This window comes from Stylophora pistillata, chromosome 2 (assembly GCF_964205215.1).
Source record: "Stylophora pistillata chromosome 2, jaStyPist1.2, whole genome shotgun sequence".
Lineage (NCBI taxonomy): Eukaryota > Metazoa > Cnidaria > Anthozoa > Scleractinia > Pocilloporidae > Stylophora > Stylophora pistillata.
The window spans coordinates 56,182,684-56,244,900 of NC_142520.1; the positions used below are offsets into that span (position 1 = coordinate 56,182,684).

The 62,217-nt window shown below is 39.1% G+C and overlaps 3 protein-coding genes and 6 pseudogenes across 4 annotated transcripts; 3 read left to right on the plus strand and 6 right to left on the minus strand.

Annotated features, from left to right (window-relative positions):
• Positions 1-418: 418 nt before the first annotated feature.
• On the minus strand, positions 419-22,026 carry LOC111345975 (uncharacterized). The gene is made up of 17 exons (XM_088748579.1): positions 21,786-22,026; positions 19,189-19,334; positions 18,225-18,476; positions 17,683-17,847; positions 17,424-17,537; positions 17,152-17,283; positions 16,982-17,078; positions 16,661-16,879; positions 16,118-16,494; positions 11,215-11,382; positions 10,824-10,934; positions 10,578-10,697; positions 9,929-10,019; positions 9,433-9,807; positions 5,071-5,205; positions 4,099-4,332; positions 419-1,213 (listed from the first exon to the last, which is right to left on the minus strand). The coding sequence occupies exons 1-17, from the start codon at positions 21,850-21,852 to the stop codon at positions 873-875; spliced, it is 3,144 nt and encodes a 1,047-aa protein (XP_088604705.1). The 5' UTR covers positions 21,853-22,026; the 3' UTR covers positions 419-872.
• A 3,048-nt stretch (positions 22,027-25,074) lies between these two features.
• LOC148740526 (uncharacterized) lies at positions 25,075-32,204 on the minus strand (annotated as a pseudogene).
• A 5,067-nt stretch (positions 32,205-37,271) lies between these two features.
• Positions 37,272-38,563, minus strand: LOC111318885 (uncharacterized). Its single transcript, XM_088750929.1, has 2 exons — positions 38,088-38,563; positions 37,272-37,540 (listed from the first exon to the last, which is right to left on the minus strand). The coding sequence occupies exons 1-2, from the start codon at positions 38,371-38,373 to the stop codon at positions 37,287-37,289; spliced, it is 540 nt and encodes a 179-aa protein (XP_088607055.1). The 5' UTR covers positions 38,374-38,563; the 3' UTR covers positions 37,272-37,286.
• Positions 38,564-39,311: 748 nt separating this feature from the next.
• LOC148740527 (uncharacterized) lies at positions 39,312-44,754 on the minus strand. The gene is made up of 6 exons (XM_088750928.1): positions 44,608-44,754; positions 41,300-41,467; positions 40,911-41,021; positions 40,673-40,792; positions 40,371-40,461; positions 39,312-39,748 (listed from the first exon to the last, which is right to left on the minus strand). Exons 1-6 carry the CDS (start codon positions 44,704-44,706, stop codon positions 39,327-39,329), a joined length of 1,011 nt encoding a protein of 336 aa, XP_088607054.1. The 5' UTR covers positions 44,707-44,754; the 3' UTR covers positions 39,312-39,326.
• LOC148740528 (uncharacterized) lies at positions 43,236-44,340 on the plus strand (annotated as a pseudogene).
• Positions 44,755-48,877: 4,123 nt separating the features above from the next.
• Positions 48,878-57,420, plus strand: LOC148740529 (uncharacterized; annotated as a pseudogene). The gene is made up of 9 exons (XR_015996579.1): positions 48,878-48,970; positions 49,073-49,291; positions 49,457-49,831; positions 53,689-53,856; positions 54,133-54,243; positions 54,371-54,490; positions 54,702-54,792; positions 55,544-55,918; positions 57,065-57,420. The product of XR_015996579.1 is annotated as an uncharacterized LOC148740529 (transcript).
• Positions 50,760-51,801, minus strand: LOC148740530 (uncharacterized; annotated as a pseudogene).
• A 1,118-nt stretch (positions 57,421-58,538) lies between the features above and the next one.
• Positions 58,539-60,765, minus strand: LOC148740531 (uncharacterized; annotated as a pseudogene).
• A 307-nt stretch (positions 60,766-61,072) lies between these two features.
• LOC148740532 (uncharacterized) lies at positions 61,073-61,905 on the plus strand (annotated as a pseudogene).
• Positions 61,906-62,217: the final 312 nt, after the last annotated feature.

The window sequence follows — 62,217 nt, forward strand, 5'->3', positions numbered from 1 at the left end:
ATTAAATATTTCTCTATGGTGCGTCAGGTGTTTTTCTAGCGAGACCAAGGGGACAGCATTCTTGGGAATGAAATAAGTTTTCAGCCCTAATAAATTTTCGTTAGTGAAGCATAATTTGTCCGAGACTTTTAACGTGATAAATTCGTTTATTAAGTGCATTCTTGTACTTCGTTTGCTAATGATGTAAGCCGGCTGCTGAGGATGTCGATTTTAACTTTTGTCGATTTCATATTTCATGGAGTCGCACTCATTAGGTCGGTGAGGGCGGCAGGATACCACTGCACTTCCTTTTTTCTGGAGTGATTTCCAACTAAATATTGATGGGGCTAGATAGTTTACCCCCATGGCAGAGTTTTAGAAGCCGATTTCTCGAGCCGTTGTACTGTGCGTCTTTGATTCAGCGAACAGTTGACCTTTTCTTAAATAAAAACCAGTGAGCAGCATGCAGCAACAGATCTTGTCAACTTTGTTTATTTATCCGACCGGTTTCGTCTGGTCAAACAGACGTCAACAGGGATTTGGACAAGATTTACCAATGACCTACTTATAAAAGAATTTTAAAGAGCAAGTGACGTTCAAATTGGGGTGTGAACAGCAAAATCACCCACAAACAGGAAAATTTACGCAAATCGAGCGTAATAAACAGGATGTGTTACGCAGATCCAGCGTCAGAAATTAGGCAGTGTTTTTTGGGGGCTCACGATTTAACGTTAAATAGGAACTTTTTATGAAATATTTTTTTACTTGTGTAACTTTTCACGCTGTTTATAATGTCTTCTTTACGTAACAAGCCTTCAAAATGATGAATTAACGTTTTTAGTTTTCTAAATCCTGTTCGAATTTTTTATGACACTTGATTCAACAGGTCTGTGTTAAGTAGTTTCGTAAAACACTTCAACCTCATCGGGTTGAAAGTTGTAACTTCCCGCCAGGAATGATCGCGTGAAGGAGCTGCCAGGACTGTGGCCAGATGGTGGACTGTAGGTGTATCCAGGGTTTGAGTAAGAATTTGGTTTGGATGAGGCGTAGTCGGAAATGTAAATATCGTGTGCTGCACCAAATGTGGGTCCATGGCTAGAACAACTGTATATGGAGTAACTCCGGTAGTTACTATGCTGCCCTTGTTGGGTCAATTTCACTGGTCCCTTGCCTGGCTTGTTAACCAATGAGAACAAAAAGCTGCTCGAAGTGTACTGGTATCCACAACTAGAAGCTGAATGATAAGTAAATAATTCAAAATGTTATTCAACTGTCGCTTCCTTTTAAGGGAGCAAACACGTATAATCTTCGATTAGGAAACTTTCATCACGTCACTGTGGTGTCCAGAAAGGTCCGAACTTAGATTGGTGCAGGTGCAGCGGCATTTCTAATGACTTTATCTAGGTTGTTCCAATCTTTCGGTGAGTGATAACACACTCTGTTTACCCCAATTTTTGGTTGCAAGGGTTAGTCTAAGTATAATCCTATTTTTTGTGTTATAGTTATGAACGTCCCTGTCGGCTAGTGGCTCTATTGAGTGATTCATGAGGCCATTAATACACTTATAACCATACTGATATAGCGATAATAAAATCTACGTTGTTCAAGGTTGAGCCACTTTAAAGTTACGAAGGCATGAGTAGCTGACAAATAAAGTGGTCTGTTCAGGAACGAGCCGTTTATTAACTTTAGAAATTACATACTCTACATGATCTGACTACATGAAGTCTGAGAACAACATAACTCCTCAATACTTAGACCTATTTACGCTGTCAAACTCACAATCAAAAGTAGATAGAGACGATGAGGAAATATGAAATAAAATTCTATTGCTTCCAATCAACCGGGATTTGGTCTTAGAAAGGTTCAAGGTAAGTTTGTTCGCTTTTAGCCACAATGCTACGTTGTAGAAGTCTGCATTGAACTTGCTCTCCAGCTCGCGAGGTTTTTTTTCGAAGCAGTAAAAGAACGGTTTCGTCAGCGTACAATCATACCTCGGGGTGTTCAATAGCAGTAGGTAGCTCGTTGATATACACAGAGAACAATAACGGTCCCAAGATGCTTCCTTGTGGAACTCCGAAAGTAACGGGATGGGCTTCGGATAATTTATTTTCACAAGAGGTTTGCTGATTCCGATTACTTAGATACTGAGAAAACCAGTACAGACACCGGGGGACAATCTGAACATCAAGATCCCATGATTGACTGTATCGAACGCCTTTGTAAGACCCAGAAATACAGCAACACAAAAGTTCCCTTTTCCAAGTTTAACAAGACCTCATCGGCAAAGCCAGAGAATGCAGTGGCTGTTAAACGTTTACAACGAAAACCAAATGGCTTGTTTGAAAGTAAATTATTTGAATGCAGGTATTCGTACAGCTGAGAGAGGATTACCCTTTCTAAGATCATTGCTGAGAGAGCGTAGAATTGAAATAGGCGACGATTTGTTGGGCTTGTTCCTGATCTGAATAAAGCTGTCACTCTAGAGCACTTAGTTTATTTAGCTTAGTTTAGTTTATTTTAGTTTATTAGCTTCGCCAACCGGCAGGGACACCGCATCAGCTTGCGCCAATTACTGCGTGCCCAGTAAACCCACCCATCCCACCCCAGGGGAGGACATCCATCACACAGTAATCTCGTACGTGGGAAATTAACGTCTCCTACCCTTAACCCTGTAGGAGACGGGACCTCCATTTATTCGTCCATATCCGAGAAGACTAGAATATCTAACCATTACTCGATGTTACAAAAAGGTAGCAAACTCTTCTCAATTATTTTAAGACCTTGAGTGTTAGTCCGCCAGGGGCTCGAACCCTCAACCTCCCGCTCAACAGTCCAGCGCACTATCCATTAGGCCAACTGGGCTAACTGGGCTAACTTCCATATCCTCGGAAACTTCATTGTTCGCATAAACAGATTAATTAACTTTGAGATGAGACAAGTAATTGAAAGGGCGCCACACTTGAAAGCCTTGCACTAGTATTGTCCAATTTGCCTTGATGCCTAGTAACTGCTTATGGACAACCGCTCCGCGAATTTCATGTAATTGGAACAATCTAGAGTGACCATCAATTGAGCTACAAATGATATTTTTTTAGCTAAAATCTGTCCTATTGAAAGAGAATGAGAGTTCAGGGCAGAAGCGATTGACCGTGGATTTGTATGATGAACTCCGTCAGCGATAATGCATTGTGGAATCGATGACTTGCTTTTAGGAGATGATGCTTCGTTTAAACCAACGATCGCTTCACATCTGTATTTTAAATTGTAAGAGACGCTAATGAAATTTAGAGAATTTTATTCTATATCAGCGTGTGCAAAGGATATCATATTAGGCCACGAATCATCATCAATATCATTCTAAATATCTCTACCCGATTAACGCCGTTAATTCGATTTTTAGCGTTTATATTTAGCGCCTGTATTCATAGGGAGCGTTTATTCGAGGACGGTGCGCGTTTATTTTCAAATCATATTTCTTGACTCATTGACACAATCGCAGTAAAACATTCGCAAATATCATGTAAAATGGAAATCTTCCCACGACCGTTTGCCTGAAAATATCGAGAATGGACCCAGAGGTGGAATATCGAACCTCACCCTATTTGGCCCTAGGAATCCCGGAGGAAAACAATCCCTAAAATGACATTAGAAGCTTCGGTTGCCTTTTACTTTCTTCAAAATTTAGAAATTTTTAAATTCACTATCCTTGGTTGAAACTTTGTACAGGTCCTGTTTGAACGTATCCCTCGCTTCTTTCGCGCATCGCTCACGTTGTGCTCTAGTAACTGATGAATCAAATAATTCATCTGGCGGCAGTTTGTTTTTCACAATTATGCAGAAATAGATACTCGTTGAAAAGGTGAACTTAAAAGGCATTCGAAAATAACGGCATGATTAGCTTTTATTACTAATAAGACACAGTTATGAGACACAGTTCAGTATTCCTGATCTAATATGCCATGCACCCCATTGTACTTTTTTGTTTTGTTTTGTTTTATTTGATCGTTTGTTTGTTTGTTTGTCTGCTTTTTTTTTATGCTAGAAACCAGATGCGCTCGTATATTTTAATTTAAACGAGGAGAAAAGGCAAGCAAATTCAATAGGTCATGCACTTACTCCATGATAAGCTGTTATATCCACCAAATATGTATTTTCCCACACGGACAATGGTCACTGTTGGCCCTTTGCTGTCACACAATGAGTGGAAGGTAGAGGCAGCCCAACCATCCACTGATGCTCTCCAGCAGCGCTTCCAGTATGAGGACTGGCTCTGCACCACAGGGCTTAACCAACTGCTCAGGGATCCAAGGTAATTGTCATCGCTTGCCAATATTGCCGAATAACCCAGGCCTTAAAACAGGAAATAAATATTATTCGGTTTCAGTTTAATTTATAAGATTCGCCGACAGGCAGGGACACCGCAACTGCTTGCGCCAATTACTGCGGGCCCAGTAAACCCACCCATCCCACCCCAGGGGAGGACATCCACCACACAGTAATCTCGTGCGTGGGAAATTAACGTCTCCTACCCCTAACCCTACAGGAGACGTGGGCCTACGGTTTATTTCACCTTTGACTCTCCTGTTTGTTTCATTGCCATAACATTTTTAGATGTGAATGTGTAAAGATGTTGAACATTGACACAACACCAGCAAACAACTAAACATAAGAAAATTCGTTGGTAATGCAGAGTATAAACTACTGAGGTTCCTGAGACAGGAAACTTGTCTACTTCTGTGAAGTTATGTTAATCAGTACAATAGGAATGCGATGAATTTTTAACTCAGTTATCACGTGCGGAATACACTTTTCATGTATGCAAAAATAAAATGAAAAAGAATCTTCCAAAATTATTTTTTGAGATAAATAAAAGGCTCAGAGGAGATTTTGAAATCAGTTCTTTTCCTATCAAAGTTTGAAAAGAAAGCCAGAGTTCGGTTAAAATCTCGAGCGGAGTACAAACACCAAAACTTTCACTTCCTGCTTAATCGACAGTTTCTTGTTAAAGTTAACATATTTCCGTTCCTAAACTTTTGGGCCTAAAGGGCTATAAAAATGTATTTCAAGTTGTTTTTCAACACATTTCACCTGCATAGCTGTAATAGCAATCAAATCCATCTCCAGGGTATCCTGCTTTACACTTGCACTTGTACGAGCCACGTTCATTTGTACACGTGGCCAGCTTGTGACAATAATTCAGATCATGTTGGCATTCATCTAAGTCTAGTAATGATATAAAATGGAGCAGTAAACACCCTTTTCACAGAGAAGAAACAGAAAAGGTTAAGTTAGGCCCCTCGAACCTAATTGCCCCTTACTGACAACGCGTATTTCCGTACCCGGAACTGATTTGGAGTATCGCTGATTTCCATGCCTTCCACTCCCTCTTAGAAGACCTTCGAAAGTTCTGGCCAGGCCTCTCACACCTCCCCGCCAACCATTACACAAAAACGTCAGACTGTACAGCTGAACCTCGTAGCAAGAGGGTCAAATTTGAGTCTCATAGTTGTTATGGAGAGCGTTGTGTTACATAATTCCTAAAAATGGAACTGAAGACGTATCTGGAACGCTTAGTCATGCTAACTCCTTGAGAACTTTTAATGGAACTTTCTAGAACCCTTAGTCAGTATATTTTGTTATGATGCAATAGTAATGTAATGATACTAAGAATAGTTGTATTACAGATCCCAAGAATGTTCTAGGACATTCTGTAAAACATACATAAGGGAGTCGCGATCGGTTAAAGTCAGACCTTTTTTAGTGAGTTAGTGTTGTCACGAAGGGCCCAGAGGAGCTAGTGTTATTACAGAGCCCGACTACAGAAAGTTGTTGGTGTTATTTACTGTTATTGGAATCGTCAGCCGTGTGGAAGGCTACGTTGAAAAAAGTTACGTGGACATCAATACGTTACATGGATCTTTGAAGACAACTGTGAGTTATGCAGTAGTACACTGAGATTATTAATAGTTTTATAGAGGGCCTTAGAATAAGAGGATAGCTATTGTATTGGTTATTGGTATCGCTCCGTAGTAAGATTATTGCGTCAGTGAATAAAGTAGTTGAGTTGGTAGGAGTTGTATCTTTCTGTCGGTTGAGAAAATACCGTAACACAATAACATTATTGTGTCGTTTGACATGGTTAAGTTGGCTGGTACCAGTTTTCATCCTTTTGATGGTTTCTAACTTTGAAAGAATACTGTTAAGGACATTAGCCAGAAGGCTCATGTTTTGATTCATTATTGCTTAGTTCACTAATTTCAGAATGATCTTAGATAGCCACATAGTAACAATCCCTATCTGTTTTTCTGTATTTCTATTGGTTTTGTATTCGGACCTTTCAGCGTCACCACGCGCATATAAAAGGCAAGTTTAGCGTCTCTTTAATCAGTTCTTCGTAAGTTTTGAATAGCCTTGGTAAACTTTCGCCCTTTCGTTTTCTCAACCTCTGGCGCAAGCGGGACCGATATGTGAGTACCTTTGTAACTTTGTTTTTTCCTTTCCAGTCTTTTCAGTGTTGGGCGACAATATACAAACAAATATTGCAATGATCTCTATGGATTTAAGAATTAAAGGCCAAACTCGTACCAATTTGCGAGTCAGTAAACGCCTATCATTTAGATAGAACAATAAGCTGCTTGCCAGCCACCAAAATTCTTTTAATTTGTTTCGAAACTTTTGCTCTGTTTTACTTGTATTGTTAATCTCGTTATAGACGTTAGAGCTCAGTATTTGACACGGGATTCTTTGATCGTGTATTCCGCGGCTTTTTATTAGATTGATAGAACTTCGTTGTATTGTTGTTTGAGTTTACGATCGATCGTTCGATAGATTGATTGACCGTGAGAATAATCGTTATTTTCGTCATTGATTGTGGTTCGTGGTCGATTGCCTTTCAAGAATAAAGATTCGTGCAAACAGTCAACTTTGGTTTGTCATTTCAATCAGTAAAATAGTCCCGATCACCTCGTTAACCGCGTTTTGGAGCGACACGCCTTTGAACTTGAGAATTTAGATTTTTGGTCGCCGGAAAGCTACAAATACAGAAAAAAGACTGACCAAGGCCGGTTGAACACTTTTACAGGGCTGAATTATATAATCATTGGCTATCCAAAAATAGGTATCACTTCGTCCTTAGCAGTTTCTATGGCAACTCTTTCAAAGGTTTATTTAGACGCATTTTTTAGCTTGTGGCTCAAATAATTTGAAGACTAACCCAGTGACCCCGTGATTTTTCGTAGTGATTGCTTTCGGCACTTGAAAAGGAAAATGTACAAAGATTTTAAAAAAATTATACGGAGCGGAATTTCAGAAAATCTAGAAAAAGGCAATTTTCACGCATCGCAAATGTCCTTCCGTAGAATTTTCTATTTTAATTTTTCTGACGATTCCTTTCATCGTTATTATCATATTGAGACAATAAAAAGAAGGGGTCACCAGACTTGTTTTCCTGCAATAGCTTTCGTGAGTTTAGCAATTTCCACTCGCGTTCTCGCACATTTAAAAATCTGGATTCTATAAAATAGACATTTGCTCATGATCTGTTATAGCTACCGCTGACTATCGCGTGTGTTCGCGCGAGCACCAACAATCTGATGTTTATAGACATTTACCGCCTAGAAAATCATTCAACACCCGTCAAAGACAGCCTCCTGGTCGCATGAGTTCTCCCTTTTTCGCCGTCGCAAGATTTCATATCGGTTTGATTTTTCGTTTAGATGTGAAGCAACCTTTATGTCCCCGAGAATCGTCATCTTTATCTTCGTTTCTGTCTCCTGCATACGCAGTGGCCGTTCAACACATCAAATACACGCTGTTAGGTAAACTTCTTACACAAGTAGAAAAAAGCCTCGCGCCGCCATCTTTATTTTGAATTTTCTTCTTTTAATCTCGCGCTTCTTCGCATGTTTCTCTCGCGCGTGGCGCAAGGGTGACCTGTTCCCCGCGCGAGGAACTAATACCAGGCAGTAGTGAAAAAAATTGTTACCGCGCTATTTAAAGTGTAACTAACAAGTCATAAACTATATATCAATGGAAAGATTATGAAATGTGTTTTCTAGCAAAAATTGTTTCGTTTTGATTTGATCTAATCGTAAAACGACTAAGGTGCGAAAAGTGTAAACGTACGATGTTTCTTTGAGCAAATTAATCGAGTATCAAATCTATCCACACAAGTTAAACCTCTACACAGTTTCAATCCTAATTGGTTGGTCTTAAAAACCATGTGAGTTTTTTTCGATATTCCTATTGGTTGCTTTGCAATCCATCTGTCAAGTTTGGTTATCAAAATTTTACCAATACGCGTTACATCGTGGGAGATCAAAAACAAAACGAAAAAAAAACCGAAAAGCCCCACACGTTTTCTTTAGATTGATATCATGGGAGCCTTCGGACCAAATTTCGAGTCGATACGAAAAGATTTCATACCCTATTAATTCGTCCAAAGAAGACACACCCGCGTAAAAACGAAGAGGGTTTTTTTCGCTTCCAAAGTTTTTCAAACATCTCACGCCTTTGGCGAACCACATGTCAAGTTATGTCAACACTCTGAAAAACTCGAAATGCCGACCGCTAATAGAAACACTGGAGCGGAGGCCCAGAAGACTCCTCACGCAGGATTGCTAATCTACTTTGGTTCTTCACCACTTTCCGATGCAAGTTTCAGGCGGAGGCAGAATTTGTCGATAGGCGAGCAGCTAAGACTGTTCATACCACAAGCCCTTGTCCGATTCGTCGAGATTTTCCTCCATTCTTCATCGAAATCCTACCATGTCTGGCTATTACGGCCAGGCTTCTTTCTAGCTTTAACCCAAAAGCTCTTTTCCTTTTACGCGTAACTCGACTCATTATTTCACTACCTGCTACGGTAAACAAGTGAAACTGACATACGAAGATGTTTATGCGACTAACACTACCCCGGATGTTCTACTGCGAAAAACATTACGAGAGTCTAGTTTGTTTGGTCACAATACAATTGGCTTTTTGCACTCAAGCGGTTCAAAGAATTTGTAGTTCGAAAAAAGGTTTTTGTAAATAACCCGAGTGCGTTTCATTATTTGAAAATATCTTTTTTGAAAAACTTTAGTTAAAACAGTAATGCTTTGTTTGCGGTGTAAAAAAACTTTTGTCTAAATTTGACCCCCGAAGGCCTTCTGTATCCTTAACCAAGATACCCAGGATTCTCAGTGCCTCTCTATCAAAAAGTAGAAACTGTTATCAGTGAACTGTCCTGAAAAGAAACGTGGCAAACTGCTACGACTTATATGTGATGGACTGACATCTTGTACAAGGAAAACATTTCAAGCTGCTTCACGCTTCCAAAACCAGGACACGCCCAGAAAAAAACTGAATCATTATACTAATACACCAACCTAATAATTGCAAAACATGAAGCATATTTGCACGTGAAAAGGGTATGTTAAAAGCTTTTTTAACTATATATGTTTGACTTACCTTTCTTACAAGTAAACTTATGACAATCCCTACACTGCACGTCGTTCCATTCATAGCTGTATTTCATCCCAAGTGCGTGCACACAATCTTCTTCTTTGAAATTATTTGGCTGATTCTTGGCCCAGGCTGTAAAGTTTCCAAGTCCATGGTCAACCCAAGTAAAGTCACCCTCTATTGATCTGTCATTAAAACCCAACCAGGATTTATCTCCATTATGGCGATGCTGAATGTAAACATTTTCTTCATTATTGATGACATCAACAAGGACTGAGTTCTCTTGTCTACATTTTGTTACTGCTGTGGTCCAATCTGCACAGGTATCACTTGTAAAATAACAGAAACCATTGAAGTAGCTCCATCCGGGTTTGCAGATGTCTGGAAATAAATGCATTATTTAATCCTGAATATAGTAACAAAAATTTTATTCTTATGTGACAAGGTTTTTTTGAACAGAATTGCATCTTCTCCGTCTACTAAATATTGGTTGCATACAGACCTGATAGGACTGCATAATTCACTGACACAGGATCATATCTGGTCTCGTACAGTTCCTTGACGCAGACTCTGAATCCAGACTCATTCATGTTCTGCAAATAATTCAAAGTTATTTTATAATATAAATAAATTCTACATTTCTATCTCAATCGAGATAATTGAGAAATTTGGCACCGCCCTTACGCGAAACGGCAAACGTCAGCTTGCCCTTTCACCTTTCAGGTAAAATAGCGTGAACCTTGCTGCTTTAGTTTCGCGTGATTTCACTTCACGGTGGATTTGAAGGCGCCCTTGTACGACTTAAAAGGAATAGTTTGGTTTCCTTTTTACAGCACTTTACTTCTACTCTGTGAGAGAAAAAGTGGAGAAAATCACACGTACACTGCAAAAGCGAAACAGATTACTTTCGCATAGAAACGGCAAAGCGCAACTGGCAAACATGAAAAAATAATGAGAAAAACAAGGTCACGTGGTCACTCTTGCCGTTCACGTTTCACGTAAACGTGGTGCTAAATCTCTCTTTTGTCCTCTACTACATCCTTTAAGAGGAGTTAAAAACGGAAAGAAGGGTAAAAGGGGATGGCTATTTTTTTGATGACTTTTAAGTCGATATAACATGTTTCCTGGTCTACCAAGTAAAAAGCTCTTACCTCAATCCACACAGAAATTCCGTTATGAACGGGCGCCAAGTTTCCACTCGCTGTTGTGCTGTGATTGGCTGATATTTGGACGGATGGTGTCGCATTGTAACTTCGTGTAAAGTGTACAAACTATCAGTAAGATGAAAAACAGATACTGGAGAAAATTCTTGAGAATTGTTTTCCTGAGCATCACCGTTAATTACTCTAATTTTCCATAATCGCAGTGCTCGACTCAGACTTACACTGTACACTTACCTCGCAGTAAGCGTTGTTGTCTTCATCTTTTGGTGGATCCGTATTTGGAAAGTTTACAGAGCCATGTTCAGTGAAAAGTGGTTTATGTAACTTAGCAAACGCAAACCAGGTCTGTAAAGAACCAGTCCAAAAAAAAAAGACTTAATTCTAGTGAGTAGCGTAACGCATTTTTCAATGAGTTACAGATGATTTCACACATTAAACTCCTTAAAATTCAATGAAAAAAATTGTAATGGAATGAAACTAACAGATCTCTAATCAAGTTTTGGGCACAAATGCAAAGGTCCAATCATGTTACTGAATTAAGCCGATACCTTAGTGAGACTGAAGAAAATATCCCTAATCTCAGAGCTTCATCGATTTTAAAACAGAGAGAAAGCATATCACATACCACATAAATGTCCTGATGCTTGCCGTCAAAGTTTTGTAGCTCCCGCAAACAAGCCTTGAACGAGTCCTTGGTTACATCTTCTGTCCAGATCAACGCAGCGTCGTGTTCCTTTCCACTTCTTTGGTGATCAGATGTCACAAGAACAACTGGTGAATCCTTAAACTTGTCCTAAACACATGAAAATAAACAATTTCATCACAAATCTGACTACATTTTGGCAGCTTTTTTTAAAACTGAGTTTGGTCTGCATTGATCTTTACAAAGTCATCTGAATCATTATTAATTTGCAGTGGGGTCAAATATTAAAATGATTTCAAAGTTTAGTGAATTGCTGTCTGTTTTAAGCTTTTTTACCTAACGTCTTTTTACTATCACCATAATTGTTATAGTTATAATAGTAACCATAACAATGAATATTATTATGATTATTATTTTTATGATTATTATCTACCGAAGACCTGCGTATGGGGAGATTTTTCTGATGTTGACCTTGCGATGATCTGCAGGAGGGGTGATTTTGTGATTCAACGTCACAACGAGCTTCAAGATCTAGAAGCTGACCTGCTACGCATAGTATCTGGTGATGTCGAAGTGGAGCCGATTCTTCGGCAGATAACTGGGGAGACCTTGAATAGGGGTGCGAACAGAGCCCCCGACGCCCGTCTCGACATACACGCCCGAGGTTTCTGGGAGCGACAGAGATCTGCATTCTTTGATGTTCGGGTATGCCGCTCAAATGCAGAATTCTACCGTGAAAAGACTCCCCAGCAAGTTTACAGGCAGCACGAGAGAGAGAGAAGAAACGTCAGTATGCCAACAGGGTCATGGAGGTCGAACAAGGAACTTTTACGCCTTTAATATTTAGTACAACAGGTGGAATGGGCACAGAATGTAAAATATACCATAAACGTTTAGCTGAGTTAGTATGAAATAAGAAGGGAGAGAGCTGTGCAAGCACCATGTCATGGATTAGAGCCAAGGTGTCATTTGCGCTCATTCGTTCAGCTTTGCTTTGCCTGAGAGGATCACGATCCATCAGAAGAACCCTCGATATCATCGACTTGGACTTCTCCCTCGACAACCCTACCGCCTGTCCAACGTAGTTTTGTGAATTTTACCAAGTTTTATATATACTTTCTCTTTTTTTTGTTTCTGTTTTTTTAACCTTTTTGTGAATTTATTAAATCATTATGATTATATTTTAGGGCTAGTGTACTTTTATCTCTTGAACGATAAAGACGCATTTTTATTTTAGCATCGACAATAATAATATTGATGGTGATGAAAAGGATTAAATTGTAAATAGGATTTTAAATTTTTTCCAGAGGAGCAGGGATGGCGCAGTGGTGAGAGCACTCGCCTCCCACCACTATGGCCCGGGCTCGATTCTCGGACCTGGCGTCACATGTGGGTTGAGTTTATTGTTGGTTCTCGTCCTTGCTCCGAGGGTTTTTCTCCGGGTCCTCTGGTTTTCCTCACTCCGCAAAAACCAACATTCCGAATTCCAATCCGATCTGGAAACAGTGGACAAGAAGAGCCACCCAGTGGAATGTCCATGGCTAAATAATTTATTTTTATCATGATTTATTATTAATTGTAATTAGAACTACTATTAGGTCGTTTTTACTTTTAACTTGTAAAATAGTTATTTGCTTTGTGTTAATAAAATTTAATTTATAATAATTATTATCATAATTATTATCATTATTATTATCATTATTATTATCATTATTATTATCAATATTATTATCATTATTATTATCATTATTATTATCATTATTATCATTATTATTATCATTATTATTATCATTATTATTATCATTATTATTATCATTATTATTATCATTATTATTATCATTATTATTATCATTATTATTATCATTATTATTATCATTATTACTATCATTATTATTATCATTATTATTATCATTATCATTATCACTATTATTATCATTATTATTATTGCTTCCAGCAATGTCTAAGATCTTTGAACATCTTATTCATCAACAATTGACAGTTCACTTAGAGAAGATTCTTCATAATTCTATATTTGGTTACAGAAAATATCATGGGTGCCCGACGGCACTCCTTGCACTCACTGAACAGTGGAAGGAAGATCTTGATAATCATAACATTATTGGCACAGTAGCCATTGATTTAAGTAAGGCCTTTGACTGTCTACCACATGACTTAATTCTGGAAAAACTTAAATTCTATGGCTTAGGTGATCAAGCGCTATCTTTAATGCGAAGCTACCTCTCTTCTCGCCATCAAAGAGTGAAGCTCGCCACCGCCTTCACCACGTGGCAAGGGGTGTTAAAAGGAGTCCCTCAAGGCTCTGTCTTGGGACCTACATTGTTTAATATTTTTATAAATGATTTGGCGTACGCAATAAAATGATGCAGGATTCAGTATTAATTATGCGGATGATACAAATATCCATTGTTCCAATCAGAACGTACGTGCCGTTCAAGACAACCTAAATAGTGATCTTGAGAACGCAACTACATGGTTTATTCAAAATGGCATGAGACCAAATCCGGAAAAGTACCAGGCTATGGTCCTTGGCAGAACAGAAGATAAGCTACTCCTTCAATCGGGTAAAATTTATATCAGAACCGCAGAAAATACTAACCTCTTGGGAGTTGTACTCGATAGTAAACTTAAATTGACGATCAAGTTTCGAGTATTTGCAGCAAAGCCAGTGCTCAAATAAACGCGCTTAATAGACTGCAAAATATTTTACCCCTTAAAACCAAGGAATCGTTATATCGTTCGTTCATACTACCGAATTTGTATTACTGCAATCAAGTTTAGCACCATTGCGGAAAAAGAAACACTGCAAAAATCGAAAAAGTCAATGAAAGAGCGTTGCGATATGTCTATAATGATAAACATGCATCTTATCAGCATCTCTTGGAAAAGATAAGACTACCCTCCATGGAATCTCGAAGAATTCGGGACATGTTACTGACAATACATAAAAGCATATCGAACAAAGCACCACGGGCAATTAGGAATCTTATTAACTTACGCTCATTTAAGTAAAATCTCAGGCGCCAAGATTATGTTTTATCTTTACCTAAAGTTAACACTACCAAATATGGACTCAAGTCATGGAGATATTTTGCAACCAAGAAATGGAATGCACTCTCAAATGACATTACAATAAAAGCGGGCACCAAAGAAATTGTAAACAGAATTAGATCGTTAAATTTCGAGGATTACTAGATTTGTAAGGTTAGTTTTAATAGTAGTTTGATTGCGGCGGTAATATTGTAATAACAGTTTTAAATAGCTTTTAATCAGTATTTAATTTATGATTTTACCCACTGTGATATTAGCGTTGTTAGTTGTTAGGTTTTCATTAGGTATTAAGTGGAATACCTGTAAACTAGCTCTTAAGCTAAGCGTATTTCCACGTTAAATAAAGTATGTATGCATGTATGTATGTATCTTGAGTAGTGCGTCAACGATAAAGTCGAGGAATGGGTAGGGCAAGTGACAAAATTGGCGGAGTTTGCTATGTCGCAGCCCCAGCTGGCTTGCTACCCAGCGTTCGCTTTTCGATTAAAACACCCCTGGACGTACTTTCTGAGAACTCTGCCTGACATAGACTCGCACCTCTGGAGCGTGCAATAGCTGATGCCCTAATACCGTCTATTACAGGTCATAAATGTACACAAGCTGAACACGAGCTGCTGGCGCTGCCAGCGAGAATGGGAGGCATGGGCCTAATAAATCCAAGTCAAGTAGCAGCCGTAGAGTATGTAGCATCGGCTAATATCGGTGGTCCATTAGCCCAACAAATAGAATCACAGGCGCGTGAGCCACCAGACGAAAATGAAATACACGCTGTGCAACGGGAAATGCGCCAAATAAAAAATCAGTATCTGAAGTAAAAACGTGATGACGCGAAGCGCTTGATTTGTGGAAAAACTTTAAGAGCTGTGGACCTTGCCACTCAGAAGAGTGCTTCCAGTTGGCTTACTGTTTTGCCAATTAAAGATATGAATTTTAAATTTAAACAAGAGTGAGTTTCGAGACACTGTGAAACTCAGGCAACGACTGACAAGTTCCTGATACGCCCTCTCTCTGTGTTTGCGGGAACATCTTCATTTTTGATCATGATATGATATGCAAACGGGGCGAATTTATCATACGAATTTATCAGTTTTTCAGACATCACAAGAGAAGAGTTGAATAGGGAGCTTACACCGTCCCTAATGCACGACTGGATATAGTTGCTAGGTGATTCTAGGAGAGGCAGAGGTCGGCTTTTTTTGATGTGAGAATGTGCCACCCAAATGCAGACACCTATAGAGATATGTATCCAGAACAGATATTCAGGCAGCAAGAAGAAGAGAAGAAGCGTCAGTACGCAAGCCGCGTGTTAGAAGTAGAGCAAGCTACATTCACGCCATTAGTTTTTAGCATGACAGGCGGAATGGCGATGGAATGTGAACGATACCATAGTAGACTTGCTGAGCTACTTGCTACAAGAAGGGCGAAAGCTATGCGACTACCATGTGATGGATCAGGGCAAGAGTGTCCTTTGCGCTGCTGAGATCAGCATTACTTTGCTCTTAAGTGAATTCTCCTAGAAACTCGCGAGCCTCGTAAAAGAAGTTTCCAGCCTAGTTTTTTTGTCAGATTTTTTTGAAAGCTAAGTTACTATCTTGTTTTCTTCTTATATATTTGATTGTTATGTAAATAGGTTTTAACTTTATTGCTATTAGTATTATTATTATTATTATTATTATTATTATCATCAATTAAAAAAAATTATTGTTATCAGTATTATTTGTTGTTTTTATCCCCATTTAAGCCAATGAAACGAGAATGAAACCGGATGTATAAAAGAATTATCTGGATGCATACAACTATTTAAGTAGTAAATTACCTTTCGAAAGGTCACATCTGCACAATTCGTTCCTGACCACCATTTTGTCATTTTGATTCTTCCCGTCATTCCCTCGGGGGGTGCTCCTTGGTACGCCATCCAATCAATGGTGGCGAAAGGATTGAAGTTGTTTCCATTCCTCCCAGATTGCATTGCGCAGACTGTAAAATTTTGATTGTTGACTTTCTCCGTCCAAAATGTGATAGCATGATGCACCGTGTCGGAGTCATTCAGGTTCATGTGACTAAGGGTGATCTGTACTTGAACTTCTTTGTTCGGATAGAAGCGGTATGGTGGGAATACCACTATTTTGCAGCTCGAGTCTGACCATTTGAGAACTCGAAAGAGCTGAAGCCGACCATGAATGATTGGAAAGCCTGTAAAGATTGGAAACGCTAAAGTTCTAAACCAGTTGTGACCAATTTTTTTCCTGTTATACCTCATGCAAGATTCCGGAAGTTTCAATGTAGTTGAAAATCCTAATTTTTGTGTGTGTCTTGTTAGTGGAAGACAAAGTTTCTTCTCATAGTAATAAGGCCTTACCCTCACAGCTGCCCGGATGATATAAGGTATTATTGTCCAGTCCCTTGCAGAAGCTAAATTTGTACAGGCATTCATTGTCATATGTCGTTCCATTTTCCGTGCAGACAGGGTCTTGATACGACGGGCAGTTGTCGTCACACACACAGCGAGCTTCATGGGCACTGTAGGTTTTGCAGACTCCGAATGATGGGCAGAACACATTTAGACAGGGATTGAGGTCTTTGAATGTGAAGCAAAATGATAGTTAACTCAAAATTCAAGAAAGATACCAAAGCAACGATATCAAATAATTGTACTGATACATTCAGGTTGAACCCAAACCTCCAATAACGACGTAGCTAACAGACAGAGGGTCGTGTTTGCTTCCTGTTCCACTCAAGTCTTTGACACAAATCCTCATGGATGTGAGGCTAACTTCCTGCACAGAGACCAGAGAGCACAAGTTGAAACAACAGAAGAATAACAATCGTAAAATCAGAGCGATCATTTACCTCAACCCAGGCTGAAATGATGTTATTTTTGGGTGAGACAAGGCTTTTCATGCTGACTTGAGGGTTGTAAAAATGATGTACAGACACAAGGGCAACAGGTGAAGCATAAAAGGTTGTGTTGAACTGCACCTCCTGCAAAAATTAAAGAGAGAACAAGTTTATATGAGAGAGATCTGTATGGTACTACGTAGCTCTGTTGTGAAAACGAACCTTGATTTCACCTTGATATAGCTGCTCAAACTTCACAGTAGACGAGACTAGATTACACTCACTTGACAAAAACCATAATTGTCTTCAGCCGTTGGCGGGTTACCGTTCGGAAAATCTGCTTCTCCTGACAGCGTAAAATTAAATTCAGAGCCATTGCCAACAAATGCAAACCAGTCCTGCAATAAATGAATGCAAAGCATGAGTTGCCGTCAGACAAGGTATAAGGTTCTCAGACTGAAAAAAAAATAATAATAAAAGAAAAACCCAGCTAAGTTCCCTTACACGCTCACCCATAAAAACTACAGGATAGATATCTCTTACCACAGTGGTGTCTTGATGTTTCCCATCGAAGGGCAGGAACTCCCGGATGCACACCTCAAAAGTTCTGGAATTTACATTTTCCAACCAAACATACATAGCGTCATTTGGCTTTGTGTCACGTGTGTACCTAGCTGACACAAACACGGATGGTCTTCCAGGAAAACTCTGCAATGTTTTTGGATAATATATGAATTTATGTCTATGGAGTAAATTCACCTCAGTTCTAATAAAAATCATGCAGCTCGACGACCCAAGGTAAAGGTGTATATTGGATATCTTGTCTTTCATTGGTTCAGAGCGAAAAGCTTGAAATCTTTCCTTATTCTTCTCTTTTTTACCTTGCAGGCTTTAGAATTTTTAACACACCACCGAGATATCTGAATACTGAGTGGCCTGTCTGAATGAGCATGGAAATCTGTCCCACATGAGGTAGGCGGGCTTCGCTTTGCAAGTTGGTTTATAGTCTTTCTTACTGGGGTGGAACATGCTAAGAGGGCCTTGACCTGAAAGTTTTGTTTTGTTATTTCGTTATTTCGTCTAACCTTCGAGAAAGCTACTTTGTCACACTTAGTTTCTGTTGTCCATATTCCATTAAAAGAAACACTACCACGCGTCATTTGTGGATGATCTTGGAAAGCCAACCAGTTAACGACTCCTGTACCATTGGATCCAATGCCTGACTCACGAGCACACACTTCAACGTCACGCGTAGTAACGGACTGAACCCACATAGCTGACGGTGAATGGACCCGTGAGAACGTCTCCCCATGGCTTACCGTCACCTGAACATTAACCTGTAATTTCCAATCCAGGGAGCACAAGTGATTATCAGAAAAATAATGAGATTAATCTGTACATGCATTTCAAGCGAAATAACTTAACATTCTCAAATAGCCAACGGATCTTGCTGTTCCATTACTCTTTCCTTCCCGCAGAATTGTTTTTGATCTCTTCACACAGCTGCTTTGTTTGATGCTTAGAAGGCGAGGTGAATTTTATTTCTTAAGTGCTAATCTCTGGAACTTGTCAGAGATGTTTCCCCTTTTCAGTTTCCAAGGCTTCAAAGTCAATTTTGTCTCCTTTGTCTTTCGTTCCCAGTTCCTAACCTATAGGGTCTCAATTAACAGTGACTAATAAAGAATGTTGATCACATAGGAATATATTAAGTCAAAACACAGACTAGAACTATTGGGATACTATTTATGATATCCAGGGAGATGTGGTCACAGCTGGCGCTGTGGCAGCCGCGTAAGAAGGGGAGATGAAGAACATAGGTAGAACAAGAAACATATTTCATCAGGAGGAGAGGTGTTGTGGAATAGATTCAATTGACAAAGACGCGGGATCAATGAAATCGACTCGATCTAGTAATTGATCAAAAATTGAATCGATCAAATGGCAAGACAAAAATGTTCCCTGAGTGTTGCTCAACTGAAGACCTTCCATTACCTCCGGTCAATGTTGGATGGTGCCTTGAAATGCTTGGGATCATGAACCACTACTTACCGTTCCCGATCCACTGAATGTTTTGGGGAATACAACTGTTGTGCAACGAGGCAGTCGACAGTGTTGAGAAGGTAAACACGCACTGCTACAGCTCCAACCGTGCAGAGTCTGCGAAATGTTCAGCCTGCCAGTTTGGAGGAAGATACCTACAGGGATGGAGATGTATATTTATCAAAAGAATCAGTTAGCGCACGGCAGAGATAAAGGGGAGGTGTTTTCCTCGTTTTGGGAATTTCAATTTGAGCCAGTAGTTCAAATGGAACAAATAACGTGGAACACAGGAACTGATGTGACGAACATGTATATGTGCGCCTCCAGCACAGGACTGTTTAAACGTAGAGCAATTCTCAATTAAATGAGGCAGTTAATTGAGGACAGTTCTGCTTTTACTTAACTTCACTCTTGCGTCACCTTGTGAGATGAGCAGATGGAAAACTGAAATCAATCTCCTTTTGGTCGCTCTCATTTTTCCAGCTTTTCAAGTAGTCACTGTTTTCAATTTGAGCGGTTACATGTATCACTGGCTAATGATGAGGTCAACCTTAGTTCTGCCTGACCAACGTTATCAATTCGCTTTTCGTTTTCCGGCATCTCGAAAACTATTCCACTTTAGTCTTCTTGTATCGCACTCGCGTGACTAGGTCCCTCAATGTGAAGATAAATGGCTTATCCAGCAGATAACGCCGGTGAATTCCTTTTGTGAATGACAACCAGACTTGTGAAGTTTATCTGTTTACTTTAAAATATACACCATATTTTTTTGAAGATATGAAGAATGTGCAGCACTGTTGTGGAATTTACCTGTTTACTTTAAAATTTACACCACATTTTTTTCCATAGACACTGGGGGGGGGGAAGGCTGCTTTTTTTTTTTTTTCATGAATACTGATCAGGGTAAGGTATGTAAGGTATATCAGCTTTAAAGTCTTCGCAGTCAGATTTGGTAATTGTTTCAGCGTAACATTTTGACCTTATCAGGTGAGCTTACAAGTTGATATGAAGAATATGCAGCACTGTTGTGGAGTTTATCTGTTTACTTTAAAATATACACCACATTTTTTTGAAGATATGAAGAATGTGCAGCACTGTTGTGGAGTTTATCTGTTTACTTTAAAATATACACCACATTCTTTTGAAGATATGAAGAATGTGCAGCACTGTTGTGGAGTTTATCTGTTTACTTTAAAATATACACCACATTCTTTTGAAGATATGAAGAATGTGCAGCACTGTTGTGGAGTTTATCTGTTTACTTTAAAATATACACCATACTTTTTTCCATAGACACTGGGGGAGGTTGCTTTTTTTTTTTTCATGAATACTGGTCAGGGTAGGCTATGTAAGGTATTTCAGCTTTAAAGTCTCGCGTAACCGTGACCATCCAGAAAAAAAAAAAAACTGTGACATTAGCAAATAATAGAACTTTCATAACGTAGGTATCCATGCCAAGCCTGGGGGGAAAAGTAACATTTTCTTAAGGAAGATACGACTGAGCAGCTTTCATTTACCGAATGAAGCGTGTATTTTGGTGTTACGTAAGATAAAATAAATTAAGATTCAAGGAAATGTCAATGCAATGAACACTCTGAGCAGAAACTAAAGGGTCAGACATGACATTCCTTACGACTTGTCAGGTCAGAACGTTCAACTTGCTCATGACTGATGTGCACTTATGGGGCCTACTTATGATCTTCCTGCGAGCTAATACTTGCCACGCGGCTTTACTTTATTTTTGTTTAAGCTTGAGGCAGAGGGCAAGAAATATCTATTAACATCGCCGGACGGTACATAACTGCATGACTTACAAAATGAAGTAATCAAAGTATTTTTTAATGTCGAGATCTACATTTCTATGAAAACAGTTTTTAGACGAGAAAGTGGTATAACATGACCAATGCTACTTTAAAAGAAGGTAAGTAGTGGTTATCTAGCTTTTTAATTCTTTATTGTAACTCTCAAGGGCTTTTAATTAAGTCGAAACATTTATTACACATGGAAAACCATTTCAAAATGGATGATGAGACATTTCGAACCCTATTAGCAAAAACATTCCAAAGCGACGTTTATGACGAAGTTCTAAACATGGGCTTCCCTTAAATCTCTGATAGCGATCCTATCCGAATCAACAATTAAGGTCTGACGAATAGAATAATGATCATAACAGACTGTGTAGGAAACACAATTTTCCTCTCCCACATTACTCCCTATCTTCAAAACATGAATTTATCATCAGAAGAAATGACTTCGTGTTTGCCAACTTTTGTTCTAACCAGCAAAGTTTGACGACGCAAGACTTAAACAAAGTTGATACATGAGCAAAATTATTTTTGCTCTACTGCAGTTTTTCCAAAATTTGTGGATGAAGTAGCACAAAAGCTATTTCAAGAAACTTGAAATTACATTGAGATCAGCAGTGAGGTCTGCCTAAAAAACCCAAACGAAGGCTGAAGAATAAAGACTTAATTCAATTTGAAGCCTTAGTTTGTTAGACAATAAAATATAAATTTCTTTGCCATATTTTTCTAAATTGCTTCTAGGGTTCCAGATGCAATTTGCTTTCGTAACTGATAGTATTTGCAGTGGTAATGCAGTTTTACCTTTCACGGCCAATAATAGATTTCCATGGATGAAAACGGTCAGCAACAGCAGAGTTGGACGACTCATCCTCACAGACTAAACCTCTACCAAATGACTGTGATCTGTATCTGTGAAGTGTGTTTTATAATTCAATAAAGAAAGTCTCTTGCATAAGTGCTTAGATCAATGTTGTTGTTGGCTCAAATATTCTACTACTTAGGCAACGTATCATAGGGAAAATACGCTTACGATGAATATTTCACAGCCGATAACATCTCACCTGTCGCGATATTTTCACCTCTGAATGTTTGATTTTGACCAAGAGGCCAGTGACAACACCTAACGGAATGATACACATTGCTGCACGATTCACACAGTAAATTTACCCGTAGTTTACTGAGCTATTTTTTCTGCCTATTCACAGACTACTTCAGACCAGGAAGCGACATATCCTCTGTAAAAGTTTTTGCAAATGTGTTTCGAATTTTTTTTGTTTCCGTGAGGAAAGAAGTCAATTTTTTTCACATTTTCGAGAATTTATGTAAGGCCACCCCCAAAGGGGTTCCAATCTTTTAAGGAACTTTGTATCATTCCCGACTTCATCAATTAAGATAGAAGGACTTAGGCTTCAAACGGATTGACAACGCCTATATGATTAGAAGCTACAATTTTATATAAGGAAACTTTAATTATAAATCAAGGAGAAACCTGTTTTCTCTCACAGAGATCCCTTAAACCAGATATAGATGTGCAAAACATTATTCATAACAATGCAAGTCTTGAACCATTTAATAAATATGTTTGCTACAAGATGCAGAATCTCGAGGAGGCGGTGTGTCTGAATTTGACCTCGGCGTACCTCTATGAACAGTTGAAGCATAGTCCACTTAACAGTAAAACTAGTGTTTCTGAGTTTTTTTTTCCTTCGTGCGAAAGTATCATGTGCATCATTAGGAAATGGGACAGAAAGGATAATAGACGGATTACTTAAATAATTTTAGCTTTCAAGTTCTTTCTTTTTTTTTTACTTTGCAGGTGCAGGCCTGTTTCGGTCGAAAATTTAAACTTACACCTCTACTTGAAATAAGGAAAGGCTAAAGTTGGATTAAACCAATCAGACTGACCACTCGTTTGCAGTGATCATATCAAAATTGCAATTTTATGATGTGCGTGTCCAACCAGGTGGATAATAAAGAGCGGAGGGATTAACTTGCATTGTAAATTTCTAATTCAAAAATCATCAACTGTTTAAGTTTTCTAAAATCCATAAACCATGAATGGTTCTTTAATTTCGGTCATCTTTGTTTTTCTTCGGGCTCGTTGTGGCTCAATTACTGGCTTCTCACTGTGTTTAACTTTGACCCAGAGGGCAAAAAATACAGGTAGCTTACACATAACTGCACGATTCTCAAGGTGGCAAAATTATCACAGGAACAATGCCTGCCTGAGCATTAAAGGATTTCTACCAAGAAATGGTAGTAAACTTACGTTTCCACTTAAAGTTCTGCAGTTCAATGACGTTGAAAATTAGACAATAGGACTAAAACTGAGTTAGTTCAATTTTCGGAGTATTCCTTCCACAGGGAGGAATGGAAATTTTTTCATATTTTAAAAATGCGGAATCTCGGTGAGAGACCGTGCCTGAATTTGACTGCAGATGTCATTGAAGGCTATAACATACATGTACATAACGGTCAATTTACCTTTTTTAAGTTTTGTCTGAATTTTTTCCTTTCCGTGCAATGGCAACATTTGTCTCAATGGAAACTAGAGGAAGTAAAAAAGGGATTTTTTTCAATAACTGTACCTTTTGCTTTTTTTTTTGTTTCTTTGTTGTTGTTGTTTTTTTTTTACTTGGTAATTAGACATTTAAAAGTAACCGGCAGGTAACGTACTCGTTTACTTGAAATAAAGAAAGGCTGATGTTGGATTAAAATAATTAAACTGGTCGCTTTTGATTATGATTTGGCAATGATCAATTCAAAACTGCAGTTTATGGTGTGCGTGTCCGTGCCATGAAGGTAATTAAGAACGGAGGGGCCGGATTAACTTGTATTACAACTTTCAAAAAAAAAAAAGGAACAAATATAAGCCGCTTAGGTTTTTCCAATTTATAAGCTATGAATAGTTTTGTAATTTTGGTCATCATTGTTTTTCTTCTGGCTCATCTTTGCTCAATGTAAGTCTTCTCATTGTGTTTGATTTTGACCCAGAGGGCAGTAACATCACGTAGCTGCACGATCAAGACACAATGCTGCCTAATTCACAGAGTAGTACAAATTGTAAATAAACCAAGTAGGTTTTTCTATTTGTCTGGGAGAACTTCTGTAAAATATCTCCAGTTTGACCCGGAAGAGAGAAGCTTTCTTTAGTAATAATCGTTGCAAAAATCGCGATTCGATGTGTTTGCATCCGTAAGGAGACGAGCAGATTTTTATCATATTTCCGAGGATTTGTCTTTAGCCACCTCCAAAGTGGTTCCAATCCTTAAAGGGCCTTCGTGTTATTTCCAAATTCATTAATTTAAGTAGAGGGGAAAGAGGATTCAAACCCGATCGAAGAGGCAGTTTAGGGATTATTGGTAAGACCAAGGGTTTCATCACCATATGATAACAAAATAATTTATATTTTAAGTCATCTTTGAAGTTTTCCCGTCAATCTCTTTAAGTGACTAGGATCTATTTTCTCCTTACAATATCACCCCTGAATAAAGAAGCTCTCAGGAAGTATATAGAGGACAGTATGAATAATCTGCCTACTGATATTCGTGCGTACAGGGTTTGCTTAAGACCTTGCTCGTTTACTCCTAATTCCTCGATTCGGGACTTCACAAGGTGGCGATGCATTTACCTTCCAAATCTGTTTTATTCACTCGAATTATGCCAATAAGGATATTTCACGAGGCCTCAAAGAATTTTCTTTTTCTGCCAATTCTGAACTAATCTCACATGAATAGAAGTCACATTGCAAAATTCACATCAACATGACTAACCCACATGGAGCGTTTGCCGAGCATGCCCAAGTTACAAGAAAAGCTATGGAAAACCTACGGTTCTGGAAAGCAGAAGTAAGTTAGGTGAATGTCGATTGACCCAGGAAGGCTCGGAAGGAAAAGCGATGGCCAACTCAAATTTCCACCAATGCAAATATTTTTACAACGGATACTTTGAACTATTTCTATACTTTCATGACTTCTTCATGATCATGTTATAAATCTACGTTAATAGCACGCCTTAAAAAGTGACGAGGTGTCTACAAAGAAGACATTTTAAATCCTGAATTCTTATGACACTTGATTCCACAGGTGTGTTAGGTAGTTTCATAAAACATTTCAATTTCGTGAGGTTGAAATTTGTAACTTCCTGCCAGGAATGATTGGGCGAAGGCGCTGCCATAACTGTGGCCAGATGGTGGACTGTACGTGCGTCCAAGGTTTGAATAAGAGTTTCTCTAGGATGAGGCGTGTCTGGCAATGTGAAAATCGCGCCCTCCACCAAAAGAGGGTCCATAGCTAGTACAAGGGTATATGGAATATGTCCTTAGAGAGTATACCGGCCTTGCTGAGTTAGTTTTACGGGTCCCCAGCCTGGCTTGTTAAGCAATGAAAACAGAAAGACGCGCGATGTGTACTGGTATCCGCAACTAGAAGCTGCATAATAAGTCAGTAAGAATTCAACTGTCGATCCTTTTCAAAGGAGAGAAATAATCTCCACTTCACATACATTTAAAATTTTCAGAAATGCTCATAAGATTTAGCAATATTTATTCAATCAGCTGTGCACAAAATATCATATCATGAGTCATTAACTTTCTAAATTTACCACGCTGAGTTACTGTAAGTATTCCTTTTACTCGATGTTCCGGCGCTAGTTAAATTTTAACGCTTCCCAAGCGGTGAAGATTCAAGGGGCGGCATTTATTCGAATGCGGTCTGCGTTGATTTTAAATCAGATTTATGAACCCATTGACATCAATCACTGTAAAACATTCGTAAGTGGTATGTAAAGTGGAAAGTTTGCAGAGACCGTTAGTCTGAATCGCTTCAGAGGCGGAAAATCGAGTTTCTCCCCATTAGGCCCAACGAAGTCCGGAGGAAAGCTTATCATTGAAATGATGTTGGAAGCTTACGTTTCGTTTTCCTTTATTCGAAATTTCAGAAAACCCTAAATTCCCCAGCCGTTGTTGAAATTTCGTGCAGGTTTCAACTACCCGTGCAAAGGCACAAAACCCTGTCTGAACATATCTTTCGCTTCTTTCGCACTTTGCTCGCGTTGTGCTTGAGTAACAAATTAATGAAATGAATCTTCGAGGGCAATTCGTTTTTCGCAGTTATGTAGTAAAAGAGACTCGTTAAAAACCTGAGCCTAGAGAGCACTCGCATCTAAGGGCATAGTAAGTGTATATTACATGTATATGACACACGTTCCTGATCAACTATGCCGTGGACCACATTGTGCTGTTTTGTTTTGTTTGTTTGTTTTTTTTTAATTAGAAACCATACGTACTCTCAGATTTCAATTTTGTAGATTCTACTTCAAGGAGGAGAAAAGGCAAGCAAACTCAATCAATCACACACTTACTCCATGATAAGCCTGTGTATCCATCAAAGATGTATTTTCCCACACGGACAATCGTCACTGTTGGTCCTTTGTTGTCACACAAATAGTGCAAGGTTCCGGCACCCCAACCATCCTCTAATGCCCGTTAACATCTCTTCCAGTGAGAGGAATGGCTCTTCACTACAGGATTTAACCAGTAACTTAAGGTGCTCAGGTGATTGTTGTCATTTGCCGGTATTGCTGATTGTGTTAAACCTTTCAGAATGGAAGAATGGTACCCCCTTACTCTTGATACAAAGCGTGTAGGGTTGTATTTAACAAATAAAGGAGCTCCACTGTACTCTGTTCTGTCTAAAGTGGTTAGGAAACAGCTATGACACGAAAGAAGTGTTGGGAACTAGACGTAGTGGAGAGTTTTCCCTTGTTCTTGAGTGCTCTTAATAAAGGCGCTTCCTGCTTGCCTTACAACAGAACACAACACAATATTGAGATATATCCATCGATAGAAAGTTGATATAAAACGAATCGCCAAAACATATGGTCACTTGATGACTTACCTACTGGTGAAGGTCAAAATTTTGGTGAAAAATGTTTTTCATAGAACACATTGTCAATCCAATCAACGCTTGAAGTGCAATTGTCGATAGCAATTTGTAATTCCAAGGGTCGTGTTTTGAAATCGACTCTAAAGCGCAAGAATAAAACCGACCTCGAGCTCTAGCCAGCTAAACTATTAAGTTTCGTTGAAGTACGTCCTTTGGACATTAATTGCAAAGGTTTCAAAACGCTTCGAACGCTATTAAGCAGACATAGAGCGAGACTATAAAAGAGTTTTTTCTTTTTATTTTTGCATAAGAGTACCTCCCACATTTATCTTAAAAGGAAAGAATGACATTATCAACCTGATTTGGCCCGAAGTGAAGGCACCATAAAGTTGTTAGGCCCACGATGGCAAATTTCAAAAAAGGGGCGTGTTTTCATTGCCACCAGGAATATTCTCCTTAGCTTTAGGACAATCTGGTTTAAACCGCCCACCGATAATTAACAAATGGTAAACACCACAGCGTACAGTATTGAGTTATGGATGCACGCGGGAGGTTGCTAAGCACAAAAGAAGCGTAAGAGGCGCTCGAGGCGATAGCCAACAGCGATTCTAGCTTCTTGAGTGCTTAGCAAACCTCCCAAGTGCATCCATGACTCAATAGTGTACGCTGTGGTGTTTACCATTTGTCTTATAACATAACAATGATACATTGTAGCTAAAGAGTTCCCTTTTATTTAACAAATTTTACGCGACCAGAAAAAAAGAAGCGCACGCGGAAAATAGTCTTTGTATTTTGCTCACGCCAGCAGCGTACAACCATGGGCAAATGGGGGACGCTAAATTGACCAATCAGAGCGCGCGCTTTACTTTGGTTATGTTATAATGCAAACTCTGACCGACTGGCCTAAGTTCCAAGGACTTTTTAACGCATTATTTTGCAGATAAACCGACAGATAGAAAAAGAACTATGGCACTTACTTCCTGAATCGTTTGGAAGCTGATTTAGCATGAAGGGTAACAAAACTTAAACCAGGCTAGAAGCTCAATAGTGGCCGTTAAATGAAGACCATTTCTTCAGCTAAACTTTCTAGGGATAAAATTGAGGGCTTCACCCTGAAATGTTTCCTGCTCTGGCTTTTTGTAAAGGGAGAAATTCCACAAAATTCAAAAGGGGGATTGAAAACGAAAGCTAAGTCGGAGAAATAAACTCAGACAATTAAATTTAACCGAAGTTTTTAGAAGTCAGCATGTAAATTACTCTGAATGATGCGCTGCAGCACATGTGTTTTAAAGACGTTTAATTTATTATGCTGTGCAGCACCAATACAATCTTACCTTTTTCGGCCAAACAGATATTTCCACGGAGGAAAAAAACTATGATCAAGACGGTTAACTGTGTCATTCTTCCAAGCTATCCTTCACAGAATGGCGTTGGCCAGTGACTCAGGTCCTTATATTAGAACTTAGAACAGCGTTTTGATTGGTTCAAATCGACATTCAACTCAAGCAGAGGAAAAGAAGGTAATGAGGAAATATCTCGCATACTGTAACCTTCACGTGAACACACTCTGCAATGTGATATTTTAAGTGGGACAAGTACAAACCTGTGACTGGTAAAAACTCATTTACCTGGTGTACGTTTCATTTTATCTGTGTGCGATTTTTATTTTGATCTAAAGGGCAATGGAAATCACGTAGCTACATGATGCACACTGTTGCATGATTCATAGCATCGAATAATTTTTAAGAGTGCTCAGCTACATTCTTTAATTGTCGGCTTGTTTCTTTCATTTAGATGGGGAATATCACTATCATGTATCCTATATATTTGTGTCATGAATCTCAGATTTGGAAATGCGTATGTGGTGGTTCACCATATGGCTGTGGGACCAATCGGGACTTCCCCCTTGAAATCACCTAATTACAAACTTTTGATCTCAATTTTTACTCTGTGGCGGTAAGGAGAAAAATTTCCCTTTTTATTCGTCTATCTATAGACCCCTTTGACGGAGTGCGAAACTTTTAGGGGTAAATACATTAGTTACAAATTACGAATTAACCAGGCGGCCTTGGGCGTAACGAGGACACTTCATAAGAAAAGGCTTCATTAAGGTATTAAATCATGTTAAATTATCTTACATCCTGCAAAAGATCTATTTTCGCTTATGGAGATATCTTTAGAAAATATTCATCTTCTTTACGTTATCAGATAAAGCTGTAACTCTCGTACAATGAGTGCGATCCACAATTTGAAGAATTTCGAAAAGGGGACGTGTTTGAATATTGATTACTGGACCTTCATCGACGTGTTGAAACATACCCAGCAACGAATTAATTCCTCCCATTTCAGTAAATAAAACAATGTTCTGATTAGCTTAAACTTGCCCCAACTCGCACAAAAGTATCAGGTTTACTAGAGGAAGATAAGATGGGGAAAGAGGGTTCATTTCACCAAAAATAGCTTTAAAAAAGATATACTGATATGTTAGAGGGATACAGGTTGAGACTTGCCACTGACGAAAAACCAAACATTGAAACCATTCACTAGCTCGACTGAGTGAAAGGTTGTTATTGGATTAAAATCAGTAAATAGCTCTGCGCCACTTTCTTAATGTTCCTCTCAAAATTGTAAGTTTTCCTGAGAAAGTTACAAACGAAAGTCTTGTACCTTGTTCAATGTTTTCACATTTTCTAGGGTTTACCTTTGGCCTCGTATAAAAAGCAGTTCTAAACTTCCAGGAGTCTCAGAATAAATCCTACAGATTTTTAATGTAAAGGGAAAATAAAGTAATTTGAAAAGGGATTGGGGTTTATCGCCAAGAAAATACGAAGGTGATCATATAAAAAAGTGACAAGGAAAAGATTTGCTATCTTCGTAATTTGCGCTTTTGATCTCATTACCCGCTCTTTTAGATAAGTTTTGAAAAATTTCCAAAATAACTACAAACGTTTAGATCAGTTGATCAGTTAGCCTCACCATGATGCCCTTAACCCAGTATCCTGAGAGAACTGATAAACATTCCGAACACGTGCCACTGGTAAATCACATCTGGTGTCGATTCATGGCAAAAATCAATATTTACCTTTGAGCTAAAAATTTATAACTGAATCAGTTTCCGAGTCAAAAGTTAGCTCTTCTCCGTAGTTTTTACAAGCTTAACAATTTTTTGTTGCTTCTTGGCCCATTATTGCCGCTTTAATGTTTTTTCCATTTAACTGAAGCAATATTTGATGATTTTGTTCAAGCTGGAGGATGTACTGCTCCTGGGAAAGATCTGCTCAACAGTTCATGACCGGAAATTCAACACTTTTGAACCACTCAGCGTAGCGCAAAATAATCAAACTATCAATTATGGTAAATGATATGAAATGGGCAGATGTCTTGTTTTGTTTCGATTAAATATTTCTCTATGGTGCGTCAGGTGTTTTTCTAGCGAGACAAAGGGGACAGCATTCTTGGGAATAAAATAAAATATTCAGCCCTAATAAATTTTCGTTAGTGAAGCATAATTTGTCCGAGGCTTTTAACATGAAAAATGCGTTTATTAATTGCATTCTTGTACTTCGTTTATTAACGATGTAAGCCGGCTGCTGAAAATGTCGATTTTAACTTTCGTCGATTTCATATTTCTTGGAGTCGCACTCATCAGGTCGGTGAATCGGCAGGATACCACTTCCTTTGTTCTGGAGTGATTTCCAACTAAATATTGATGAGGCTAGATAGTTTACCCCATGCCAGAGTTTTAGAAGCCGATTTCTCGAGCCATTGTACTGTACGTCTTTGATTCAGCGAACAGTTGACCTTTTCTTAAATAAAAACCAGTGAGCGGCTTGCAGCAACAGATCTTGTCAACTTTGTTTATTTATCCGACCGGTTTCGTCTGATCAAACAGACTTCAACAGGGATTTGGACAAGATTTACCAATGACCTACTTATATAAAAGAAGTTTAAAGAACAAGTCACGTTCAAATTGGCGCGTGAACAGCAAAATCACCCACAAACGGGAAAAGTTACGCAAATCGTGCGTAATAAATAGGATATGTTACGCAGATCCAACGTAACAAATTAGGCAGTGGTTTTTGGGGGCTCACGATTTAACGTTAAATGGTGAGCCCCAAAAATAATGAAACGGGTAATTCTAAATATCCCGTTTAGACAATTAAATCAAAAATACGACGAAAATAAGGACGTGACCAAAATATCTTTTAAAGTTAATTTGCGCAGCTATTTCTAATCACTGACGCCAAGGATTTGGTTTTAGATTTCAAATTCAATGACATGAAAAACGAGGAGTTGCTCACTTTCTCTGCCCTAAGAACCTGTGTGTCTGACTCTGACTCTCTATCAAGCGGATTCAGTCTGAGATTTTAACCTGAAGTTGCATATTTCAGTGAGAAGAAAAGCTAAAATAAGATAAATCAATCATTTACTCACTCCATGATAACCTGGTGTATTCACTAAAGATGTATTTTCTCACACGGACAATGGCTACTGTCGGCCCTTTTCTTGTCACATTATGAGTGGAAGGTAGTGGCAGCCCAAACATCCCTTGATGCTCACCAACAGCATTTCCAGTAAGAGGACTGGCTCTACACAGCAGCGATGAACAATTTCTCAGGGCTCCAATGTAACAGTCATAGCTGTGCGACCCAAATCTTCATGAAGAAGATCATCATTTTACCCTTAACAACATGTGTTTTATGGCCCTATGTAATCTTATATGGTTAAATAAAGAAATCATTTCCTTTCTTAAGATTTCTGGGTCGAGAAAAGCCATAACAATTCATTTCAAGTTTTTGTTTCAGAACATCTCACCTGCATAGCTGTTACAAAAATCAAATCCATCTGTAATGTATCCGGCGTTACATTCACATTTCTACGAGCCACGTTTATTGTTACATGAGGCCAGCTTGTGACAGTAATTCAGCTTATGTTGACTTTCATCTAAGTCTAGTAATAGAGTAGAATTGACGCTGTAGTGTATTGAGAACACAGTAAAAGTAGTTGATCTAACGTTAGTAATATTGCTGTAGGACCACCGACCGATGCGAAGTACTGTAATCAAGTGCTATGATCGTACCGGCTTTTTAGATGCTTGTTCAATGAATAATGACAGACTATAGAGACTCATTGAAGTGTACCTCCACTAAATGGAAAACAACAGACACATTTATCAATGTTTTAGCACGTAAGAGGAATAGAACATAAATCTCACGAGCCTACTTACCAATTGTTGACGGGGTGTCACTGGTATCGGTGGCTTCCCTTCAATCCCAAAGAAGAGCGTGAACAAAGCTTCTGTGACAGGCAAGTAGATCCCAGGTCCAAAAGCCATAACAGGATGGTCCGATCTGAGCTCGGATCCAGTCCTCTCGATGAGGATGACGGATGGTGTTCAGTTTGTTCAATTGTTCATTTCAACTTCGTGTAAAATGCACAAAACTGTTAGCAAAATGGAGAGGAAAAAAAGGCAATTCTGGAATCTGTGGTTTCCTTGACGTTTTTTAGAATTACTTTTGTTCACTATCATTGCATTTTGAATCAAACATCTATTTTCTCAGAAGATCGCCGTACACCAACCTCGCAGTAAGCATTGTTGTATTTCTCTGTTGGTGACTAGCGTCTAATTACTCCTTTCAATGTCACCCCTGAATCATATATTAAGGTCACAAGAATAAACGAAATGATCATCAATTAAAAAGTTATTGATTGCTATAAAATATCCTTGTTAGGAATTATAAAGGGAGAACAGGATGGAGAATATGCCTACTGATGTTGGATTGCACAGGGTTGATTGGTGGAATGCAGAAAAAAGGAAGTAAGATGTTTTCTTGAAAAATCATTGTAACTTGATTATAAACTGTGGTCAGTGATATCTACGGAGTATTCCTTCCACGAGTAAGAGACCAGAATTTTTTCATATCTCAAACGATTTTCCTCCACTATAAGAGCCTCTATAGCCTCGCACAATAAGCCGGGCCAATCTTTTAAGTGTCTTCGATCATGAACACAAGCGAATCTGAATGGACCAATACACTGTAAATGGCACCTTCTGCAATCTGTTCGCAATACGTTATGGACAATATGTGAAGCCGGAGCTTAACTGACTATGAAACTGAAAAGTATTAGTTTATTTATCCGGCTTAAATAATCCATTATAAAACAAAGAAATATCGAGGTAAATATGTAATTGACTGAAACAGTGGCCTTAGACGCGCTTTCCTTGTTTCACGTGTCTGCCAAGAGCAAGCAACAGTTTCTTTAGATACCAAAAGCGTTGGAATTTAGCCCAAGACTCATTACAGGCCAAGGAAGGTCTTGACAATCTTACAGGAGGTAATGTCCCCAGGTCTTTTTCCTCCACTACCACCTACCTGTACGAAAAAATGAAAGATATGAATAGAACTGTTTTGCGAATAGTTCCGAAAATAATAATTATACCACGCTGCAGTGGTTTCGTTGGTATCTGAAGATAAAAGTCGATGACATGGCATTTAAATTCGCTGGAACGAAGCAAGGAAAAATGAAGTGGAGGTAAGAAGGCTCGACTTTGCGTTATTATTCATTTTTCGTTTTTCGTTGGCTGTACACACTCTAACGATTGTATTGAATGGTTCATTGCTCCGAGTTAAACACCTTTGTACAGCACTCAAAAACATCCCTAAAAATGTAGTGACTGTAAAGCTGAGAGAAAAGCTTAAGAGACCATAAAACCAGTGATTTTTTTTTTCCCGCAAAAATGCCAGGGATACAACCGCAAGGCCTGAGACGGAATACAAGTTCGTATGTGAGCGTTAATCGCCGACTCCCAATATGTATTTTGTTTCAATTATTGAAAAAAGTTAAAAGAGATTGAAAACTTAAAATTTTTCGAAAGCCATGCCTGTCATTGTCAACTAGTGCCAGATTTCTTCGAACCATTCGCCATGAAAGCGATCTTGGTCGTGGAATCGCTTTTACATTGGTTACACGACACTACAAACTGCCGATGACGCCACGAGGGTATTTCGCCTCGAGTTTCCTTCGCCAGTCAAAAACCTTTAAGTTTATACCCGGCTTTTCGAACCTTCAATGAAACAAATTCAAGCCAATTTGATTTTTCTTCAGGAGAAACAAACGATTAAGACTTCATCGGGAGACGTTGAACTTCTTTGCGTCGTGTAAATAAAAATTATTCACCAGAATTATTTTAAAAGGAGTACTTTGAAATGTCATCAAAACGTAAAAATCATTTCTTTAGCTACCGGTCCTTAACTTTGGTCACATAAATTCGAACGTCTCTTTGCTAAATTTTATACGTGAAAAATGTACAAATGTCTGCGGGTAAAAAATATCTTTAGTGTTGCCCGAGCTACTAAAACCCAGCGGGTCATGCGCGTGTGTAAGTGTGCCATGTGACTGTCGATTGATCTAGGGAGGGGAAGGAAACACGATAACCACCTTAGTTTTCACCAATAAATACAAACCCTTTTTAGAGGAACTTTTTTGAAATATTCTATTACTTGTGTAACTTTTCATGCTGTTTATCATAAGTCTACTTTACGTAACAAGCCTTCAAAATGATGAATTAACGTTTTTAGTTTTCTAAATCCTGTTCGAATTTTTTATGACACTTGATTCAACAGGTCTGTGTCAAGTGGTTTCGTAAAACACTTCAACCTCATCCGGTTGAAATTTGTAACTTCGTGCCAGGAATGATCGGGTGAAGGAGCTGCCATAACTGTGGCCAGATGGTGGACTGTAGGTGTATCCAAGGTTTGTGTAGGAACGTGTATTGGATGAGGCATAGTTCAAAATGTAAAGATCGTGTCCTCCACCAAATGTGGGTCCATAGCTAGAACAACTGTAGATGGAGTAACGACGAGAACTATACTTTCCTGTTCGAGACAGTTTCACTGGTCCCCAGCCTGGCTTGTTAACCAATGAAACCAATGAGAACAAAAAGGCGCTCGAAGAGTACTGGTGCACACAACTAGAAGCTGAATGATAAGTAAATAATTCAAAATGTTATTCAATTGTCGTTTCCTTTTAAGGGAGCAAACACTTATAATCTTCGATTAGGAAACTTTCATCACGTCACTGTGTTTTCCAGAAAGGTCCGAACTTAGATTGGTGCAGGTGCAGCGGCATTTCTAATGACTTTATCTAGGCTGTTCCAATCTTTCGGTGAGTGATAACACCCTCTCTGTTTACCTCAATTTTTGGTTGCAAGGGGTAGTCTAAGTATAATCCTATTTCTTGTGTTATAATTATTAACGTCCTTGTTGGCTAGTGGCTCCAATGAGTGATCCATGAGGCCATTAATACACTTGTAACCATACTGATATATAGCGATGATAAATCAACGTTGTTCAAGGTTGAGCCACTTTAAAGTTACGAGGGCATAAGTAGCTGACGAATATAGTGGTCTGTTCAGGTACGAGCCGTTGATTAACTTTAGAAATTACATACTCTACATGATCTGACTACATAAAGTCTGAGGACAACATAACTCCTCAATACTTAGACCTATTTACGCTGTCAAACTCACAATCAAAAGTAGATAGAGACGATGAGGAAATATGAAATAAAATTCTATTGCTTCCAATCAACCGGGATCTGGTCTTAGAAAGGTTCAAGGTAAGTTTGTTCGCTTTTAGCCACAATGCTACGTTGTAGAAGTCTGCATTCAATTTTCTCTCCGGCAGCTCGCGAGGTTTTTTTTGCGAAGCAGTAAAAGAACGGTTTCGTCAGCATATAATGATACCTTGGGGTGTTTAATAGCAGCAGGTAGCTCGTTAATATACACAAGGAACAATAACTGTGCCAAGATGCTCCCTTGTGGAGCCCCGATAGTAACGGGAAGGGCGTCGGATAGTTTATTTTCACAAGAGGTTTGCTGATTCCGATTACTTAGATACTAAGAAAACCACTGCAGAGACCGGGGAGACGATTCGGACATCAAGATCCCATGATCGACTGTATCGAACGCCTTTGTAAGATCCAGAAATACAGCAACACAAATATTTCCTTTTTCCAAGTTTAACAAGACTTCATCGGCAAAGCCAGAGAATGCAGTGGCTGTTAAACGCTTACAACGAAATCAAATTGCTTGTTTGAAAGTAAATTATTTGAATCAAGGTATTCGTACAGCTGAGAGGATTACATTCTCTAAGATCTTGCTGAAAGAGCGTAAAATTGAAATAGGGCGATAATTTGTTGGGTTTGTTCCTGATATGAATAAAGCCGTCACTTTAGAACACTTCCATATCCAAGGAAACTTCCCTGTGCTCATAGACAGATTAATTAACTTTGTGATGAAATAAGTAATTTAAGCTACACTCAAAAGCCTTGTCCTGCTTATGGACAACCGCTTCGCAAATTTTATGTAATTGGAACAATCCACAGTGACCATCAATTGACAATGAAGTATGAGCTACAAATGATATTTTTTTAGCTAAAATCCGTCCCGAAGGAGAATGAGAATTCAAGGCAGAAGTGATTGACCGTGGATTTGTATGATGAACTCCGTCAGCGATCATGCATTGTGGAATCGAGGACTTGCTTTTACGAGATTACGCTTCGTTTAAACCAATCATCGCTTCACATCTGTATTTCAAATTTTCAGAGACGCTAATATAATTTAGAGAATTTTACTCTATATTATCGTGTGCAAAGGATATCATGTTAGGCCACGAGTCATCATCAATATCATTCTAAATATCTAATTTGCCCGATTAACGCCGTTTATTAAATTTTTAGCGTTTATATTTAGCGCCTGTAGTCATGGGCGGCGTTTATTCGATGGCGGTGCGCGTTTATTTTCAAATCATATTTCTTTACTCATTGACCCAACTGCAGTAAAACATTCGCAGATATCATGTAAAATGGAAGTCTTTCCACGACCATTTGCCTGAAAATATCGAGAATCGGCCTAGGGGTGGAATATCGAATTTCACCCTGTTTGGCCCTAGGAAACCCGGAGGAACACAATCCCTGAAATGACATTAGAAGCTTCAGTTGCCTTTTACTTTCTTCAAAATTTAGACATTTTTAAATTCACCTGCCGTGGTTGAAACCTGTTACAGGTCCTGTTTGAACATATCCCTCGCTTCTTTCGCGCATCGCTCTGGTAACTGATGAGTCAAATAATTCATCTGGCGGCAATTTGTTTTTCACAATTATGCAGAAATAGATGCTCGTTGAAAACGTGAACTTTAAAGGCACTCGAAAGTGAACGGCATGATCAGTGTTTATTACTTCTGAGACACTGTTATAAAACACAGTTCAGTATTCCTGATCTAATATGCCATGGACCCCATTGTACTGTTTTTTTTTTGTTTTTTTTTGTTTGAGTGATTGTTTGTTTTTTTTTTCAAGCTAGAAACCAGATGCGTTCGTAGATTTTAATTTAAGCGAGGAGAAAAGGCAAGCAAATTCAATAGGTTATGCACTTACTCCATGATAAGCTGTTGTATCCACCAAATACGTATTTTCCCACACGGACAATGGTCACTGTTGGCCCTTTGCTGTCACACAATGAGTGGAAGGTAGAGGCAGCCCAACCATCCACTGATGCTCTCCAGCAGCGCTTCCAGTAAGAGGACTGGCTCTGCACAACAGGGCTTAACCAACTGCTCAGGGATCCAAGGTAATTGTCATCGTTTGCCAATATTGCCGAATAACCCAGGCCTTAAAACAGGAAATAAGTATTATTTCACCGTTGACACCCAATTTTTTTCATTGCCATGACATTTTTACATGTTATTGTGTAAAGAAGATATGGAACACTGACACAACAAAAGCAAACAACTGAACATTAGAGAAATCGTTGGTGACGCAGAGCATAAACTACTGAGGCTCCTGAGACAGGAAACTTGTCCACTTCTGCGAAGCGTTATGTTAATCAGTACAATAGGAAATGCGAAGATTTTGAACTCAGTTGTCACGTACAGAATACACTTTTCACGTATTCAAAAACAAAATGAAAAACAGTCTTCCATAATTGTTTTTGAGACAGATAAAAGGCTCAGAAGATTTTTTGAAATCAGCTCTTTTCCTATCAAGGTTTGAAAAGAAAGCCAGAGTTAGGTTAAAATCTCGAGGTACGAACACCAAACTTTCACTTCCCTGCCTTACCGACAGTTTGTTGTAAACTTAACATACTTCTATTCCTAAATTTTTTTAGGCATAAAGGGCTATAAAAATGTATTTCAAGCTGTTCTTCAACACATCTCACCTGCATAGCTGTGATAACAGTCAAATCCATCTCCAATATATAGAGCTTTACACTTACACTTGTACGAGCCACGTTCATTTGCACACGAGGCCAGCTCGTGACGATAATTCAGATCATGTTGGCATTCATCTAAGTCTAGTAATGGAATAAAATGGAGCAGTGAACACTCTTTTAACACCGAAGAAACAGAAACGGTTAAGTAAGGCCCCTCGCAATTAATTACCCATATTACTGACGAAGCGTATTTCCGTAACCTGAACCGATTAGGAGTATCGCTCATATCCATGCCTCCCACTCCCCCTTAAAAGACCTTAGCAAGTTCTGTAGTCACTTTTCCTGATAGACTGGTGGTTCCTAAAACTACAGCACAGTGGTCCATTCTGAGTCTCACACCAGACCAGTCACCAGTCCACCCCGATAACTATTACACAAAAACATCTGACTGTACAGCTGGACCTCGGAACAAGAGGGTCAATTTTGAGTCTCACAATAGAATCATTGTGTTCTTTGACATGGTTAAGGATACGGTAGACCTTCGCAGGTGTTTTTCGCAAAAAAAAATTGTTACCACGCTATTTAAAGTCTAACCACCATAAACTATAGATCAATGGAAGGGTTATGAAATGTGCTTTCCAGCTTTAACCCAGGGGCTTCTTTCCTTTTTACGTGTAACTCTACTCATTATTTCACTAACTGCTACGATATACACGTGAAACTGACAAGCGAAGATGTTTATGCGACTACTACTACCCCGTATGTTCTGCCGCAAGAAAAGAACATCACGGGAGTCATGTGCTGTCACAATACAATTGACTTTTCCCACTTTGGCGGCTAAAAGAATTCAGTTCGAAAAAATGTTTTCGTGAACAACTTGAGTGTATTTCAATATCTTAAAATATATATTTTTTGAAACTGTAGTTGAAATAGTAATGCTTTGTTTGGAGTGCAATAAAAAAATATGTTGTCAAAATTTGGCTCGCGAAGGTCTACCGTATCCTTAAGCGAGATACCCAGCTTTCTCAGTGGCTCACCATCAAAAAGTAAGAATTGTTATCAGTGAACTCTCCTGCAAAGAAACGTGGCAAAATGCAAGGACATATATGTGATGGACTGACATCTTGTGCGGGAGGGAAAGAATGTTACAAGATGCTTAACGTGTCCAAAACCAGGATAAGTCCAGACATGACTGGATCATTATTAGCACCAAAGTAGCCATTGTAAAACATCAGCTGTGTTTGCTCATGAAAATGACACCTTAAAAACTTCATTCAATATGTTTGACTCACCTTTTTTATAAGTAAACTGATGACAACCACTACACTGCGCGTCGTTCCATTCATAGCTGTATTGCACACCAAGTGCGTGCACACAATCTTCTTCTTTGAAGTTATTTGGCTGATTTTTGGCCCAGGCTGTAAAGTTTCCATGTCCACGATCCGCCCAAGTAAAGTCACCCTCTGTTGATCTGTCATTCAAACCCAACCAGGATTTATCTCCATTATGGCGATGTTGAATGTAAACATTTTCTTCATTGTTGTTGACATCAACAAGGACTGAGTTTTCTTGTCTACATTTTGTTACAGCTGTGGTCCAGTTTGCACAGGTATCACTTGTGTAGTAACAGAATCCATTGAAGTAGCTCCATCCGGGATTGCAGATGTCTGGAAATAAATGTGCGTGATTTAATATTGGAAAGAGTAACAGAAATTTAGTATCCACCTACACTCCCCAGAGTAAAAATAACGCCGCAAACGAGTACAAATATCACACGGTATTTGTACTCCGGAGAACCGGTTAGACAGGTTTTCTCGCATCGAGCAAGCGACGAATTGGATTGAAGTTACAAAAAAAATGGCGGACAATTTAAATCATTTTTCTAGCGACGAAGAGTCGGAATGGCTGGCGAATATTTCTCCAAAAAACACAACAACGCGCCAATTCCGTTCCGCTTCACATACTTCTGTCACGCACTCCCAGTAAATAAATATCCGCGAAGTTCGCCCGCACTGAAATAACAATTTGGCGCGTTGCACGATAAAAAACTTATTAGACGTTTTGTCGTGTCCTATCGGTGAGAATTTTTACTAGTTATTTGTATTTTGACGAGGCGGTAGGGTTCGTCAAAATACGGCACAACTCGTAAAAAATACTCAACGATACTCCACAGCAAAACGTCTAATACGATATATGTATTCATATGTGACAAAGCTTACTAAATGATCTGCGTCTCCTCCGTCTAAATATTGATGAAATCAAACCCGCAAAGTGTAGTTGCATACCGACCTGTAAGGACCGCATAACTCACTGAGACAGGATCATATCTGGTCTCGTACAGTTCCTTAACACAGATTCTGAATCCAGACACATTCATATTCTGCAAAAAAGTTCGAAGTTTATTATTTAAAAGAATTCTACATTTCCCTCTCTGTGGAGTTATCGTCCTCTACAACATTTTTCGAAAGGAAATTAAAAGCGGGAAAAAATAAAAAGGGTAAAAGCTGATAGCAATTTTTGGATGATTTTTGAAAATCAAGCATCTGTTTTCAAGCCGATTCTTTTAAAGTCTACCGTAAAATGCTTTTTACCTCAATCCAAGTAGAAATGCCATTATGAGCTGGTGCCAAGTTTCCACTCGCTGTTGTGCTGTGATTGGCTGATATTTGGACAGATGGCGTCGCATTGTAACTTCGTGTAAAGTGTACAAACTGTTAGTTGGATGAAAAACAGATACTGTAGGAAATTCTTGAATAACTGTTTTCCTGAGCATCATCGTTAATTACTCTAGTGTACAGCGTAAGTGTACAACTTACGCTGTACACTTACCTCGCAGTAAGCGTTTTTGTCTTCATCTGTTGGTGGATTCGTATTTGGAAAGTTTACAGAGCCATGCTCAGTGAAGAGTGGCTTGTGCAACTTAGCAAATGCAAACCAGGTCTGTAAAGAACCAGTGCAAAAAACAACACCTACTTCTACTGAGTACCATAACGCAAATTCAATGAGGTAAAACGATTTCACACAGTAACAGATCTCAAAATTGAATGAATAAAATTGTAATGGAATGAAACTAAGAGAATTCTAATCTAATTTGAGCACAAAATGCAAAGATCCAAGCGTGTTACTGAGTTAAGCCGATACCTTGGTGAGCCTTAAGAAAATAACCCTAATCTCAGAGCTTTATCTATTGTTCAACAGAGAGAAAGCACATCACATACCACATAAATGTCCTGATGCCTGCCGTCAAAGTTTTGTAGTTCCCGCAAACAAGCCTTGAACGAGTCCTTGGTTACATCTTCTGTCCAGATCAACGCAGCGTCATGTTCCTTTCCACTTCTTTGGTGATCAGATGTCACAAGAACAACTGGTGAATCCTTAAACTTGTCCTAAACACATGAAAATAAACATTTTCATCACAAATCTGACTACATTTTGGCAGTTTTTTTTTTAATTGAGTTTGGTCTGCATTGATCTTTACAAAGTCATCTGAATCATTAGTGATTTGCAGTGGGGTCAAATATTAAAATGATATCAAATTATAGTGAATTGCTGTCTGCATTAACTTTTTCTACCGAACGTCTTTTTATTATCATCATCATTATTGTTATAGTTATTATAATAAAAATAAAGATTATTGTTAATGTCCACGATGTTCGCTTAATAAAGGATATTCAATATACAAGGCTAAAAGTTTAGGAAAAAAATTATTAAAATGTTTAAACCAAACGTTTCCGGCTGTTTGCCATCATTAGGGTTGAAAATAATGAACGTCTGTACATACATATATATCTTATGTGATTCTCGATGGGAAAAGTTTGGAGACATAAGAAATAACTTGTTTGTTCAAACTGGGGTGGAATTGTTCGATCATTAGCCCCTCGACGATCCTACGCTTGTGGAATGTTTCTGCTGAGGAGAGAACGCGCCAAGTGAAAGAATGTGGATTTTCCCGTGAGTGTTTTGTAGGTTCAGAGGTGTGAGCAGGATTTGATTGCTCAATCGACCACTTCCTCGATACTGCCTTTAGTTAGAACAACAAGTTTAATTGCAGCGTCGAAATACGTACTGTTAAATTTCTCACAGTTTCGCCAATATAATTAACGCCACAAGGACAATCTCCTTTGTAAAACAACTTTGGATCTGTGAGTATTTTTAAGGCTTTCAATTTGCCCTGTTTGCCACAGGATTACAAAGATGAAATTAAAATTAATGAACTCGTTGAGTTTTGTTACAAACGTCTTACCGAATCTCTCGTTTTTACCGCAAAAAGGAAGCTTCATAAAAACTTTCTTTCGGTCTTCGAAGAGAAAATTCGGAATGATGTTGTCATCTTGCATTGAGTCGTTTAGAAATTCGTTGATTGTATGCGAAACAAAACGCCTGGGATAACCTGCATTAATAAGAGATGTTTAAAGAGTTTCTATGTCCCTGTCAAGATCGGTAGAGATGCGTTTGGCTCTGTGGAGTACGCTAGTGATGCAATTCCATTTCCATTTAGTAGGGACCTCAGATTTCCAATATGTTGGTAGTTTTCCCGGTTTCTTAAAGACGCTGCAATTAAACTTGTTGTTCTAACTAAAGGCAGTATCGAGGAAGTGGTCGATTGAGCATTCAAATCCTGCTCAAACCTCTGAACCTGCAAAACACTTTCGGGAAAATCCATGACATTCTTCCACTTGGCGTGTTCTCTCCACAGCAGAAACATTTCACAAGCGTAGGATCGTCGAGGGGCTAATGATTCAACAATTCCGCCCCAGTTTGAACAAACAAGTTATTTCTTATGTCTTCAAACTTTTCCCATCGGGAATCACAAAAGATATATATGTATCTACAGACGGTCATTATTATCAACCCTGATGATGGAAAACAGCCAAAAACGTTTGGTTTAAACATTTTGATAATTTTTTTTCTAATCTTTTAGCCTTGTATATAGAATATCCTATTATTGTTATTATTATTATTATTATTATCATTATTATTATCATTATAATCATTGTTATGGGCTCCAGGTCCTATTTTGAGCAGTGCGTCAACGATAAAGTCGAGGAATGGGTAGAGCAAGTGACAAATTTGGCTGAGTTTGCTCTGTCGCAGCCCCAGCTGGCTTGCTTCCCAGCGTTTGCTTTTGGATTAAAGCTCTGCTGGACGCACTTTATGAGAACTCGCCCTAACATAGAGGATCTACTCGGACCTCTGGAGCGTGCAATTGCTGATGCCGAAATGATTGAAGATCACAAATGTACACAAGCTGAAAGCGAGCCGCTAGCGCTGCCAGCGAGAATGGGAGGCATGGGCCTAATAAATCCGAGTCAAGTAGCAGCCGTAGAGTGTGTAGCATCGGCTAATATTACTGGTCTGTTAGCCCAACAAATAGAATCACAGGCACCTGAGCCAACCGACGAAAATGAAATACGCCCTGTGTAACGGGAGATGCGCCAAATAAAAAATAAGTATCTGAAGCGAAAACGTGATGAGGTGAAAAGCTCGATTTCTGAAAAAACTTTGAGAGCTGTTGAACTTGCCACTCACAGGGGTGCTTCTAGTTCGCTTATTGTTTTGTCAATTAAAACAAAAGTGAGTTTCGAGACGCTGTGAAACTCAGGCAACGACTGAAAAGTTCCTGACACGCCCTCTCTCTGTATTTGCGGGGACACATTCACTGTGGATCATGCTATGATATGCAAACGGGGCGTATTTATCATACAACGCCATAATGAAATGAGGGATTTGGAGGCGGAACTGCTTCGCATGGTGTGCAATGGTATTGAAATCGAGCCAGTTTTGCAAGACATCACAAGAGAACAGCTGAATTGGAAGCCAACACTGCCCTAATGCACGACTGGATATAGTTGCTAGGGGATTCTGGAAGAGGCAGACGTCGGTTTTTCTTGATGTGAGAGTGTGCCATCCAAATGCAGACACCTCTAGAGATATGGATCCAGACCAGATATTCAGGGAGCATGAAAGAGAGCAGAACCGTCATTACGCAAGCCGTGTGTTAGAAGTAGAGCAAGCTACATTCACGCCATTAGTTTTTAGCACGACAGGTGGAATGGCGATGGAATGTGAACGATACCATGGTAGACTTGCTGAGCTAGTTGCTACAAAGAAGGACGAAAGCTATGCGACTACCATGTCATGGATCAGAGCAAGAGTGTCCTTTGCGCTGCTGAGATCATCATTACTTTGCTTTTAAGTTAACTCTCCTAGAAACTCGCGAGCCTCGTAAAAGAAGTTTCCAGCCTTGTTAATTGGTCAGATTTTTTTGAAAGCTAAGCTATTATCTCGTTTTCTTCTTATATATTTGATTGTTATGTAAATAGGTATTAATTTTATTGCTATTAATAGAGTTATTATTATTATTATTATTATTATTATTATTATTATTATCATTATCAATTAAAAAAATTATTGTTATGAGTATCATTTTTTGTTTTTATCCTCATTTAAGCCAATGAAAGGAGAATGAACCCGGATGTACCAAAGGATTATCTGTATGCAAACAACTATTTAAATAATAAATTACCTTTCGAAACGTCACATCTGCACAATTCGTTCCTGACCACCATTTTGTCATTTTGATTCTTCCCGTCATTCCCTCGGGAGGTGCTCCTTGGTACGCCATCCAATTAATGGTGGCGAAAGGATTGAAGTTGTTTCCATTCCTCCCAGACTGCATTGCGCTTTGATTGTTGACTTCTTCTGTCCAAAATGTGATAGCATGATGCACCGTGTCGGAGTCATTCAGGTTGATGTGACTAAGGGTGATCTGTTCTTGAACTTCTTTGTTCGGATAGAAGCGGTATGGTGGAAATGCCACTATTCTTGCAGCTTGAGTCTGACCATTTGGGAACTCGAAAAAGCTTTACCCGACCATGAATGATTGGAAAGCCTGTAAAGATTGGAAAAGCTAAAGTTCTAAACTAGTTGTGACCAATTTTTTCCTGTTATGCCTCATGCAAGTTTCCGAAAGTTTCAATGTATTTGAAAATGCTAACAGGGATTGAGATCTGTGAATGTATAGCAAAATGATAGTTACCTCAAAATTAAAGAAAGATACCAAAGCAACGACATCCAATGATTGCACTCATAAATTCAAGTTGAACCCAAACCTCCAATAACGACGTAGCTAACAGACAGAAGGTCGTGTTTGCTTCCTGTTCCGCTCAAGTCTTTGACACAAATCCTTATGGATGTGAGGCTAACTTCCTACACAAAGACCAGAGAGCACAAGTTGAAACAACAGCAGAATAACAATCATAAAATCAGAGCGATCATTTACCTCAACCCAGGCTGATATGATGTTATTTTTGGGTGAGACAAGGCTTTTCATGCTGACTTGAGGGTTGTACAAATGATGCACAAACACAAGGACAACAGGTGAAGCATAAAAGGTTGTGTTGAACAACACCTCCTGCAAAAATTAAAGAGAGAACAAATTTATATAAGAGAAAATCTGTGTGGTACTACGTAGCTCTGTTTTGAAAACGAACCTTTTTTTTACCTTGAAATAGCTCCTCAAACTTCACAGTAAACGAGACTAGATTACACTCACGTGACAGAAACCATAATTGTCTTCAGCCGTTGGCGGGTTACCGTCCGGAAAATCTGCTTGTCCTGACAGCGTAAAATTAAATTCAGAGCCATTGCCAACAAATGCAAACCAGTCCTGCAATAAATGAATGCCAAGCTGAGTTGCCGTCAGACAAAGTATAAGGTTCTCAGACTAAAAAAAAATAAAAAAAGAACCCAGCTAAGGTGCCTTACCCGCTCACCCATAAAAACTACAGGATAGATATCTCTTACCACAGTGGTGTCTTGATGTTTCCCATCGAAGGGCAGGAACTCCCGGATGCACACCTCAAAAGTTCTGGAATTTACATTTTCCAGCCAAACATACATAGCGTCATTTGGCTTTGTGTCACGTGTGCACCTAGCCGACACAAACACGGATGGTCTTCCAGGAAAACTCTGCAATGTTTTTGGATAATATATGAATTTATGTCTATGGAGTAAATTTACCTCAGTTCTAATAAAAATCACGCAGCTCGACGACCCAAGGTGAAGGTGTATATTGGATATCTTGCCTATTATTGGTTGAGGGCGAAAAGCTCGAAATCTTTTCTAATTCTTCTCTTTCTTTACCTTGCAGGGTTTAGACTTTTTGACCCATTATCGAGATGTCTGAATACTGAGTGGCCTGTCTGAGCATGGAAATTTGTTCCACATGAGGTAGGCGGGCTTCGCTTAGCAAGTTGGTTTATAGTCTTTCTTACTGGGGTGGACCATGTTAAGAGGGCCTTGACCTGAAAGTTTTCTTTTGTTATTTCGTTATTTCTTCCAACCTGCGAGAAAGTAACTTTGTCGCACTTAGTTTCTGTTGTCCATATTCCATTAAAAGAAACACTACCACGCGTCATTTGTGGATGATCTTGGAAAGCCAACCAGTTAACGACTCCTGTACCATTGGATCCAATGCCTGACTCACGAGCATACACTTCAACGTCACGCGTAGTAACGGACTGAACCCACATAGCTGACGGTGAATGGACGCGTGAGAACGTCTCACCATGGCTTACCGTCACCTGAACATTAACCTGTAATTTCGAATCCAGGACGCACAAGTGATTATCAGAAAAATAATGAGATTAATCTGTACACGCATTTCAAGCGAAATAACTTAACATTCTCAAATAGCCGACGGATCTTGCTGTTCCATTACTCTTTCCTTCCCGCAGAATTGTTTTTGATCTCTTCACACAGCTGTCTTGTTTGATGCTTAGAAGGCAAGGTGAATTTTATTTCTTAAATGCTAATCTCTGGAACTTGTCAGAGATGTTTCCCCTTTTCAGTTTCCAAGGCTTCAAAGTCAATTTTGTCTCATTTGTCTTTCGTTCCCAGTTCCTAATCTCTGGGGTCTCAATTAACAGTCACAAATAAAGAGCGTTAATTACAACGGAATATCTTAAGTCAAAATACAGACTAGAACTATTTGGATACTATTTATGATATCCAGGGAGATGTGATCACAGTTTTCGCTGTGGCAGCCGAGTAAGAAGAGGAGCTGAAGAACATGGGTAAAACAAGAAACGTATTTCATCAGGAGGAGAAGTAGTGTGGAATAGATTCAATTGACAAAGACGCGGGATCAATAAAATCGACTCGATCTAGAAATTGATTAAAAATGGAATCGATCCAAGGGGAAGACAAGAATGTTACCTGAGTGTTGCTCAACTGAAGACCTTTCATTACCTCCGGTCGCTGTTGGATGGTGCCTCGAAATGCTTCGGATCATAAACCAGTACTTACCGTTCCCGATCCACTGAATGTTTTGGGGAATACAACTGTTGTGCAACGAGGCAGTCGACAGTGTTGAGAAGGTGAACAGGCACTGCTACAGCTCCAACCCCGTAGAGTCTGAGAAATGTTCAGCCTGCCAGTTTGGAGGAAGATACCTACAAGTAAGGAAATGTATATTTATCAAAAGAATCAGTTGGCACACGGCAGAGATAAAGGGGAGCTGTTTTCCTCGTTTTTGGAATTTCAATTTGGCCTAGTAGTTCAGATGGAACAAACAACGTGGGACGCAGGAACTGATGTGACGAACATGTATATGTGCACCTCCTGCACAGGACTGTTTAAACGTAGAGCAATTTTTAATTGAATGAGGCAGTTAATTGAGGACAGTTCTGCTTTTACTTAACTTCACTCTTGCGTCACCTTGTGAGATGAGCAGATGGAAAACTGAAATCAATCTCCTTTTGGTCGCTCTCATTTTTCCAGCTTTTCAAGCAGTCACTGTTTTCAATTTGAGCGGTTACATGTATCACTGGCTAATGATGATGTCAACCTTAGTTCTGCCTGACCAACTTTATCTATTCGCTTTTGGTTTTCCGGCATCTCGAAAACTATTCCATTTTAGTCTTCTTGTACCGCACTCGCGTGACTAGGTCCCTCAATGTGAAGATAAATGGCTTATCCAGCAGATAACGCCGGTGAATTCCTTTTGTGAGTGACAACCAGACCTGTGGAGTTTATCTGTTTACTTTAAAATATACACTATATTTTTTTCCATAGACACTGGGGGGTGGGGGGGTTGCTTTTATTTTTCATGAATACTGATCCAGAACTTTCGAGGTGTGCATCCGGGAGTTCTTGCCCTTCGATGGGAAACATTAAGACACCACTGTGGTAAGAGATATCTATCCTGTAGCTTTTATGGGTGAGCGGGTAAGGTACCTTAGCTGGGTTCTTTTTTTTATTATTTTTTTTTAGTCTGAGAACCTTATGCTTTGTCTGACGGCAACTCATGCTTGGCATTCATTTATTGCAGGACTGGTTTGCATTTGTTGGCAATGGCTCTGAATTTAATTTTACGCTGTCAGGAGAAGCAGATTTTCCGAACGGTAACCCGCCAACGGCTGAAGACAATTATGGTTTTTGTCACGTGAGTGTAATCTAGTCTCGTTTACTGTGAAGTTTGAGGAGCTATTTCAAGGTAAAAAAAGGTTCCTTTTCAAAACAGAGCTAAGTAGTACCATACAGATTTTCTCTCATATAAATTTGTTCTCTCTTTAATTTTTGCAGGAGGTGTTGTTCAACACAACCTTTTATGCTTCACCTGTTGTCCTTGTGTTTGTGCATCATTTGTACAACCCTCAAGTCAGCATGAAAAGCCTTGTCTCACCCAAAAATAACATCATATCAGCCTGGGTTGAGGTAAATGATCGCTCTGATTTTATGACTGTTATTCTGCTGTTGTTTCAACTTGTGCTCTCTGGTCTCTGTGTAGGAAGTTAGCCTCACATCCATGAGGATTTGTGTTAAAGAATTGAGTGGAACAGGAAGCAGACACGACCCTCTGTCTGTTAGCTACGTCGTTATTGGAGGTTTGGGTTCAACTTGAATATATGAGTACAATCATTTGATGTCGTTGCTTTGGTATCTTTCTTTAATTTTGAGGTCACTATCATTTTGCTTCACATTCACAGATCTCAATCCCTGTCTAAATGTGCTCTGCCCATCATTTGGAGTCTGCATAACCTTCAGTGCCCATGAAGCTCGGTGTGTGTGTGACGACAACTGCCCTTCGTATCAAGACCCTGTCTGCACGGAAAAGGGAACGACATATGGCAATGAATGCCTGTACAAATTGAGCTTCTGCAAGGGACTGGACAATAATACCTAATATCATCGTGGCAGCTGTGAGGGTAAGGCCTTATTACCAAGAGAAGGAACTTTGTCTTCGATTTACAAGACAGACACAAAAATTAGGATTTTCAAATACATTGAAACCTCCGGAAACTTGCATGAGGCATAACAGGAGAAAATTGGTCACAACTAGTTTAGAACTTTCGCTTTTCCAATCTTTACAGGCTTTCCAATCATTCATGGTCGGAAAGCTTTTTCGAGTTCCCAAATGGTCAGACTCAAGCTGCAAAATAGTGGTATTCCCACCATACCGCTTCTATCCGAACAAAGAAGTTCAAGTACAGATCACCCTTAATCACATGAACCTGAATGACTTCCACACGGTGCATCATGCTATCACATTTTGGACAGAAAAAGTCAACAATCAAAATTTTACAGTCTGTGCAATGCAGTCTGGGAGGAATGGAAACAACTTCAACCCTTTCGCCACCATTGATTGGATGGCGTACCAAGGAGCACCCCCCGAGGGAATGACGGGAAGAATCAAAATGACAAAATGGTGATCAGGAACGAATTGTGCAGATGTCACGTTTCGAAAGGTAATTTATTATTTAAATAGTTGTTTGCATACAGATAATTATTTGGTACATCCGGGTTCATTCTCCTTTCATTGGCTTAAATGAGGATAAAAACAACAAATGATACTGATAAAAATAATATTTTTAATTGATAATGATAATAATAATAATAATAATAACAATAATAACAATAATAATAATAACGGAAGTCAGGGCCAACAGGATAGACGGTCGGATAGTTGACAAGGCGCGCAAGACGGTAACACTACTGGAGGTGAGCTGCCCATGGGTAGACAATCGGGACCACAAAGACGAGGAGAAGATCATGAAGTACGCCCCGCTTCGTCTAGAACTCAAGAGACAGTACCCGAGTTTTAATATCATTCAGTACAACATAATCATCGATGTCCTGGGAGGGTACTCGAAAGACCTCAAGAAGAGCGTCAGGGAGCTTGTTGGATCAGAAAGGAGTACAGCAGTGTTAGGTAGAATGCAGAAGTCTGTAGTCAGCAGTTCACTCAAGATTGCAAGATCTTTGAAATTCATGAGTTGAAGACTTCATCTTAGCCATATGTTATTTTGTTGAGTTTTTAAGATATTAGGGACTAGCCACTAGGGTTTGTTTTTTTTTTAGAAGTTTCTCTTTTTTTTATCATTTTGTATTAGTTTTTATTTTTTTTGGGAGGGGTACATATGTAAATTCTAAACATGTTAGCTGGCCACGTCCTAGACGCCCAGCTTTCGTGTATATAGGTTCTGGCATCCAGACGTTTTAACTGCCACATAATAATAATAACTCTATTAATAGCAACAAAATTAATACCTATTTACGTAACAATCAAATATATAAGAAGAAAACAAGATAATAGCTTAGTTTCAAAAACATCTGACCAAAAAACTAGGCTGGAAACTTCTTTTATGAGGCTCGCGAGTTTCTAGGAGAGTTAACTTAAAAGCAAAGTAATGATGATCTCAGCAGCGCAAAGGACACTCTTGCCCTGATCCATGACATGGTAGCCGCATAGCTTACGCCCTTCTTTGTAGCAACTAGCTTAGCAAGTCTACTATGGTATCGTTCACATTCCACCGCCATTCCACCTGTCATGCTAAAAACTAATGGCGTGAATGTAGCTTGCTCTACTTCTAACACGCAGCTTGCGTACTGACACTTCTTCTCTCTTTCATGCTCCCTGAATATCTGGTCTGGATCCATATCTCTAGAGGTGTCTGCATTTGGATGGCACACTCTCACATCAAGAAAAGCCGACCTCTGCCTCTCCCAGAATTCCCTAGCAACTATATCTTGTCGTGCATTAGGGCAGTGTTGGCTTCCAATTCAACTGTTCTCTTGTGATGTCTTGCAAAACTGGCTCGATTTCAATACCATTGCACACCATGCGAAGCAGTTCCGCCTCCAAATCCCTCATTTCATTATGGCGCTGTATGATAAATCCGCCCCGTTTGCTTATCATAGCATGATCCACAGTGAAGACGTCCCCGCAAATACAGAGAGAGGGCGTGTCAAGAATTTTTCAGTCGTTGCCTGAGTTTCACGGCGTCTCGAAACTCACTTTTGTTTTAATTGGCAAAACAGTAAGCGAACTAGAAGAAACCTTCTGAGTGGCAAGTTCAACAGCTGTCAAAGTTTTTTCAGAAATCGAGCTCTTCACCTCATCAAGTTTTTGCTTCAGATACTTATTTTTCATTTGGCGCATCTCCTGTTACACAGGGTGTATTTCATTTTCGTCGGTTGGCTCAAGTGCCTGTGATTCTATTTGTTGGGCTAACGGACTAGTAATATTAGGCAATGCTACATACTCTACGGCTGCTACTTGACTCGGATTTATTAGGCCCATGCCTCCCATTTTCGCTGGCAGCGCCAGTAGCTCGCGTTCAGCTTGTGTACATTTGTGATCTATAATAATTTCGGCATCAGCAATTGCACGCTCCAGAGGTCCGAGTAGATCCTCTATGTCAGTCAGAGTTCTCATAAAGTACGTCCAGCGGAGCTTTAATCCAAAAGCAAACGCTGGGTAGCAAGCCAGCTGGGGCTGCGACAGAGCAAACTCAGCCAATTTTGTCACTTGCTCTACCCATTCCTCTCGACTTTATCGTTGACGCACTGCTCAAGATAGGACCTGGAGCCCATAACAATGATTATAATGGTAATAATAATGATAATAATAATAATAATAATAATAATAATAATAACAATAATAGGATACTCTATATACAAGGCTAACAAATTAGGAAAAAAAATATTAAAATATTTAAACCAAACGTTTATGGCTGTTTTCCATCATCAGGGTTGAAAATAATGACCGTCTGTACATACATATATATCTTATGTGATTCCCGATGGGAAAAGTTTGAAGACATTAGAAATAACTTGTTTTTTCAAACTGGGGCGGAATTGTTGAATCATTAGCCCCTCGACGATCCTACGCTTGTGAAATGTTTCTGCTGTGGAGAGAACACGCCAAGTGGAAGAATGTCATGGATTTTACCGCAAGAGTTTTGCAGGTTCAGAGGTTTGAGCAGGATTTGAATGCTCAATCGACCACTTCCTCGATACTGCCTTTAGTTAGAACAACAAGTTTAATTGCAGCGTCTTTAAGAAACCGGGAAAACTACCAACATATTGGAAATCTGAGGTCCCTACTAAATGGAAAAGGAATTGCATCACTGGCGTACTCCATAGAGCCAAACGCATCTCTACCGATCTTGACAGGGACATAGAAACTCTTAAAACATCTTTTGGCAATGCAGGTTATCCCAGGCGTTTTGTTTCGCATACAATCAACGAATTTCTTAACGACTCAATGCAAGATGACAACGTCATTCCGAATTTTCTCTTCGAAGACCGAAAGAAAGTTTTTATCAAGCTTCCTTTTTGCAGTAAAAACGAGAGATTCGGTAAGACGTTTGTTACAAAACTCAACGAGTTCATTAATTTTAATTTCATCTTTGTAATCTTGTGGCAAAGAAGGCAAATTGTTTAGATGAAGCCACGTACTCAGCGGGATGTTGGAACCTTCGAAAAACCAGGTTCGAAAAGCCAGGTTCGACAGCGGCTGTTTGTACAGCATCGGTGGTGTGTCGGTAGTGTGTCGGCCGACGCGTCGGTTGGATCAGATTCGTTACCTTTACCGCAAATTGAAAGCCTTAAAAATACTCACAGATCCAAAGTTGTTTTACCAAGTAGATTGTCCTTGTGGCGTTAATTGTATTGGCGAAACTGTGAGAAATTTAACAGTACGTATTTCGGAGCATTCAAATCCTGCTCACACCTCTGAACCTACAAAAAACTTGCGGGAAAATCCATCACATTCTTTCACTTGGCGCGTTCTGTCCTCAGCAGAAACATTCCACAAGCGTAGGATCGTCGAGGAGCTAATGATCGAACAATTCCACTCCAGTTTGAACAAACAAGTTATTTCTTATGTCTCCAAACTTTTCCCATCGAGAATCACATAAGATATATATGTATGTACAGACGTTCATTATTTTCAACCCCAATGATGGCAAACAGCCGGAAACGTTTGGTTTAAACATTTTAATAATTTTTTCCTAAACTTTCAGCCTTGTATATAGAATATCCTTAATTAAGCGAACATCGTGGACAATAACAATAATCTCTATTTTTATTGTAATAACTATAACAATTATGATGATTATAGTAAAAAGACGTTCGGTAAAAAAAGTCAATGCAGACAGCAATTCACTATAATTTGATATCATTTTAATATTTGACCCCACTGCAAATTACTAATGATTCAGATAACTTTGTAAAGATCAATGCAGACAAAACTCAATTTAAAAAAACTGCCAAAATGTAGTCAGATTTGTGATGAAAATGTTTATTTTCATGTGTTTAGGACAAGTTTAAGGATTCACCAGTTGTTCTTGTGACATCTGATCACCAAAGAAGTGGAAAGGAACACGACGCTGCGTTGATCTGGACAGAAGATGTAACCAAGGACTCGTTCAAGGCTTGTTTGCGGGAGCTACAAAACTTTGACGGCAAGCATCAGGACATTTATGTGGTATGTGATGTGCTTTATCTCTGTTGAACAATAGATGAAGCTCTGAGATTAGGGTTATTTTCTCAAGGCTGACCAAGGTATCGGCTTAACTCAGTAACACGCTTGGATCTTTGCATTTGTGCTCAAATTAGATTAGAATCTCTTAGTTTCATTCCATTACAATTTTATTCATTCAATTTTAAGATCTTTTACTGTGTGAAATCATTCTAACTCATTGAATTTGCGTTATGGTACTCACTAGAAGCAAGTGTTGTTTTTTGCACTGGTTCTTTACAGACCTGGTTTGCATTTGCTAAGTTGCACAAGCCACTCTTCACTGAGCATGGCTCTGTAAACTTTCCAAATACGAGTCCACCAACAGATGAAGACAAAAACGCTTACTGCGAGGTAAGTGTGCTGCGTAAGTCTGAGTCGAGCCCTGCGATTATTGAAAATTAGAGTAATTAATGATCATGCTCAAGGAAACAGTTATTCAAGAATTTCCTTCAGTATCTGTTTTTCATCTTATTGACAGCTTGTACACTTCACACGAAGTTACAATGCGACGCCATCTGTCCAAATATCAGCCAATCACAGCACAACAGCGAGTGGAAACTTGGCACCAGCTCATAATGGCATTTCTACTTGGATTGAGGTAAAAAGCATTTTACGGTAGACTTTAAAAGAATCGGCTTGAAAACAGATGCTTGATTTTCAAAAATCATCCAAAAAATGCTATCAGCTTTTACCCTTTTTATTTTTTCCCGCTTTTAATTTCCTTGCGAAAGATGTTGTAGAGGACGATAACTCCACAGAGAGGGAAATGTAGAATTCTTTTAAATAATAAACTTCGAACTTTTTTGCAGAATATGAATGTGTCTGGATTCAGAATCTGTGTTAAGGAACTGTACGAGACCAGATATGATCCTGTCTCAGTGAGTTATGCGGTCCTTACAGGTCGGTATGCAACTAAACTTTGCGGGTTAGATTTCATCAATATTTAGACGGAGGAGACGCAGATCATTTAGTAAGCTTTGTCACATATGAATACATGTATCGTATTAGACGTTTTGTTGTCAAGTATCGTTGAGTATTTTTACGAGTTGTGCCGTATTTTGACGAGCCCTACCGCCTCGTCAAAATACAAATAACTAGTAAAAATTCTCAGCGATAGGACAGGACAAAACGTCTAATAAGTTATTTATCGTACAACACGCCAAATTGGGTTCTGTCCTCGTGTACCGGTTCACAAGAGCCAATACAAAAGACCAAACAATACACAATAGCTAACCGATAACTCCTAAACAAAGAAAGAACAATCGTAATTCCCTTGTGAACCGGTACACCAGGACAGAACCCCAAATTGTTATTTCAGTGCGGGCGAACTTCGCGGATATTTATTTACTGGGAGTGCGTGACAGAAGTATGTGAAGCGGCGCGTTGTTGTGTTTTTTGGAGAAATATTCGCCAGCCATTCCGACTCTTCGTCGTCAGAAAAATGATTTAAATTGTCCGCCATTTTTTTGTAACTTCAATTCAATTCGTCGCTTGCTCGATGCGAGAAAACCTGTCTAACCGGTTCTCCGGAGTGCAAATACCGTGTGACATTTTTACTCGTTTTGGGCGTTATTTTTACCCTGCGGAGTGTAGGTGGATAGTAAATTTCTGTTACTCTTTCCAAGATTAAATCACGCACATTTAATTCTAGACATCTGCAATCCCGGATGGAGCTACTTCAATGGATTCTGTTACTATACAAGAGATACCTGTGCAAACTGGACCACAGCTGTAACAAAATGTAGACAAGAAAACTCAGTCCTTGTTGATGTCAACAACAATGAAGAAAATGTTTACATTCAACATCGCCATAATAGAGATAAATCCTGGTTGGGTTTGAATGACAGATCAACAGAGGGTGACTTTACTTGGGAGGATCGTGGACATGGAAACTTTACAGCCTGGACGAAAAATCAGCCAAATAACTTCAAAGAAGAAGATTGTGTGCACGCACTTGGTGTGAAATACAGCTATGAGTGGAATGACGTGCAGTGTAGTGGTTGTCATCAGTTTACTTGTAAAAAAGGTGAGTCAAACATATTGAATGAAGTTTTTAAGGTGTCATTTTCATGAGCAAACACAGCTGATGTTTTACATGGCTAGTTTGGTGCTAATAATGATCCAGTCATGTCTGGCCTTATCCTGGTTTTGGACACGTAAAGCCACTTGTAACATTCTTTCCCTCCCGCACAAGATGTCAGTCCATCACATATATGTCCTTGCATTTTGCCACGTTTCTTTGCAGGACAGTTCACTGATAACAATTCTTACTTTTTGATGGAGAGACACTGAGAAAGCTGGGTATCTCGCATAAGGATACGGTAGACCTTTGCGAGCCACATTTTGACAACAAATTTTTTTAATGCACTCCAAACAAAGCATTACTATTTCAACTACAGTTTCAAAAAATATATATTTTGAGATATTGAAACGCTCTCAAGTTGTGCACGAAAAAAATTCTCGACCTGAATTCTTTTAGCCGCCAAAGTGGGAAAAGTCAATTGTATTGTGACAATACATGACTCCCGTGATGTTTTTCACAGCAGAACATACGGGGTAGTAGTAGTCGCTTAAACATCTTCGCATGTCAGTTTCAAGTGTATATCGTAGCAGTTGGTGAAATAATGAGTAGAGATACATGTAAAAAGGAAAAAAGCCCCTGGGTTAAAGATGGAAAGCACGTTTCATAACCCTTACATTGATATATGGTTTATGGTGGTTACGCTTTAAATAGCGCGGTAACAATTTTTTTCGCAAAGAACGCCTGCCAAGGTCTATCGTATCCTTAACCATGTCAAAGAACACAATGATTCTATTGTGAGACTCAAATTTGACCCTTTTCGGTTCCGAGGTGCAGCTGTACAGTCAGATGTTTTTTTGTAATAGTTATCGGGCTGGACTGGTGACTGGTCTGGTGTGAGACTCAGAATGGAGCACTGTGCTGTAGTTTTAGGAACCATCAGTCTATCAGGAAAACTAACTACAGAACTTTTCGAGGTCTTTTAAGGGGAAGTGGGAGGCATGGATATGAGCGATACTCCTAATAGGTTCAGGTTACGGAAATATGCTCCGTCAGTAATCTGGGTAATTAATTGCGAGGGGCCTTACTTAACCGTTTCTGTTTCTTCGGTGTTAAAAGAGTGTTCACTGCTCCATTTTATTCCATTACTAGACTTAGATGAATGCCAACATGATCTGAATTATTGTCACAAGCTGGCTACGTGTACAAATGAACGTGGCTCGTACAAGTGTAAGTGTAAAGCTGGATATGTTGGAGATGGATTTGACTGTTATCACAGCTATGCAGCTGAGATGTGTTGAAAACAGCTTGAAATACATTTTTATAGCCCTTTATACCCAAAAAAATTTAGGAATGGAAGTATGTTAAGTTTACAAGAAACTGTCGGTAAAGCAGGTAAGTGAAAGTTTGGTGTTCGTACCTCGAGATTTTAACCGAACTCTGGCTTTCTTTTCAAACTTTGATAGGAAAAGAACTGATTTCAAAATCTCTTCTGAGCCTTTTATCTGTCACCAAAAATAATTATGGAAGATTGTTTTTCATTTTGTTTTTGAATACGTGAAAAGTGTATTCTGTACGTGACAACTGAGTTCAAATTCTTCGCATTTCCTATTGTACTGATTGACATAACGCTTCGCAGAAGTGGACAAGTTTCCTGTCTCAGGAGCCTCAGAAGTTTATGCTCTGCGTCACCAACGATTTCTCTAATGTTCAGTTGTTTGCTTTTGTTGTGTCAGTGTTCCATATCTTCTTTACCCAATAACATGTAAAAATGTTATGGCAATGAAAAAATTGGGTGTCAACGGTGAAACAATACTTATTTCCTGTTTTAAGTGTGAGTTTTAAATGTGAGTGACGCAAATATTTGCTCTACTTGCTTCTTTGTTTCGGAACAAAACGATCTTTATCCACTAGGAACTCTCAAAAAGAGCGACTGTAATAGTAGCAGACATACTGATGTATTTGATGTGTTGGAAAGCTCCATATTTGCTCGTGTTTTCGCGTTCGTATAATTCGCACTTTGCCAACTGGTATGTCATATCATTTTTTTTAACTCCCTTTCAACGCCGGTTTTGTCTATTTTTTAAGTTGATATTGTTAGGCGATGATAGTCGAGTCGATGTAGTTTCCAGAATGGTGGCGAATAAAACATTTCTGAGTGAAGGTGAGAAAAAATAAGTTTGTTTACTTGTATCCTCACTATTAACTGGTTCTGTTTCAGATAAAGAGATCACAGTGTTGTGGAATTTTAGATCTTTTGGAGCCTAATAATAGTGTGATGGCTGATAAGAGTTTTAATATTGATGATCTATTATGTAGTAAGGGGGTAAAGCTAAACCTTCCACCATATCTTTTAAATCGTGCACAGTTTTCACCAGAGGAAGTCAAAGAAACGAAAACCATAGCCAAAGTCCGGATTCATGTGGAGAAGGCCATACGCCGAATTAAAGAATATTATCTTTTCGACAATGAAATTCCTTTGTCACTTTTGGGCACTGTTAATCAGATGTGGACAGTGGCATGTTTGCTTGTAAATTTTCAGGGACCATTAATTTTGAAAAATAATCTGTCTTAGCAGGTGCCACAGGGTGTTATCATTATACATATTACAGTGATGTAAGTGTTCTCACAAAAAATAGTTAAAGTAAAACATGTCAACCTCATCTTTATATTCTTGGGAAAAAATAGGATCAAATACTGTTCTTTGGCGAAAAAACAAATCATCATTGATGCAACAGAAAAAGTCACATCAATCCAGGCCAAAAGTACCTAATTGGCATTGTACTTGTAAATAATATGCATGTTTCTTGTTTAGGATTAATTCATTTGAAATGGGGTCATTCTTAAGGTAAGCCACATCATCTAAGTTGGTTGTTCCTTCCTGGACAATCTTTGTCTCAAAGAAGCCATAGGGACTTGATGAACCATTTTGAGCTGCCTCAATATCTTAAACCTTCCTGTCGGGAAAACTTCCAAGCCAGGGGCATTTTGGATTTATTACCAGACAACTTGAGTACAAGTTTACCATCCCTTTCTTTGCTTTAGTGGCATATATGGATGCTACTCTTCCCCCCATTTCTATAGCGGGTTCATAGCAGCTATCTGTACAAGCCTAGATGGCTGAAGTTGTTTAACAAGAGTATCAAAATTAGAAATTCTCTTTGCCACTGTTCCAAACTTGCTTGCAGTGATTCTTTTTTTTTCTTAATGAATGCCAAAGGTCACGTTCATCCTGTTTTCTCATTTTTTCTTCTAAAGCATGTACCATCTCTAAAGTGACTGACAGTGACTCTAACTTTGCTGATTTGTTACTGTTCAAACAAATTGACCCATTGTTCTTAAACCTTTAACCTGCATTAGGAAGGGGTAGCTTGGGGAATGAGGTGTGGGCAGAACCATTTATGACATATTTTTCTGTGAGCCTTCGTTGGTAAGATATTACAGACCCCTTTGGCACCATTCCAAATTTGGTTTGTACAGAAGGAAGATGTGAGCTTGCAAAGTTTTCCAGATCTGGTAACAAACTCCACAGCAAAGGCTCAGGATTTAGATTTTTGAGTTTAGCTTTTTCATCAGGGCTCAGAATATGATACTGGGATGCAGGTGAGTACAGAGTGGTTTTAATGAATTTATTACAGTTTGCACCCTCCTGAGGCATCTTCACCATCAAGGTGTCCACACATTGAGGATTTATGTGCTTCCCTCTGGGAACACTCCATCACTGCACCATCATAGTATATGTCAGATCATCAGGTAAGCTCTTTAGCTCAAGTTGCTTAAAGTGTGACAAGTAAAAAAGATGGCCCACAACATGGTGACAAATCCCTCTAACACCTGCTACACAAGAACACTTTCCAGACACTGTTGTTTGATCCATACCAATTATCACTTGAAGGGAATGTGGTGTTTCATTTTCTTCATCGATCTGTAGCATCTGGCAAAAAAAAATGCCTCCGAGTCACTATATGTAACTGAAATTTGTAAAATTAATTAGGATCAGTCTTTACCACTTTTTAAGGAATGGTTTCATAACAGGAAAGGCGAAAACATCAGCAACTTTCAGGAGACTACACCAATTTATTTACCAGTGCACTTACTTTTGATGTTATGGAGATATCCTGGTTCTGCAAAATATTTGTAAACTTTTGCAGTGCTTTCACAACCCGTTTAACGTGTTGCATATTTCTCTACATCGGTGAAGGTTATACTCAGTAAACGTGAGGGTCCACACTTGGATTACTGAGAAAATCAGCCCAATCAAACAAAGCTAAATAGCGTCAACCTTCGGTAAGTTTCGCATTTTGTAGACATGTAACTAGACTACAATTCCTGACAATCTTTACCTAACCCAAAGAAAGAGCAGAACTCTTGCGAAAAATCGAATAAATGAATGAATGAATCAGTTGATAGGATTAAGATTAAATAAACTTTCGCCTGCCATTCGTTCGTTCCCGACGCGTTAGAAGTAAAAGGTAATACAAATGTTCGATCACAGAAGCTCTTTGGGCATTATGCAAATTTGACGAGTGGATAAAGATCGTTTTGTTCCAAAATAAAGAAGCTAATAGTGAAAATATTTGTGTAACTGACCTTTCGTGACCCCAAGAGGCAGCCATAGTTTCCCGTAGCAACCGATTTGTTTGCCCTCCAACATGGCGGAGAAGATCACGTGACTTCTTAGTGCAAGGAGCCTATTAGCGTGCTCACATTGTGCATGCGTAGCTCTCCGTGACGATAGGGACTTTAAGAAGCAGGCTCTACTACGGCGACCGGAAGTCTACACTTACAACTTGTCCGACTGCGCATGTCTAAGGCGGGAATTCACGCCGAACTCTTGCCATCTGCTTCGGCATAATCACTTCTTTCCCGTAGTTGTGAGTACGTCAGAATTTGCCGTAATATTTCGTTTGAAGTTTTGATTATTTGAATTTTTTCCATGTGATTAAATTAATTGCGTTTCTTTACGAGTTGATGAATCGTGGATAAACGCAATTTGGTCAAAATTTACTTGTAGAAAAAAGATCTCAAAACCAGGGACAGCTTCAGGTTCCGCCGCCAACACTGCCAAGCGGCAATCGTAATTATTTCCATATCGTTTTCGTTTGTTTTATTCTTTTTGACTCAGTCGAGCTCTTCGTTTGCCTCATGATCCGGCACCAAGCTGGTGGATACTGTTACGTGTAACAAATTACTAGAATGTTTATTTATTTCTGTTAATTTGATTTTTACAACAGGCCAATGGAGTGGACAACGGCGCACGACGTGTTGCCGTGCAGAGAAAATTTGGTAGAGGAGTTTTATAAGTTCAAGAAAGGGAGTAATGACAGAGGAAGAATTTGGACGCAAATTTCCGAGAACCTAAAAAGTGTAACTCTAGTCAAATTCGAAGTGAATCAAAGAGCGGTAAGAGAGCGATTTGACTTGCTACTCGGAAGATTTCGACAGCAAAGTAGAGAGGAAGAAAATGCAAGTGGTATATCTCCCGAACTAACATAGCTCGACGCACTGTTGGAAGAGAGAAATTAGCACAATCAACGAGAGAATCCTGTAACAGAATGAGTGGCGAAACAGATCGCAAAAAAACCCAAGGAGACGCGTTTCCAAGCCTTGGAAAAAGTTGGTGAAACAAGAAGGGCTAATGAGGACTGTGAAAGAAAAGCGAAAACGCATCCAAGAAGCGGAGCTGATGTTGCCGAGTTTCTACGCGAAAAATTAGAAGAGGAGCTTAAGATCCGCGAAGAGGAGCTCGCTTTGAAAGCAATAGAAGCTGAAAACGAAAAAGAGAAGCAATCACATATGTTTAAAACCCAGGAGGCCATGATTACAAACATGGCAAAACAACAAGATCAGATGCAAACACTTCAAATGGCTTTTTTGCAGCAACAGCAACAACAGACACAGGCCATGATGGTGTTGTTAGAAGGACTTGCGAAAAAATAGTAACTTAGTTCCCTGACAGAGATTGACAATGGATTGATTTACTCTTGTAAATTTATTGCCGCTTCAAGTTACTGATTTTGTTTGTTTAGTGTCATTTTGAATTTTATATTTTTCAAGTAAGAGTAAATAATGCACCATTCAAGATATATATTCCTTCCCCTCCCCTCCCTCTCCCCCGTTGCCCATTTTTCCACTTAACACCTACTCCCTCGGCAAATATTTCCTCGCCCCAATCCTCCACAGTTACCAAATCCAAGATGGCGGCCTAATACGAAAATGTGCACTCGTGCGCCCAAAATACGCCGGCACTGCTGGCTAGTCACGTCCTTATTTTCGTCGTAATTTTGATTTAATTGTCTAAACGA

Coding starts and splice junctions, on each gene's coding strand:
- LOC111345975 (XM_088748579.1), bottom strand. CDS start 21,852: ATGAGTCGTCCAACTCTGCTGTTGCTGACCGTTTTCATCCATGGAAAT. Junction 17,538..17,682: donor AACATCAAGACACCACTGTG/GTAAGAGATATC, acceptor CATTTATTGCAG/GACTGGTTTGCATTTGTTGG. Junction 9,808..9,928: donor GAATTATGCAGTCCTATCAG/GTCTGTATGCAA, acceptor ATTTATTTCCAG/ACATCTGCAAACCCGGATGG.
- LOC111318885 (XM_088750929.1), bottom strand. CDS start 38,373: ATGGATATGAGCGATACTCCTAATCGGTTCAGGTTACGGAAATACGCT. Junction 37,541..38,087: donor CTGTTATCACAGCTATGCAG/GTGAGATGTGTT, acceptor TCCTGTTTTAAG/GCCTGGGTTATTCGGCAATA.
- LOC148740527 (XM_088750928.1), bottom strand. CDS start 44,706: ATGGCGTACCAAGGAGCACCTCCCGAGGGAATGACGGGAAGAATCAAA. Junction 41,022..41,299: donor GGCATCAGGACATTTATGTG/GTATGTGATGTG, acceptor GGTTCTTTACAG/ACCTGGTTTGCATTTGCTAA. Junction 40,462..40,672: donor GCATTTCTACTTGGATTGAG/GTAAAAAGCATT, acceptor ACTTTTTTGCAG/AATATGAATGTGTCTGGATT.